This window comes from Mus musculus, chromosome 4, assembly GCF_000001635.26.
Source record: "Mus musculus strain C57BL/6J chromosome 4, GRCm38.p6 C57BL/6J".
In the NCBI taxonomy this organism is placed as follows: Eukaryota; Metazoa; Chordata; class Mammalia; order Rodentia; family Muridae; genus Mus; species Mus musculus.
The window spans coordinates 127,311,186-127,380,649 of NC_000070.6; the positions used below are offsets into that span (position 1 = coordinate 127,311,186).

The following is a 69,464-nucleotide window of genomic DNA, read 5'->3' on the forward strand; positions in this document are numbered from 1 at the left end:
ATGTGGGAATGGGATGAAAAGACCCTAGTACCCAGGGTGTTTTGCAAGGGAGAGTCATGGGGACTCGGTGCTGAGGGAAAGGATTTGAGTCTTGAGGCCTTACGGTGCTCTCTGGAGCTGGGCTGTAGAGGACTAGAAAGAAAGCAAGTCTGTGCAAAATAACTGCCTCGCCCCTCACCCCTGGCTCCCCCCACCCTGCCCCCCGCATCCATGACAACATCAGTGCACACCTGACTTATGATGGAGTCCTGTTTATTTGAGGATCATAAACAGTGGAACTAGAAGTGAGAAAAACAAGACATCAACCAGTTCCCCTGGCAAGGGCCAGCTCCGGCGCAGGCTGTGTCTGTCCAGGTGACGAGGCTGAGCCAGCAGCCTGCATCAGTGCTTTTTCCCAGGAGAAGTGGGGTGTGATGAAAACCCAGGGTTCAGTGACTCGTCTAATAGGGGAGGCTCGAAAGTCAACTTGGCGCTGGGTCCCTCAGCAACAGGTGAAAAGGATCGAGGGTTCACAGAACACTTAGTCAAGAGCACTCCCACCTGCTGTGACCCAGTCTGGGTAGTGTCACATTCTGGTAAGCAGCCAGTGTCCTCTGGTCATCACAAAGGCTCCAGGTATTCCAGAACCATCTGTGACCAGGTCCTCTGCCCAGCGAATGTCCACCTCCCTGGCCCAGTTGTCTCTGAGGTGCCTTTGAGGAGTGGACCGCCAGAGAGGCAGCCAAGGTACACGTGCGTGCTCCTCGGGGCAGCTCTGTTGAGTGACATTAGCCCCAGATCCCTACACATACTGCTTCTTGGATGCAGAGCTGTTGGGGCGGCTAGGGGACTTTCGGCCACCCTGGGGAGCTGTGTTTACAAATGGGGGAGGTCTGGAAGAGGTCAGTCTCTCCTCTGTGGTCAAGTTGGCCCAGTTCTGCTCAGTGGATGAGAGCCCGTTGTAGGTGGGACACGGTGGGGAAGAGGGTCCCTCGCCCATGGGGAGGTAGAAGAAAACCTGTTCAGGGTAAGGGTCTGAGGCACTGCCCTGGGCCGGGCGGGCGTCGTGGTCCCTTCGTGCCTTTATCTCCCGGCTGACACACCGACACAGCAGGTGAACCAGCTCCAGCAGGTTGAGCACCAGGGAGATGACTCCTACCACCAGCATGAAGATGATGAAGATAGTCTTCTCAGTGGGTCGAGAGACATAGCAGTCCACGATGTGGGGGCAGGGCGCACGCTGGCACACAAACACCGGCTCCATGGTCCAGCCATAGAGGCGCCACTGGCCATAGAGGAAGCCTGCCTCCAGCACACTCTTACACAGCACGCTGACCACATAGGTACCCATGAGCGCCCCACGAATCCGAAGACGACCGTCCTCTGCCACCGAGATCTTGGCCATCTGATGTTCGATGGCAGCCAGTGCCCGCTCTACATGTAGGTCCTTGGATGGCAGCGCCCGGAGCTCTCCCTCTTTCTGCCGCAACCGCTCTTCCCGCCGAGACAGGTAGATGACGTGGCCCAGGTAGATCAGGGTGGGTGTGCTGACGAAGAGGAACTGCAGCACCCAGTATCGGATGTGGGAGATGGGGAAGGCCTGGTCATAGCAGACGTTGGTGCAGCCCGGCTGGGCTGTGTTACACTCAAAATCAGACTGCTCGTCGCCCCACACCGACTCGCCAGCCAGCCCCAGGATGAGGATGCGGAAGATGAAGAGCACCGTTAACCAGATCTTGCCCACCACGGTCGAGTGTTCCTGGACCTGGTCTAGCAACTTCTCCAGGAAGCCCCAGTCGCCCATGTTTCCAGGGCCTCTCTCTGCAGGGAGACAAGGGTCAGAGGGCCATCAGCAGGGCAGCACAAAGCCTTTCTCAGCTCCCCCACTAGACATATGTCCATGGGATGTAAGCCCTTGGGAGGTCCGCCTGTGCTAGGGTCCCAATCTAACCACACATTGTGCTTTCTTTCACAGGCCAGTGCCCCAGGGTGACCACAACCCGAAGACATGTGGATTGAATAGAGGTTCCTATGGAAACAGAACAGTTGAGGAACTTATCCAAGGTCACACACAGTTGTGCCATGCCCTTCCTCCCTTTTGTTCAAGGCTGGCAACCCCCAAGAGAGCAGGGGTGGGGAGAGATGGTTATTAGGGGTCCCGTTCCCATCTTCCATGCCTCATTAAAAATGTTGAGGGCCTCATTTGAATCTTTGCACTTGCCGGTGGGGCTGGGAGTGAGGGAAGATGGGGTGAGGGACTCAGAAGCCCAGGGCATTTGGTCCACCTGTCTACCAAAAGGACCACCTGCGATTTTAGTGAATACACCTGAGCCTGTCCTAGCTCACTTCCCTCCAAAGCTGTTGCAGCCATTCTAGATAGAGCCTTGCAAGGAATGGCCATAGCTGGGTGAAGGTTCCAACGTTCCCAGAACATCTCATGGTGTGTGTGAAAACGTGGTGATGTGTGGTGTGGGTGCTGTTCCAGAAGTAAAGCAGGTACTACCAGACCTACATTCAAATACTGCTTTCTTCTCACCACCTGGGGATTTGGATTAGTAATCTTCCCGGCGCCCTCGGTCTCTCCTTAAGGGTTCATTGAAAAAAAAAGGGAAGGGAGCTAAACACAAGAGGCTGGTTAAAGGCAGGCTAGGTGAGTGCCGCTGGTGGCTTCAGTCGCGTCTGGCGCCCCGGGGGGCAAGCAAGCCTCAGCCCTCCCGCAGTGGAGTGAACCGTTTCCCCTGCCCCCCGAACTCACCGCCTGCTTGCCCGGCTGGCCCAGGTAGAGGGGACGACCGTGGCCGAAGCTGCGCCTGCGGGAATCCTGCAGGACCGCGCCTCCCGCAGGACGCCTTAAATAGCGCGCAGCTGCGGGTTTAGGGCAGGAAACGCCAGCCAGAGGGCTCTGGGGAGCAGGGAGGCGGGGCCTGGGAGGGACAGACTCCCAGGACCCGCCCAGATTGTGCTTCTTTGGTTGCGAGAGATGGAAGCTGTCTTGTTTCTCTGCTCTGACGCCCTCCGGTATCCCAGACTGCACTCCCCCCCCAGGTCCAGTGCCCTCCCTAGGTCCGCAGCAGGATGTGAAGGCGATTTTTTTTTTAAGCGAGAGGAGCTGGCAGATCTGGCACCTGGTCCGGAGGCTGTAAGGAGTGGGTGGGGTAAGAAGGGAGACTCATCCGTGTGCCCAGCTTCTGAGGCCACTGGACCCACATTGGAGAGGGGTGAGAATTCTCCCTTTCTAGAATCTGGTTGATCTAGGGGTCTCTACTTCACCAATCCTGGGCAGGCTATACCATCAAAAGTCACTTAGGAACGCTCTAGGGTCCTTTGATCTGAGAGTGGAAGTGGAGGGAAGCTCCTGTCCTTTAGCTGGGTTCCAGTCGATGCCTCTAAAAGAGAGGAAAGATCTTCCTGGGGAATTTGGAAGCAGGCAGAGCCCTGCTTCACTGTGAACGAAGAGTGTGGGATTAAGAATCCGCCTGCAGCTGGGAAAGCCACAATAAGCCTGCCAGGCCTGGTTTCCTACCCTCCTTACTAGATGCAGAAATTGAGCAGGGTAAGCCCCGTGGGTAACAGTAAAAGTGTAAAGGTGGGATCCAGGGCATCACGGGGTGTGGTTAGGGGTTGAGAAAGCCAGGCGGTGCAGAACAGCATCACTACCTTGGAGCCACCAGGTTTGGTTTCTTGTGCTAACGCCCAGAAGAGGCTGGGGGACCCAACCATGAGGCTTGTCAGAGCAACGAGGGTCAATCTTACCCTCCTCTGCCCTGACCCTACCGAATAGTGATGGAAGGATACCTGCTTCGGAGGGCCTGCCAAAGCCCCCAGTGTGCTGTATTGGTTCTAAAGGTTTGAGCGAGGACCTGAAGTCACTGAGATGTAAACCCTGAGCTTGGGAGGCTGAAGGAGGCAGAGCAAGAGTTTCAGGCCAACCTGGGATACATGGTGGGAACCTGTCTAAGCAAACAACCAACTCCACAAAACACAAATACACAGGCATGGTGGTACAGGCAGCCTGTAATCCTAGTTCTGTGGAAAGATGAGGCTGAGGAATTAAAATGTCAATGGTATGGGGCTGGGGTGTAAATATTGGTTGAGTGCTTGTTCAGTACTCACAGAGCCTTAGGTTCTAGCTAGCCCTGGTGGCACATAAACCAGGTGGCACATGCCTGGAACCTCACAGGAGGGGGGGGGAGGAGGAGGAGGAAGAGGCAAGAAGGTCAGAAGTTCAAGGCTGTCTTCTCCTTTGTGAGTTTGAGGTCAGCCTGTGGTACATGAGACATTGTCAGGGAGAGGAGAGGCAGGGGAAGAAGAGAAGGAGGAGGGAGGGAAGGAGGGAGGAAGGGAGGAGGGAGAGAGAGAGAGAGAGAGAAAGAGAGCGAGAGAGAGAGAGAGAGAGAGAGAGAGTTCAAGGACAGTCAGCAATTTAGCAAGACTCTTGCCTCAAAATGTTGAAAGAAAGAAATTTGGCGGTGTAGTTGAGCAGTTGAGCCCATGCCAGGCTTGTGCAGGCACAAGGTTTCTGTCTTTGTTGTCCCAAGTATGACCAACCTACCTACCATCCAACCAAGACCATCACAAGGCCTGACAGAAAGGATCTGCACTGTTCCAGGAGAGGGCAGAAAAGCCAAGGGAGGTTGGGGCCTAGGATTGGCAGGGTCTAGGGCAGCTGAGGGTGAGGAAGTGGCTGGGGCCTCCTGGGCCGGGGCAGTCCATGGGTAGGCTCAGACTGCAGACCAGCATGGTTACTGCCTGAGCTCAGGCTAGACAGGCTTTCCCTTCCAGGCCTCTCTTTCTCTGAGGGCCGGAACAGGCAGGGCTGAACGGAGCCTCCTGGGATTCCACTAGGGACAAGTGCGCCGACGTAGTTCTGACCCTTGAAGGCGTGGGAACAGTGTCTGCTCTGGTAGCTTTTCTGCCGAGTTGCCTTTGAGGTTGGGCCTCAAATCCTTTTGAAGGTTTTGCTCCCATCTGGTTCCCAGGGAAGTGGGGGGCAGGGGAGCTCATTGAGGACCTCGGGGTGATGCCAAGGTTGCTCCAACCCCTTCCTGGACTCTGAGATCAGGTGTCACAGATGAAGAAGGGGTAGGGGCCAACCAACACAATATTCAAAAGTCAACTCTTCTGAGGGAAAATGTCCCTGGATCGTCACTCTTCACCCCCACCCCTTTTGTCCTGACCCTGTTCAGCCTGCCACCAACTCAGTGACCCCAGATGGTCTCCTAGCCTCCACTCAGCCTCTACATTTTTGCAGAAACCTGGCTATAAGGTTGCCCTGTTTCAATGCCAGGCCGGCACTCCGTCACCAGCCCCATCCAGTCATTCTCTGTCGTGTCTGTGTGCACCTACCTTTGTGCATGGCTCTGTCTTCTCGGAGCAGCCTCACGTGTGGGAAACTCTCACACGTGGATGCCTCCAGCCCCTCAGGTCTTCGCTGAGATGTCTGTCATCTTCCCCAGAAGTTCCTTTGCTGGCCTCCACTGGGTCAGATATGCCCTGCAATTCCTTGTTTAAAGCTTTTTAGATGTAGTTAATATATGTAATACTATATGATATGTAAATATAGATTTATAACACATATGACTTAATATATAATTATATATATATATGCATTATATATGTATATATGCACACACACACACACAACTCGGTGGCATAGACCAGTAATCCCACCATTCATGAGGACTGCCAGTTATGGGCTAGCTCATACTATACAAGATCTTGTCTCAATCAGAACACAGTTCTTATCTCTGGAGCCAACTATGACCGACCATGCCCTGGGAACACATATTTAAGTTACCCCAAACGTCATGTTTCATCATGGCAACTGTTTTATGAAGGTTTTTGTTTTGTTTTTGTTTTGTTTTGTTTTGTTTTTTGTTTTTGTTTTTAAATAACAGAACAAAGTGTTTTAAGAACTATGGATGGTAGAAGAGCTGAAGAGATGACTCAGTGGAGGTCCTGAGTTCAATTCTCAGGAACCACATGGTGGCGCACAGCCATCCGGAATGGGCAGCTGGATGTGTCTGAAGACAGCTACAATGTACTCATATACATAAAGTAAATATATCTTTAAAAGAAAAGGGCTGGGGAGATGGCTCAGCAGTTAAGAGCACTGAACTGCTCTTCCAGAGGCCCTGAGTTGAATTCCCAACAACCACGTGGTGGCTCACAGCCATCTGAATGAGATCTGATGCCCTCTTCTGGTGTCTGAAGACAGTGACAGTGTACTCACATACATAAAATAAATCTTTTAGAAAAGAAAATAAACTGGTAGAAACATCATATATCTGAGTCTTGGCAAAGCAGGGAAGTCCCTCCTGCTGGCCTCAGATGCGTTCAGGATGCTCTTAGCCTTTGGATTGGTGGAAGCTAGGAGTCTGTGTATTCCAAAGATATTACCTAATTGTCCCAAGGGTGTTAGGTGGAATGCAGAGGTGGGCGATACCTGTCTTTGGGGGTGGTAAAGATAACCTAAGGTAATTTGACTTGAGACCCGCTAACATTTCTGCTCCCTATAATTACAGTTCTAATCAGTCAGCTTGGCAGGACCTTTAACACAGATGCAGTGGGTGTGTAGGAGGGCCTCATTTTACACACACACACACACACACACACACACACCCCTATCAAAACAAAACCTGCCAACTCAACCAAGTTAACTTCAACCTGTATCAAATATATTCACATTGCTATGCAACATATCTCCAGAATGGTTTCTCTGGCCAGGTGGAAGTGGTATCCACTGAATGCCTGCCTGCCTTTCTCTTTGCTTCCCCTGCCCCATTACACTGGAAGCATCTTACGGGCAGGCAAGCAGCGCAAAGCAGGGCACCAGGCCTGTAGATGGAATTACCAATTCAGCATACGCTTACTGGGTGCTTTCTGATGCTGTAACACTGTCCGGACACTGTCGGCAGCCAGAGAACACAAGAGATTCTTAGCCTCCTGGACTTTACTTTCTAGCTGTGAGAAGACAGAAAAGACAACAAAACAAAACACCAAAAATAAAATACAAAAAAAAAAAATGGTTAGTGATTCAAACAAATATGGTGGCGGGGTGGGTGTAGGGAACATGAGGCACAGAGCACACGGAGTATCCAGTTTCAAGTTCCTATAGAAGAGAAATTTGCACCAAACAGTTGCCACAGAGGCTGAGCCTCTAAGGAAGAAGGAAGTCCCATGGCTGCCTAGGCATTCCAGGTGCAGAGAACCTGGGTGTCAAGTTCCTGAGGCAGGGGTGTGCCTTGGTGTCTCCTCCCTGAGGGGCAATGAGGAGGTCGGCGTGACTGAGACAGGTGATTGAAAAGGAGTTGAAGAAGGTGAAAGGCTAGTTGTCGGGTAGGGCGGATACCGTCAGGCCCTGTCAGAGATGACTTTTGATCATTGGGGACAGAGGAACTTGTGGTCTCCCTTTGGGTTTTTGCAGCATGTCCCCCCATCAGGACGTGTTAAAATATAAACTATGCGAGTGACACAGGCAGACGCGTGCAGACTGCATCAGGTGGCAGGCCAGCTGGTAGCAAGTCCAGGTCGGCTTCTGCTGTCACAGCTCATGGCCAGTCCACGACAGGGTGCTCTGCTCCGGGAGGGATCTGGTGTCACCATGGTTCTGCCCCTTCCCATCTGGGAATCCCAACTCCCTAATGTTTGTGTGATTCTCAGTTCCTCTTCAGCCAGCCTCCCAGGGTCAGGAGCAGGAGGTGGGGGGGCGGGGGGTGTCTTACCTAGGCCGGGCTGCTGTCAACAGAATACCTGAGCCTCAATGATTTAAACCAAAATGTTCCTTCCATGAAGGTCTGGAAGCCAGAGACCAGTTGTCATGCGGCATGGCCAGGTTCTTGGGAAAGGACATCTGACTGACATATTCACAGGACAGAAAGATCCTTAAAAAAAAATTCTTCCCTTCCTCCACTCCTCCTCTTCTTCTCTCCCTTCAGCTACTCCGCTCCCTTCTCCCCCCCCCCCCCCCAACAACCTCATGTGGCCATGCTGGTCTCAAACTCCACATATAGCCGAGGATAGCCTTGAACTTCTGATCCTCTAGCTCTTCCTGCTGAATGCTAACATTAAGGGAACGCTGTTACACTCAGCTCTGTGGGTGCTGGAGATTGAGCCCGGGGCTTCGTGCAGGCTAGGCAAGCTCTCTAACCAACTGAGCCGTTTTTCAACTCATCCCACACCCTTTCGTTTTCGTTTGTCTTTTGAGTCTCCTTGTGTGGACCAAACTGTCCTCAAACTGATGATCCTCCTGCCTCAGCCTCTCAAGTGCTGGGAGTTTAGGTGGGTGATACCATACTGGGTTTCTCCTGTCTCTTTTTATAAGGACACTAATCCCATTTGACAGGGGTTTACTCTTGACCCAAACATCTTCCAAAGGTCCACTACCTAATATACCATCACACCGAGGGTAGGATTTTAATATATGGTTTGGAGGTGGGGGGGGGGGGAACAACACAAAATCAGTCCACACACAACACAGTCCTGTGTTCTAGAATGAATGAAGACAAAAAGTTCTCTTGGTTGTCTGGGGCTGTCGGGTGTGGTGCCCACGTGTACTACACTCTGACTTGGAGACTTCTAAGTGGCATCTTCATCCATGGCAGGAATGAAGGATGCCTGCTCTGACCCCTCAAGCCTCCCAGAAGGGAAGAGGTGCACTCCAAAGGGACATGAGTGCCACCTAGTGGTAAGAGTGATGATTGCTGTGAACTTAGTCATGACTGCAGAAAGATACAAACTCCTGGTGGATCCGTGCACTGAATGGATCTCTGTCAAAGGCTCAATGCCCAGGGCTGGGCAAAAATTTAGTAGGCATCTTATCTATTCCATGCCAGGAAACACCATGGTTGATTATCCCGTCCCAAAAGTCATGCCACCACAAACATCCCTTTGCCTGTGCATTACAGGGCAGGCCGTTATGACATTGCTTTGCTTATGCTGCCATTATGACTCTGATCACTTTGCCTTTGTTGATTCAGGGCTGCCACCTGGCCCCTGCTCCTTTCTACTTTGGGGCTCAATTAAACCCACTGCACTTAATTCATGCAACGGTGCAGCAGCGCCTCCAACCCTAAGGTCTGGCACAAGGAAAAGGGCAATAACAGAGCTCTTCAAATGTGTTGGTACACCTATCACCATTTTGCACGCCACAGGATTAGTGAATGGCACATCTTCTGGGCCTTTCCATTGTGGAGAATTAGGTTTTACATAGGGTACCTGCTCTGACGTCATGGTTTCCTTCAACTTCCTTCATCAACACCAAACCAGGGGATATCGGGCATCTTTAACTCCATTTCAGTCGGCCATCTTTTGACAAATGCTTTATCTAACCATTCAAACACCTTCCACATTCAACCTAAAAATCTCCACTCAATGGGCCCATATTAATAAACTCAGCCTGACCCAGTTTTATGTTCCGTTCACCATTAGCCCATGCCCTTAAGATCCATTCCCACACATATTCCTCAGACTTCTGCTTGAATTAATTAGCAAACTCATTAAGCTCCTTAGTAGTACCTCATGAGTAGTACTTCCTTGCGAACCACACTTTCTATCTCTCCGCTACGAGACTGCCTTAAGCTTTGGTCTGGTTATAGATCTAGAGACAACTATTGGTGGGCCCTGGGGGACATCAGTATTGGCTTGCCTGGCATCTCCTTAAGAGAAATTCATGCTGGTTTAGCAGACAATGAAGGGTTAATTTCCTCAGTCAAAGGCAGAAAATATTGCAGGGGATGGGAGCACATCTTCTGCTGAGGATCGAAAGTCCTTGGTCCTCCCACACATCTCCATTCCAAGTTACAGGACCCCACTCTTTACCACTTAGTGCCCTTACTTTAACACCTTCTGGGCCTGGGACATGAATTGTCTTTGCAGTTCAGCCAGTCTCATATTGAAGGCTTTGGCTTGATTTTCTGGAAGATGCTGGAGGGGTTAGGAATGAAGCTTGGTTGTGCTTGCCTAGTGTCGTCGTCACTGTTCTATTGCTGTAACAATAGAACCATACCATGACCAAGGCAACTTATAAAAGAAAGCATTTAGCTGGGGGCTGGCTTATAGTTTCAGTGGCTTAATCCATTATCATCATGGCGGGGAACATGGGGGCAGGGAAGTAGGCATAAGATGGAGTAGTAGCTGAGAACTCACATCTGATCTGAAAGTTGCAGGTGGAGAGATGGGGAGACTGGACCTGGTGGGGGCTTTTGAAAGCTCAAAGCCCAGCTCAGTGACATGCCTCCTCCAGTAAGGCCACACCTCCTCCAACAAGGCCACACCTCCTAATTTTTCCCAAACAGTTCACTAACTGGGAGCCAAACATCCAAATATACGAGCCAATAAGGGCTGTTCTCATTCAAACCATCACACCTACCAGGCACAAAGATCTCCGGTTGATCCTTATCATAAAACTAGGCATAATGGTCCATACCTGTAACTCCCACACTCAGGGGATAGAGGCAGGAGGATCAGGAGTTCAAAGTCCTCCTCAGCAACATAGCAAGTTCAAGGCCAGCCTGGGTGACCTGAAACTCTTTTTAAAAATTATTTCTAGCCAGGCAGTGGTGGCACACGCCTTTAATCCCAGCACTCAGGAGGCAGAGGCAGGCAGATTTCTGAGTTCAAGGCCAGCCTGGTCTACAGAGTGAGTTCCAGGACAGCCAGGGCTATACAGAGAAACCCTGTCTCGAAAAAACAACAACAAAAAATTTCTATTAATTTTTTCATAAATATGTTTGATCATATTCTTTTTCCTCCCCCAATACCTCCCTGATCTCCCCCATCTCTCTATCCACCCAATATCATGTTTTTTCCTCTCTCAAAAAAGGAAAAACAAAAACAAAAGAGAAAATCAAGACAAACTTAAAGCATTAAGACAAAAATACCCAAACCACACCAAGACCATGGAGTTTGGTTTGTATTAGCCAACTACTCCTGGGCATGGGGTCTGACCTGCAGTGTGGTGGATCTATCCAGTGCTACTCCATTGGAGAAAACTAATTTTCCCTTATCTAGCAGGCACCAATCCCTCTATTGAGCCCCTCCCCTTAGGGCTTAGGGATCCTCCGTGCAGCAGAGGAGGAGGAAACCTGGTGGGTGACTGCAAAGGAAAGAGTGTCATGCAGACAAGAGGGCTGGTACACACATGAGCTCGTAGAGACCTTGACAGTACTCACCAGCCCTGCATGTGTTCAAGCCAGACAAAACCCCAGTTCTGAGAAGTGAAACAAGGCCCCACTTCCAGCCAAGAAGCGATTTGAAACTCCTGAATATTTTAATGAATTAATGAATTGATTTTAAAAACGTATTCACTTTACATCCTGCTCACTGTCCCCCTCCTGGTCACTCCCTCCCACAGTCCTTCCACCACACTCTCTCCCCTTCTCTGAGTGGGTGCCTCCTGTTCGTATCCCCCCACCCTGACACTTCAAGTCTCTGAGAGGTTAGGTACTTCCTCTCCCACTGAGGGCAGACAAGGCAGCCCAGCTAGAAGAACATATCCCACAGACAGGCAGTGGCTTTTGGAATAGACCCTGCTCTAGTTGTTGGGACCCACATGAAGACTAAGCTGCATATCTGCTACACACACACACACACACACACACACACACACACACACACACACAGCTAAACAGAGAATTCTCAACAAAGGAATCTTGAATGACCGAGAAGTGCTTGAAGAAATGTTCAACATCATGAGTCATCAGGGGAGTGCAGATCAAAACGATTCTGAGGTCCCATCTTAGACCCATCAGAAGGACTAGGATAAAAAACTCAAGCGATAGCACATGCTGGCAAGGATGTGGAGCAAGTGGGAACACTCCTCCATTGCTGGTGGGAGTGCAAACTTGTCCATCCACTTTAGAAATACATTTAGCAGTTTCTCAGAAAACTGGGAATAGTTCTACCTCAAGACCACTCCTGGGCATATATCCAAAAGATGTTCTACCATCCCACAAAGGCATTGGCTCAACTATGTTCACAGCAGCTTTATTCATAATAGCCAGACACTGGAAACAACCTAGATGTCCCTCAACTGAAGGATGGGTAAAGAAAATGTGGTATATATACACAATGGAATACTATACAGCTAAGAAAAACAAAGTCATCATGGATTTTGAAGGCTAAAGAATGGATCTTGGGTATATCATTCTGAGCGAGGTAACCCACTCCCCCAAAGGACATGCACGCTGTATATTCACGAATAGGTACATTTTAGCCATAAAATGCAGGATGCCCATGTTATTCTCCACAAACCCAAGAGGCTGGACAGGAAGGCGGGCCCAGGCAAGGATGCTTGAGCCTCACTTGGAAGGGGAAATGGGATGTGGGGTTTTATTTTGTTTTGTTTTGGTAGTGGTGTGTGGCTGGAGAGGTAGCTCAGTGGTTAAGAGCCCTTGCCGAGGGGGAGCTGTCCCCTTCTTCTGGACTCCTTGGGCACCTGCACTCATACACACAAACATACCCCCCACAGACAAATATACACACACACATGATCTAAAAAAAATTAAAGGAAAAAAAGATAGACAATTCTGAAATATGTAGCAGCAAACAGGTAGCGATCACCCCTCCCTGGGACCTTTGTAACCACCCAGCCCAAGCAGAGAGCTACCTGGGTAGAGCCCCACCACCAGAGACTCTCCCAGACACGGTCACACCTAGGTATTTCCTGGCTCCAACATCACTGTGCTAATGTTTTACATGCTGTGTCTCCTTTGATCTCTGTAGCAGTTCCTTCCAGAAGGAGCTGTTCTGAGTGTTGAGCTGGGTCCTTCTGCCCTTCAGAGGTTCTCCCCACCCCACCCTACCCCACCCCGCTCTGTGCCCAGGGAGACTCATTGTCACCCACAGCCTCAGCAGGCCCCCTTGTGTTCTGCCTTCTGGTTGGGTTGGGTCAGCGAGAGGTGGGGATTATTGGCTCCTATGGTAAAATGCATCCTCTCCCCCCTGCCCATTATCCCGCTGGCACTGGTCCCCACCTTCCACCCCTGAGACTGCACCAATCCTCGGGTGCTCTAGGAGTTATTTCTATTGCCCCACAGTGGAGGGTGTGATCTCTTACAGGGGAAGGAGCATGAGGAAGCTTGGTCACTCCAGCCAGGAAGCCCAGAGCTGGTTGCATATTGGTACCTTCACCCTTTCTATTCAGCCCAGGACCGAAATCTCTGGAACGGTGCTGCCCACATTTAGCTCGCATCTCCTCACATTAGCCCAATATAGACAGTCTCTCACAGGCACAGCCCTGAGCCCGTTAAACCCGGTTGACTTACCCACCCCTTAACGGCCACAGAGAGCAAAGGTGAACCACAGCCTGTTGTGTTTTTGAGGTGCCCTGACTTCTCTTTGCCCTCATTGGCTGGCAGCCCACTGCCTCTCGCCGTTGGTTTTAATGGTCACTGCATGTTCCCGAGGGTTGGTCTATGCTTGCACAGGGCTCAGTTTCACATTTGGGGCTGGCTTGGGATGCTGTTTCCCTTAAACAACAGGTCGTGGGCACACTTGGGGTGGGGCTGTGAGCAGAGTTGTAAGGCAGTCTGTGTTTCTGACTCCCCTAGACTAGCTAGCACCTTGAGTTTAGGTTCCACGTGGGCAGGCCAAGACTCTCTTCCAGCTGGTGTGAATAAGTTTGGGGGAAATTGACAGAGTTGAGCTGGGCGAGGCTGGGATGTGAGCAGTCTCTAGAGTGGCTACATGCTTACTCTACTATGAGTGTACATAAGTGAGAGCATGAGTAGCAGAGAGTGTGTGGATGCAGGGTGGGGACATGGGCTGAGCGAGGGAGTGTGTGTGTGCTCAAATCAAGGCTGATTTAGGAAGGCTGCAGCGCCCTCTGGTGGCCAAATCAGAATTCCAACACGTGTGTCTATCCCCGCCTCCTCCACTGCCTCCTCTTCCCTTGCCGCTAGCAGCCATCAGCAACTCCACCCTTTCCCAAAGCAGGCTTCAGCCTAGGTCATACTCACTATCCACCCTAGCTTCACCCCCAAGCTTCAGGGCTCTTTCCTTCCCCCAGTGCTGCCTCCTTTGACTTCAGGGAGTTGTGAAAGTTTAAGGAGAATGGAGGGAAGAACCGAATTGTATAAAACACAACTTTATTGCTTTTAAGGAAACGGACTTGGATATGTCAAGGATATACGCCGGGGATATGACAGGATACGCATGCCTCCAAGGTCCTGGCTACAGGGTGCAGAGGGCTCAGCACCCTGGTGGGAGGGAGAAGGTAGAGGTTGGCAAAGGGGGATTGAGAGGGACCCGTGGGTGTGTCTCAAGCAGCAGTAGACCTGCTAGCCACACTTGCTCTTTGGCCTCCAGAAGGTTGTGCCAAACCTTCTCATGGTTGAGTAGTAAAGCCTCCCTCTGGCTGGCTGTCCCCAGTCCAAAGCCAGCACCTCTCCTCTGAGATCCCCCAGTTCTTTTTGCTGTTGCTATGTCTGATGGAGAGCCCCATCTCCTTTCTTTCACTGTGCTTTTTCTGAGAGGGTGCCCAGCCGGGCAGTCCCCTGCAGTAGGTAGAAGCCCTGTGTACCATCCCAGCGCTAGTAGACCCTTGCATGCTTGTAGTAAATTTGCTAATCTAAATGTCTCTCGGAAGCTGGGTCTGTTATGCTACCTAAACCAGGTAGCCAGCACAGAGCCCAGCACCCACAAATACCTGCTTCAAACACAATTGGCTAGCTTAGTGAATTCAAAGTGGGAGCACTTGGCGCCCCCAGGACCCCTTCACCTGCAGCACCTCCCGGCTTCACCCCTTCTCTAGCACCTGGTTCAAATGGGGGTCAGGCTGGGCGCTGAAGCCTGCAGCTTTTCACTGGCTGGGTCTGCTTCCGGATCGCCACTCTCCAGCAGCTTGTGGTGACAGCGACAGGTGGAGGCCCGGCTGGAGGACTTCGGGGAGCTGATGCTCTTTGTGGACTTGCCCTTGCTTATGCCTCGCATGATCCTGTGGAAGATGAGGTAGCAGATCTCACAGATGGTGAGAATAATGCAGACGGCAGAAGCGCCTACCATGAAGTAGGTAAAGACCTTCTTCTCCGTGGGCCGAGCGATGTAGCAATCCACGGTGTTGGGGCAGGGTACTATGCTGGCGCACTGTACCAGACGCGGCATGGTGAAGCCATGCCAGAGCGTGTGGAGAACGTACAGGAAGACCAATTCGATGATGAGCTTGAAGATGAGGCTAAACAAGTAGGTCCACCACAGGCCGCCATGCTTCTTGCCCGGGTGGCTGTACAGTTTGGCGCATTGCTCCCCGTGCTTCTGGCGATGCTTCCGTTCCCGCTCCTCGCGGTAGGCTACATGCAGGATGACCAGCATAGACGGACACGTGACGAAGATGAGCTGCAGGGCCCAGAGTCGGATGTTGGAGATGGGGAAGAAGTTGTCATAGCACACGTTGGTACAGCCGGGTTGCCTGGTGTTACAGTCAAAGTCTTTTTGCTCGTCACCCCACACACGCTCGGCAGCCACCACATACACCAGCACCCGGAAGACGAACACTACTGACAGCCAGATGCGCCCAAATGCCGTGGAGTACTGGTTCACGCCACTCAATAGGTCTTGGAGCTTCTTCCAGTCCATGGTGCCTGCTCAGGGTTCGGGGGGCTGTGCCCACCTGAGGGAACAATGGAGAAAACCATTATGGTAGTGATTCACTTGATTTATATATATATATTGCTTCTGGATATATGTCATTGTTCATGTATGTGCACATGTCAGAGTCCAGAAGAAACAAAGTACAAGCCTTTAATCCCTGCACTCCAGAGGAAGAGGCAAGTGGATTTCTGTGAGTGCGAAGCTGGCCTAGTTTACATGGTGAGTTTCAGGGCAGCCAGAGCTCTATCATGAGAACCTGTCTTAAAAAAAAAAAAAAAAAAAAAGGTTAAGCTGGGCAGTGGTGGCGCACACCTTTTATCCCAGCACTTGGGAGGCAGAGGTGGGCGGATTTCTGAGTTCTAGCCAGTCTGGTCTACAGAGTGAGTTACAGGACAGCCAGGGCTATACAGAGAAACCCTGTCTTGAAACCAAAAATAAAATAAAATAAAATAAAATAAAATAAAATAAAAAAATAAAAAAGGTTAAAGGTGTGCGAGTGCCACCACATCCAGCCCTCACTGAACCCTTCATTGGGTGGATCGGGTTAGGCATCACAAGGCTCCTAAGAACCGAGGACTTTCATTCTTCCCACGTGTAGACAGACAGGCAGGCAGACAGACAGACACTGTGGCTCATGGAGAACACATGACTCACCCAAAGTCACCGAGCCAGAGTGCAGTGGCACACAATGACCCTTTACTGTGAGTCAGGGACTCAATATGCAGATTCTCACTTAACACTTCATCAGGGTATCCTTAAGTGGATCCTGCTCCCCTCCCAATTTATAGATGGAGAATCTGATAATCAAACGACAGTGACGGGCAAGGCACAGAGAGCTCACAATAAGTGATAAATGCTGGTGACTCATTACTGCAGGGTGCAGGAAGCCAGGCACTCGCTGCTGAAGAGATTGGACTTAGGTCCATGTACTCCTCCACCTCCCATCCCTTCCCGAGGCCCACCCAGACCACGGGGATGGGGGTGGGGTGTTTCCCCACCTCTTTTCTTTTCAGACAGCATCTCAGACTAGCTTTGAGCTATGTGGCCCAGGAGAACCCCGAAATTCTAACCCTCCATTCTTTTCTTCCTGAGTGCTAGTATTACGAGAGTGTATCACCATGTCCAGTTTTATGCCATATTGAGGCTGGAAGCCCAGGCTCTGGGCATTCTACCCAAGTACTGAGTTACATTCTGAGCCACAAGCCACGGTTTTTGAAAATTACTTCCTCATTGATGTCGCAACAGCATCCTGCAAACTTGGGGGTTGTGAGCCCCAGGAGACTGAGACTAGAGAAGACCTGTTAACTGGTTTTTTGTTTGTTTGTTTTAATTTTAATTTTATGTGCATGAGTTTTGCCTGCATGCATTTCTATGCTCCGCATGTGTGCCTGGCGTCGGTGGAGGCAGGAGTTGGGTGTCAGGTCCCCTGGAACTACAGTTACAGAGGGTTGTAAGCTGCCTCGTGGGTACTGGGATCAAACCTAGGTGCTTTGGAAGAGCAGCCGGTGCGGTGCTCTTAAACGTTTAGTCTCCCCAGATCTGAAACCTGCTAATGTTACAATCAGTGGCAGTAAAGACAGGGAGGTTTGCGTCAGGAGAGAGATGCAGAGGGGTTTGGGTCTGTTTCCCGGGAGAGACCAAAGTTCATGTGGTTATGTAGAGACAGCAGGGCTTGGGGGATTCTAGCCAGCCCGAGCAGTGCTGTTAGCCATGGCTTTGTAGGGCTAATGGGTCAGAGACCTCATCTTCCTTCCGTTCTAAGTGACTCAGAGGGTGTAGACAGGTGGATCTGCTGAGAGTCCCTGGGAATGGCATGCAGATAGGGGTGTGAGAGTATGTAGCTCTCCCCGAGCCTGTGTGGACCTGGATGTACACGTGAGTGCTTCCAAGTCTGTTGGGATGCCTGCTGGATCACCAACCACCTCAGCCCAAGCTATATCCTTGTCCATCTTCCCGCCTCGGTCCTTCATAGGCCTTTGAGATATTCTCTGCACTCTGTAGCTCATGAAATCATGGTTACATCCCTCCCTTCTTAAAACTTGTTACTAGGGGCTGGAAAGATGGCTTGGTGGTTAAGAGCGCTGACTGCTCTTCCGAAGGTCCTGAGTTCGAATACTAGCAACCACGTGGTGGCTCACAACCATCCGTAAGGAGATCTGGAGCCCTCTTCTGGAGTGTCTGAAGACAGCTACAGTGTACTTACATATAATAAATAAATCTAAAAAAAAAAAAAAACCCAAAAAACTTGTTACTAGTTCTTACCTCCAAACCCAAGTCTATAGTCCCGGCATTCCCCAGCCCCCTGACACACACATACTCTTACCTTGCCTCTCTCTGCTCAGACCTGGCCTTGATTCCTCCCGCCTGGAATGCTCTTCCTTTCTACCCTACTCATTAAGGAGGCATCTCTGTTCCAATATCCCCTTAGGGTCTGTTCTCAAATTACTTCGAGTCTGAACCCGCCCTGGTCAGTCTGTTCCTGTTTCCCTTGGTTTTAGTAGCCCTCAAACTCAATTTGCAATTTAAACCTTGGTCTTTTGTTTGTTTGTTTTTGTTCCCATTTATCATCTGCCTGTCCAATTAACATGCCTACTTGACTGGCTGGCTGCTTCAAGTTTGGTATCACTCAGTGTTCATTCAGTAGGCACTGGATTTGCACACTCAATTCAGAGCTTGAGAGTGGAGTTCTCAGAGAGGCTGTGGGAGGGCTGGGCAGAACGGCAGAGGACCAACCGAGCCAGGAATTAGATGGCAGTATTGCTGCCCTCCACAGGGTCTGTCTTTTGAGAATCTCAGTTCTCGACTAGATGGGGGTATCTGGGAAGCCCTAGAGCGTGAAGACCCTTATGGGTTTGGTCCTGGCACTTACTTTTAAACCTTCCAGGGAGGGCCAAAGATTAGCACCTGGATTCTGACCCCCCAGGAAATGCCAGGACTGCGTTTACTAGCTGGGAGAAATCCAAGAGAATTCTGTAATGTCGCTAACCCTGTTCCTTATCTCTTATCTTGGATTACTGCAAGAATCTTCGACTGTTCCCTCCCCAGCCGGCTCTTCCTGGGAGTGCTCAAGGAGAGTGAAGGGGAGGAGGAGTTCCTTCCACCCGGTACCCCCTAAGGATGCCACGTCTGGGGCTCCCCATTTTGGTGCAGGCTACCTAGTCCCTTCTAAGACACACCCCGAGACAGACTCACCTGAAAAGAATTTCTCGCCTAGCCCGTGCTGAGGACTGGCAGAGCCGGTTCTGGATCCCCTGTTGCCCCCCAACTCCCGTTTCCAGCTACTAGAACGATTATTACTATTTTTTTAATCCAGTTTTTATCCAGCTGCGGGACCCAACCGCTCCATCTCTTTCTACCCCGCAGCACTGTGGCTGGCCCCAAAGGTATAGCTCCCCTCTTGGGCCCCGGGCCCCGTTTCCTTCCTTTCTAGACAGTTTGGGAGCTTTGTGAACCTGTGACTCGCGCGCGCGCGCGCGCGCGTGCGGGTGTGTATGTCCCCTTCTGTGAACCTTCCAGTGTCCGGAACCGCCACCTGCTCCAGAATGCTGGTGTATGTATGAGTGTGTGGGGTGGAAGTGGGAGTGGGGGCGGGGAGCAGAGCTTTGGGTTAGGGTGCTCCTTCCCTGCGCTTCTGCAGCATTAAATCTCCATGCTGGGCGCGTGGGCAGGCCCCAGTCCAGCCCCCCAGGGGATCCCCATAGAGAGGGGTTCTCAGCTGCCTTGGATTGTCGCCCCTTCCCGGTACTTACAGTCAGCGGCGCCGCCACCGTGGGAGCCTGGCTCCACGTGCCCAAGACCCACAGCAGAGGAGGAACGAGGCGGGAGCCAAGCCGAGCTCTGTGGCCTCGGTGAGGCTCCTGGCCAGCACAGCCAGAGGCAGCGTGGAGGAGGGGCGGCCGGGGAGGAGCCCGGAGTCGCCTCAGGGATGCAAGTTCTAATCCAGGAGCAGCTGCGCTGACTAGGGAACAGCAGGCTCCTTTGCGGAGGCTCCGCGTGCTCGCCTGTGGAATGGGGGCATTGGTGGCCACTGGCAGGGCTGTTGCAAGGACTGCAATGACATTAGGGTGTGAAACACCTTGCAAACTGTTAAGTGCCGTGGCAGTAGGGATGGCAATAAATGACACGCCTACGCTGGTTACCACGGATACCCCGTCTGCGCCCTGCCCATTTGGATCCCAGCCTGCTGCAAAGTTTCAAAGTTTTCGTACGCTCTTGGGGGCCCCCCTCCCGCCCTGTTTGCATCCCTGATGGCATTTTCCAGGGAGGCAGTGTATCTTTGAGACAGTCTTTCGGGGCTCACACTGTGCTGGCCACCGGAAGGGACACAACCAGGAAAAGAAATCTCAGGGGCAAGGATGGTGTTTGGAGAGATTTTAGATGACCCAGTCTGCCCAAAGGAGTGTGAAGCAGGGTGGGAGGCCCAGCTTGTGAAGGGTGGGAGACCTGCGCTTGAGGGGCTCTGGAGACTAAGATGTTCAGTCTTATTCGTGGGCCAGGACTGAGATCCTAAAAGCCCTATCGCCCCAGGAACGGAAATCCAGGGTTTCCCTGGGATCCCCAGATCTTACTCACAACCTTGCCCGAGGCTTCACTGTCTAGACAGAGATGACTGATGCCCGACCCTGGTAACCATTCATTCCACTTGCTGGGACGATATCCATTGATGCGGGCTTCTGATCTACAAAAGGCAGCCTACATTAGGAGGCTCTGTTACTGTCTCCTACTACCCAGAAGGATTCCCGTTCGCCTGAGCGGAGCGCCTGAGACAAGGTTGCTTCTCTTAGGAGCTGCATATCATTCATACAGCACGCAAAGGAAAGATCTCTGATCTACATTGAAAAGAGAAAAGGAGAGGCCCCGAGATAAACCCAGGGACACATAGAAGTAACAGAGCCAACTCCAGGGACCTCAGTGACGTTGGCATTGGCTACGGCAAAGCCCTGTGGCAGAGGCTACCTTGTGCTTGCTATGGGCAGAGCAATTATCAGCACTATGGCTGGGCAGTGCCAGTTTTGTTGTTGTTGTTTTTTTTTTTTTTTTTTTTTTTTCTGGATGACTCTGCTAATGTGCCTGGGTGATGGGATTGGGGGACCCTGACCCTGCCACCTGCTGCTCATTCTCAATTATTTCCCTAGACTTCAGAGCAAAATGCCTGGTCCCATTTCCTCACCTCCCACTCATGCTTCAACCCACCAGAAGATTTCTGTCCCTGCTGTGCTACAAGAAAAGCCTTGTCAAGGTAACTCTGATCTCCACGATGCTAAATCCCACACAGTAATAAATCCGTGACCTCCTGAAACAGCTGTCACAGAGTCCCGCCTTTCTTCTTGAAGCACCTTCCACCCCCAGCTTCCTTGACACCCATCTCATTTCCTGGTCCCTGGGATACCTTCCATCAGGCCTGTACTGTGGGTGCTCTGGGCCAGGCCCAGCATCTCCTGTCCCAGGTGAGCTCACCCAATCCTAGGGCCCTACCACCCATTCACTGACATGCTCCTGTGTTCACGGCTGGCACTAACAAACACTAGATTGTGCAACCACGACTGCCCACATGTCCACCAGGCTAATAGGTTCTGGTTCTCCTTCCAGAATAACCTGTACATGTTCAAGTATGAGGAGACTTCCTATAACCCATGGAGGGTGCCGTGTGTGCTGCTGTGGGCTTTGTTCCTGCCGGGAGACGGAGTGCTCTCTTTTGCCGTTTTTAAAGAGGTGAATTGTGTTTATACTATAATATGTCCTAAGTCCATCTCACATTGACAGGAGCTAAGGCCGCTTCCAGTTCTTCCTTTGAGGGCTAGGCATATGTGGCTCAGTTGACAGAGCACTTACCAGTCCTTCCCACCCCCTCGTGCTTGCTCTCTCCCATTGTCCCCTCCCTCTTCTTTTCTTTCCCTTCCCACTTATCCTTTCTCCTTCCTCCTATTGCAACACATTTCCTTAAATAAATACTATTTGACCTATCTTATTTCTCTGTCTCTTTCTGTTTGTCTCTCTCTCTCTCTCTCTCTCTCTCTCTCTCCCCCTCTGTGTGTGTGTGTGTGTGTGTATACATTTGGGAAAATGCATGCTTGCTTGAATCAAGGTCAGAGGACAACCTTGAGTGGCAGGCCTCTTGTTTACTGCTTTGTGTACCAGGCTGGCTGGTCTGTGAGCTTTCAGGGAGTCTCCTGCCCACCTCCCTGCCCCCAGCAGCGGTGCTGGGATTACAGATGTGTGTTTGGTTTTGTGTGGGTCTGGAGGATCTGAACTTGGATCCTCATGCTCGCTCTACAAGTTCCTTCCATACTGAGCATGTCCTCAGCCTGAACTCATTGAAAATGGTGTCCACAGGAGCTGGTGGACTAAGGTGACGGCTGGTACTGTTTTGATAGATATTGCTAAGTCCCCCAAGGATGCATTAGTTGGCATTACCAGGACGCATTAGCCTGTGCTTTTCCCAGTCCTCACCAGAGCATTATCAAATGTCATGATTATTGCTACATTGTATTTCCATTTTGTTTCTCTTAAGAGATTCTAGTCTTTGAATGTGTGGAAGAGCTGTTTTGTTGTTAGCCCCCCCCCCCCACACACACACAAACTTTTCTTTGCCTTTGTCCATTTCCTACAGGTAACTGCCCTTTTTTGTTTATTTCTTGGAGATTCTTTACATATTAGGGAAATGATCATAGTGTCTATAAGTAGAATTCTCCCTTCGGTTTGAAAATTGTGTTTTGACTTTGTATATACATTTTTAATTAAAAATGAAGTGATATATTTTGATCATGTTTTCTCCCCTCCCTCAGCTCCTCCCAGGTCCTCCCCACTCCGATAATCAAAGCAACAACAGAACTCCCATTAAAAATAGAAAAATGAATGAACATACATACACACACACATACACACATGCGCGCACACACACACACACACACACACACACACACACATTGAATTTGTTTTGTGTTTTGTCAAACTACTCCTGGGCAAGGGTCCTACCCTTTAGAGAAGTTTTGCCAGTGGCTATCAATTGCACATGTGTTTTTTGCCATGCAGAATTAAACAATTTTTTATATAGTCAGAAGTATTAATCTTAGCTTTATGGTCTCTGGGTTTGGTCATGATTAGAAATGCTTTTGCTTCTCTGAGAACTGACATAAGGGTTTCTGCCATAGTTTCCTCAAGTCAGTGAGCTAATGATATAAGTCGGATCACGATGCTCCCTACTAAAAAGCCTCACAGTAAATGTTACAGTTAGGGGTCAGTAACTTTAGACTACTATTCACTCTCCTGAAGTTGTCTCCAAGGAGACAAATAAGCTCTGTCTCCTGTCTCTTTGATCACGCCTCTTCAGTCAGTCACACTGTCGGGACCCTGTGATACAGAGAGCCCTCAGGGAAGCTGCATTCACACCCACCTTCTGGCTTTCTCACTTGCTGCTCTGGCTCAGTATGGGACATTCTCTTCCTCTTTATTTGAGAGTCCCCTTTCTCTAGAGGATCCTCTGCTCACCCTCTTCCTAAGCAGTCACTCTTTATAAACTGCTCTGAGGTTATCCCTAGAAGGGGGGGGGGGGCGCATATCCCTGCCAATCCCTGACACTTGGTCACTGCATGTCAATGACATGCTCGGGGCACAGGGATTATATGTGCACACCATGTGTGTGCACAACACTGGGTAGCTGTGTCTTGGGTTTAGTTCTGAGACAGGGTCTCACCCACCCTGTGGTCAGGGCTGGACCCTAGCTCATGGCAATCCTCCTGCCTCAGCCTCCAGTGATGGGAGTGCCACTCTGCCTAGCTGTGTAAGTGAGCTTTGCTGCATATAAAGGTGTGGGACCGTGGAGGCTGTGGTGTGGTCTGGGGCTTGTGTGTCTGTGGGACTATGTGAGGTGATGGTCTGGGGTTTGTGGGGCTGTGGGGCTGTGTGAGGTGATGGTCCAGGATTCTGTCCGTGGCGCTGCCGGTTATTCTTCTCTGGTGACCGCCTGTTTTTGACACATAGATTCTGTCATTCTGACCCCACTATGGCTACCTCTTCCTCCTGACACCTGACAGCGCCCTTTATCTGCTTCTCTCCAGTTGGCATTTATCTTGTCTCAGATAAGCTGGGAGAGTTGACTGTTCCCAAGGAGAAACTCTGAGAGCTTTGAGGCCTTGCTACCTCACCCTACATTTTCTGTTCCTTGAGTTGGGTACTGTGTGGGAGGCCATCTAGGCCATCCCCCTGCCTCAGGGTAAGGCTGGGTTGTGCCAGGGCTAGGCAGCCACCTTCTGCCACCCCCATACCCCTCAGGCCCTCCACCTGGCATCTGGAGGTGGCAGGCCCAAAGCCACTGCTCTGATTCTGGCCCAGGCCCTGTCTGGCCTCACTCCCAATCTACTCCCTCTGTCTAGAGCCATGCCCAAGCCTCGAGCAGGGCCTTCTCAGAAGGGCCAGGCCTCCCTTCCCAGGCTGGGGCTGCTCAGAGATCGTCTCCTCCCTTGAGCAGAGGGCGGGGCTGTGACAAGGCTACTTTGAGGATGGGGCTTCCAACTGCCTTTGAGTAGCTTGGGGCTGTGGCCAGGCAAGAGGCAACGCCCCTGGACTCAGCTGGGTTCTTCTACATTGCTTTGGAGGCACTCAGAGTTGCTCGGTCTTTCTGAGTACATTCCTCTCCTTTCCAGTAGAGTGGATTTGCTGTCAGGGTTCAGTCACTGTGTGTGTAAACATTCCTGCCTTCCCTTCCAGGAACTGACTCTACCTCCTCTCTTTTCCTCTCTTCTTTTCTTTTCTTTTCTTTTCTTTTCTTTTCTTTTCTTTCTTTCTTTCTTTCTTTCTTTCTTTCTTTCTTTCTTTTTAAAAAAAGAAAAGGTCTCACCGTGTAGCCCTGACTGATCTTCAACTTACCATGTAGCCCAGGCTAGCCTCACACTCACGGGGATCTATCTGCCTCTGCTTCCTGTGTGTTGGATTAAAGGTGTGCGCCACTGTGCCAGGCCTCAGTCTTTGCCTCCTTTTGCTTGTTTGTTTTGAAACAGAATTTCCCCATGTAGCCCAGGTTGGCCTTGAACTCACTCACAACTGTCCTTTCTCTGCTTCCTAAATACTGAGGTTACAGGTGTGTGCTGCCCTGTCCTATAGCCTTTGATAGTTTATTGAATATTTTCCTTTGGAACATAGTATTTCTACAACTAAACATACACACACACATATGCATGTGTGTGTGTGTGCTTGTGTGTGTGTGTGTGCACTTGTGTGTGTGCACTTATGTATAATGTGTGCTCATGAGTGCAGGTATCCATGGAAACCAGAAGAGGGCATTGGATCCCCTGGAGCTGGAGTTATGGGTGGCTCTGAGATGCCTGATGTAGATTCTGGGAAGCCAAAAGGTAATGGGCTTTGCTCATACTCATACAAAATTTGAAGATCAAGATCGATATGGTGGTTGGGCCTGTTTTCCCAGCTCCTAGGAGGATTTAGATTCTAAGCCCAGCCTGGGCTATATACAAGACCTCATGTTAAGGTAAGAATAAAAATGTTAAACATAGGATGACAACTCCTGAATTCTTTCTCCAGCCCAGACTATTCCCTGAACGTTGTACCCATGTACATAGTTGTAGTCAGCTATTTCTGATGGCTGCTTAGAAGTCTCAAACTCACTCTGACTTAAGCTCTTTACGTTTTTTAACCTCTCAAGACTAGGTCTCACTATGTAGCTCTTGCTGTTCAGGAACTCTCTATGTAGACCAGACTGGCCTCCAATCCACAGAGATCCACATGTGTCTGCCTCCTAAGTGCTGGGAATAAAGGTCTGTATTAACTGTATCCAGCTCAGCTCTTTATTTAAGGTTGCCAGACTTAGAGGCAAAGCAAAAACACAAAGCAAAAGCAGGCAAAACCCAAGACACCTAATTAAATATGAATACATGATGTATTAAAAAAAACTGTATAGTGCAGGAAGCTGGGGAGATGGCTTAGTGGGTAAGGGCACGTGATGTTCAAGCATGAAGATCTGAGTTTGGACCACAATACCCTTGTGAAAGGACGAGCTTGGTACAGCAGTTTTGAACAGGGTATTGGGATGTTCTATTGTAGGATTAAAAAGACCCCTATGTATACTGATGCAAACACACAGTAGGCACTTCATCCCAATCCTACACACATTCCCAGTCAATCTTAATCCCCAGCCACCCCCATCAGGTAGGGGATTTGGCTCAAAACTGGCTGTTTTCAACACAGCCACATCTTCCTTTACTGCTGCTGGATTTGGGTTCCCTGCAGGACACCTGGATGGGCATATTCAGGGTCAGTTGCAGGGGAGGGCCAGACCTCTGGGGGCAGGGGAACAGAGATGTGGAACCCTCTTGCATAGCTAGTAGAAATATAAAATGGTACAGTGTTTGCGGAAGACAGTTCAACAGTACCTCAAAAGATAAGCAAGCTTCCCACGTGACCCAGCAAAGCCACTCCTAGGCGTACGCCCCAGAGGGTGGGACCCAGGGAGGCAAACTGACCCTTGATGTGAATTTTCACAGTGGTGCCCCTGCTCATGATACACAAACAGTGAGCACTGTCACCCAAATGTCTACCAATGCATGTAGCAGTAAAGAAGCAAACACTGGTGTAAACAGGTAATGAGATTTCCTTAAAAACAAAAACAAAAACAAAAACAAAAACAAAACAAAACAAAACAAAACAAAACAAAACAAAACAAAAACTGGATCTAGGGGCTAGAGAGATGGCTTGGCAGTTAAGAGCACTGACTACTCTTCCAGAGGTCCTGAGTTCAAATCCCAGCAACCACATGGTGGCTCACAACCATCTGTAATGGGATCTGATGGCCTCTTCTGGTGTGTCTGAAGAGAGCTACAAGTGTACTCATAGACACATTATTAAACACATAAATCTTAAAAACAACAACAACCCAAGTGGATCTCGCTGTGTAACCCAGGCTGTCCTGGAACAGAGGGTAACTGTCTTGCCTCTGCTTCCTGAGTGCTGGGATTACAGATCTCAGCTACCACTGCTGCTTTACAACGTAATTTTATTTAAGTGTGGGAAGGGAACGGGGTTCTGAGTCAGGCTGCCGTGTGGATGAATCTTGAAGGCATTGCTTAAATCAAACGGACCCGTCAAATTGCACATGGACTTGTGGTTGTACTCTTGTGAAATGTCAAGTTGAGGCAAACAGGTAGACACAGAAACTAGGCTAAAAGTGACCAGCAGATGGGCTGAGGGGTAAGTGGGTTTTAGTGCTTAACAGAGACAGTGTTTCTGCTAGGTATGGCAACATTTTTCTAAGTTAAAATTTCACAGCCTTGGAAGTGTGATTAATGGAATAAAATGATGTGCCAACATAGTCAAAGGGTAATTTTTATATTATGCATTGTCTTTTTTTTTTTTTTTAAAGACACTGTCACTGTCTTCAGACCCCAGAAGAGGGCATTTGATCCCATTACAGATGGTTGTGAGCCATCATGTGGTTGCTGGGAACTGAACTCAGGACTTCAGGAAGAGCAGTCAGTGCTCTTAACTGCTGAGTCATCTCTCCAGCCCCCATGCATGTTCTAAATAGTGAAAAGTTCAAAAATAGAAAAGGAAGATGGGGGAGGGGGGGAGGGCTGGAGAGATGGCTCAGTGGTTAAGAGCACTGACTGCTCTTCCAGGGGTCCTGAGTTCAATCCCCAGCAACCACATGGTGGCTCACAACCATCTGTAATGGGATCCGATGCCCTCTTCTGGTGTGTCTGAAGACAGCAACAGTGTACTCACATATATAAAATAAATAAATAAAAATATCTAAAAAAAAAAAAAAGAAAGAAAGAAAAAAGAAAAGGAAGATGGAAACACGAATTTGAGAGTCAAGTGTTCTGACAGATATCTAGGAATTCACGCTGACATGAGAGGGCAGTGCTCCCCAACGACCAGGACAGAACACCAGGTCCTTCCCTGTTCATGGGGAGCCTGTGAAGATGCAGAGCAAGTGGTAGGGGGAAAGCTGGGTGACTGGGGCCACAGAGAGAAGCCTAGGTACCAACTAGTCAGGACTGGTGTGTGGTATGTCTCTGTGTGTGTGTGTGGTATGTGTGTGCATGTGTGGTGTGTGTCTGTGTGTGTCTGTGTGTGTCTGTGTGGTCTCTTGTGTGCATGGTGAGGCCAGATGAGCATGTACGTTGTTCTGTTTTTCTCTGCCTTGGTCCTCAGATCTCTCTTCAACCTGTAGCTAGGCTGGCAACCAGTGAACCTCAGGTATTCGTCACAGCCCTGAAGTTACAAGTACATGCACGACCATGTCTATTTTTTTTAATAATAAAAAGATTCTATTTGACTTTAATTATGCGTGTGTTTGTGTGTGGGATTGAGCACCTGAGCGTAGGGTGTGGAGGCCAGAGTAGGTGAGCTCTCCTGTAGCTAGAGTAAGAGGCGGTTATGGGAGGCACAACATGGGCGCTGGGAACTGAACTCAGGTCCTCTGGAAGAGCAGCATGTGGTCTTATCCACTGAGCCATCTCTTCAGTCCCATGCCTGCTTTTTTTTTTTATTGTTTTTATTAATAAATTTTGTTCTCTAACAATTTCATATATACTTGTACATATAAACATAGACACATGTTCATAATATATTCTGATTACTCTCACCCCCAATAGCCTCTCTTACCTCCCTCTTAACCCCAGCAGCCCTCTTCTCCCCTACAAATCTCTTTTCCGTATTCATCACTTTCTGGTTCATTTTGTGTCCTCCAGAGTTCGACTAGGGCCATCTGTGTGCCTTTGGGTTCGGAACTATTCATCAGACCCGGAGGGCCCAGCAGTGGATACACACAGCCACATCTCCACCTCTCCTGTACAGACCAATAGATCATCTAGATCAATAGATAGATAGTAAGTGGTGGTGCTCTGTGGGCCTCTTGCCAGTGTGGCTGACTGTTAGGTGAGGCTGACTCCTGTAGGCTGAGGACCGCTAGACTTATAAGTTCATCCTTCTTGTCATGGCCATAGCATGTTTAGCAGGTGCCATCTTGCAGCCTTTCTTCCTGTCCTCTTAACTCTATCTGGACCCTCTTCTGAAGAATTCCATGAGCCCTGAGGGGATGGTTTAAATGTCTTGTTCAGGGCCGAACCCACAACCACTCCTTTATTCTCCACATCTTGTGCAGTCGAGAGACACTGCATTTGCCTGCAAAGAGGGGCTTCTCTGATTAAAGCTGAGACCAGCCTTTGTCTGTGAGCATAATCATAGATATTTAGAAGGAGGCAGGGTGCCATGGCAATTTAGGCTAAGCAAAAGTTATTTCGTAGAGCCCCAAACCTCTTTAGCCATGGACCTTTAACTAGGCATTGGATTCCTTTTGTGGAGTGGGTCTCATATCCAACCATGGAAATGGCTGGCTACCCCTACAGCACTCACCTGGCTGTTGCGCCAGTGAGCCATCTTGCTCAGCAGGTTGATGTATCTCATAGACCTTCACAGCTACATTGTTGGCACCTCTATTCCTTAGCATCCTGCAGAGCACTACGGGACACTACGAATGCTAACTCGCACCAGGAAACTTCCAGCTCAGTTCCAGCTTGATTTCCTCATGTCTTGCACCTAACGTAGCTTCAGAAATAGGGTCTTATCAAATAAGTAATAAGTCATTGCTCTGGCAGGCAACCAGAAGCAATGGCATGAGCCTGTATTGTTTTGGAGGCTTGGGGGGCTCTCTCTGACTAACAACTCATGAAAATAGCCCACATCTGTCACTGGGGGGGTCTTGTTTGCTGATCCATTATTTCATGCCTGGGTTTATGTGGGTGCTGGTGCCCATACTCAAGTCTTCCTGTTTGTGCAGCAAGCTGTCTTACCTAAGGGGCCATCTTTCCAACCTCCCTTTTTGTTATAGGGTCTCATGTATTCCAGGTTGTCCTAGAGCTCAACATGTAACTGAGAATGACCTTAAACTCCTAATCTTCCTGCCTCCATCTCCTTCTGAGGGCTGAGATTACAGTTGTCTAAAACCATGTTGGGTTTATGTGTGGTGAGGCTTGAACTCGGGGCTCAGTGCATGCTGGGCAAATGTGCTACCAACAGAGCTACAATTCACAGCCTTAGGAAGGACTTTTAAAAATATCGTTTTAGTATTTATTTACTTATTTATTTATTTACTTATTTGTTTAAGTGTGTATTCATAAACACATACACGCATGTGAACCTGTGTAGCTGATGACAGAGGCACAGAAGAGGGCATCAGATCCCTTTGAGCTGGAGTTCAGGTGGTTGTAAACTATCTGATGTGGGCTCTGGGAACTAGAATCAGGTCCTGGGCGAGAGAAGCCATTGCTCTTTACCACTGAGCCATCCTTCCAGTGCCCAAGCGAAGACACTTACAAACAAGAAGCACAACTTGGGTGTGTTTGCCTTAAAGAAGAATTTATTGGCTTGTTAAAACACACGAAGGGCAGGGTACCTTGGGGTCAGAGTGGCATCTGAGTCAGGTCTGGAGAGTGTCTAGGATCGCTCTTCTATTTGCTGCTGCCCTCTGCCCTCTACAACAGTTGGCACACATCTCTCTTTTTACCCAGGAGATTTTGCACGGGGCTTTCAAACAGTAGCTTTACAACCAGCATCTCCCGTCTCCCTAGGTCTTGCCATTACACACTTTCCTTAGAAACCATTGAAAACACGACTGATACCTGCCTGGCTTCATCTAAAGACAAGGAGCTGGGGTAGGTGACTAGCTGTGACCTTTAGAACCCTAGTTTAAAGGGACAGGAACAGTGCTGGGTGGATAGAACAAAGAGAGGACTTACGGCGTGAACAGGAATTTCCAGAAGAAAGGCCATGTGTCCTTAAATGCTCCATCAGGCAAGACAGGGCCTGCAGAGCTTCCACTGGGCTGAGTGACAGAGAGTAGGTGAAACTGGCTTTGGCAGGGAGGTTGAGAGACAGGACGGGGCCGACAGACCATAGGTAGTAGGTGAGAGAGTGGGAGGTGAGGAAGGGTGAACTGTTGGGAAAGCCAGAGAAGGCAGGGAGGTAGCTGCAGGGGGCCATGGGGTCAAGGAAAGATCGGAGAATACTCAAACAGGCAGGAAGAGGTAGGGGTGAAAGGATCCCGAGAAAGGAACTTGTGGGGATCTCAGAGGATTAGCAGGTGTAGGTCCAGGCTTCTCCCTGTGCTGAGGGAAGACATGGAGGGAGACGGAGGTGGTCTGTAGGCTTGGAGGCAGTTGTAAGAAGAGCTTCTACTTCCGAGAAACAGGGTGTCAATACAGGGAACGTGCTAAAAAGTCTGAGGGTGGAGAAACTGAGAAGGCTGGCACCATGGCCAACAACCAGAGGAGATCAAAGCAGGCTGAAGGGGAAATGTCCACAAAGGCCTCCCCCTGGCTGTGGGGTTTGCCCCGGCAGCAGAGCTGGCCTGGGTGTAGAGAAGGGTATGCCCAGTGGGACTGAATTCTAGAGTTCTGCCTAAATAGGAGGAGCAGAAGAACGGTGGGATATTGGCGGGGCAGCAATTCTCTGTGGCGATCACCTCAGTGAGAATTGATTTTCCTCTTACTGTACACGCGGTGTGCGGTGGCTGTTGCTCCCGCCTTGTGAGGGTTGGCAGATCTCCTGGGATGGTGGGCATCCTTCGGCAAGTCCCACGTGAGGTGAGGGCGATGCTGGCGATACGTGGAGCTCCGGCCTAGGCAGGACACAGACAGAAGGAAGGGAACAGAGGAGGGACTGGGGGTCAGAGAGGAGGAGATCAAGGTACCCACGAGGCTGTGGGAAGATGAGGGGCGAGCTACAAGTGAGAGGACTAGACGGCTGTAGTCACAGCCCGATCCTGTCTCACCGGCTCTCCCATCTCCCACTGCCATGGTTAGCCTGTCTCTGCTTTACATCCATGGGTCTCCCGATCCTATTGGCCTGGGCTCTCGGGGCTTTTGACTTTCTTCTGTTGGACTCTTTTCATCACGATTTGATTATTCTTAGGTTTCTCCCATCCAAACAACAGTTTTCTGTGACCTCCCCATTTGCCTGACACTTAATTCCCGCGGTACCCTTCATTCTTTTGCCACCAGCACTTCTCTTCCCATCATTCTGGCAGCCGCCATTCTCCAGCACATTGCTAATGCTGGAGCTCTTTGCTCCGCTCTCATGTCACCCGGTTCTGTCACCTCACATCTATGTGATGTCACTCCTGCCTCCGTGACCATCCCGTGACTCCACAGGGCTCATTTTAGTCCTTATTTAATTCAAGCCAAGCGGTGTCTGATGATCATTTTTTTTTTTTCTGCTTGTGTTTCCCTTGTCCTTGCCTCCTCCTCTGTCACATCACCTTCCCTAGGCTCGGTGACTCTCAGCTGGCTTCCCTGTACTCGGCATCTTCTCATGCCTGCCCTCCGTTTTTGTACAGATCCATCTCATCAGCCTCAGATCACCATCTACCACTGAGGCCCAGTGAAGCCAGCCTTCCTACGCCCAGTGAGATGACCCTGGAAACAGACTGATGCCAACCTGAATATATGAACTTCTGGTGTGATGTGAATGAAAATATATCTTGTTCACTGAGTTTGCTATACATTTAGTGTTTTTATTTTGTATTTGTTTATTATTATTATTATTATTATTATTATTATTATCATCATCATTATTATTATTGTCATCGTTATCATATAGGTGTGTGTGCCACTGTGCATGTGTGGAAGTCAGAGGACAACCTTCATGGGTCAATTCTCTCTTTCCTTGTGTCCTGGGATTAAATTCAAGTTTTCAGAATCAGTAGCTGGTCCCGTTTTACCACCAAGTTATCTTACTGGCCCATACTATATATTTTAAAAACCATATATTGTATAAAATATATTAAGAATGATTATTTTTTCTATATGTATGCTTATATACAAATACTTAAAATATATTATTTTTATTTTTTATGTGTATGGGGTTTTATCTGCATGAATATATATCCCCATCAGAAGAGGGTCTCATATACCCTGAAACTGGAGTTACAGATGGTTGTAAGCTGCGACGTGGGTGGTGGGAATTGAACCCAGGTCTTTTGCAAGAGCTGCAAGCCCTCTTAACTGCTGAGTCATCTCCTTTTATATTTTTATGAATACATTTTGGTTAAACTGTTAACACTTTGAACACTTGGGCCAATCTAAGCAGAGTTTTGTTTTATCTCCAACAAAAATTTATTTAGTGTGTGTGTGTGTTTGTGTGGGTGGGTGCACATGTATGTGCTGGGCACATGCATGAATGTGTGCTTGTGTGTGGAGGCCACAGGGCCACCTGTCTCTACCTGTCCAGTGCTTGCCCAGCCTCTTTTACATGGCCTCTGGGGACTGAACCCAGGTCCTCAGGCTTGTGTGATGAACACTTTATTCACTGAGCCATCTCCTCCCCACAAAACTTTGTCCAAGTCATCTGCAACACCGTTATTTTAAAAAAAAAAAAAAATCTTTCTGAGTCAAGGACTCACTAAGTAGCCGCAGGCTAGAGTGAGCCTCATCATCCTACCTTAGTCTCCCAGGTTCTGGGATTACAAGAGTAAAGCCCCCACTCTCAACAACTCAGTAATTTTGAATCAGTATAAGAAACTTGAATTTTTATTTTTGCCACAAAACCCTACCTGTATAATTTAAAGAAAATAAACTTCAGTGTGAGTATTCTTTTTTTTTTTTTTTTTTTTTTTTTGGTTTTTCGAGACAGGGTTTCTTTGTGTAGCCCCAGCTGTCTTGGAACTCACTTTGTAGACCAGGCTGGTCTTGAACTCAGAAATCCACCTGCCTCTGCCTCCCGAGTGCTGGGATTAAAGGCATGCACCACCACCGCCCGGCTGTGAGTATTCTTTATGATAGAAACACTTCCTTTGTTTTCAAAATAATTTTTGCAAAGAGTGTGCTTGCAAAAATAATACTTACAATTATAAGGCCTTGCCCTCAAGAACAATGATTAAATCTATGCCAAATGTCTTTGCCTTCCATTTTTCTTCCTTCCAAGTGACCGCCATGAACAACCCAAACACCATTGATTGAGGTTCTTTCAGGCTAATTAGCTTTCCTGTAAAGAACAGTTTGCTGCTAAAAATGCAGTAATCAAGAGCATGGGCCGTAATGCAGGACATTTTGCAAGGGCTTCATTATAGGAAACCTCTCCCTATGGGCGGGCAGCTGTGGAGCAAAGCCTTGTCTTACATTTAGCCAGTTTTAAGGACACCTCCCAGATCTCCATCTCTGGGCTGTCAGTGCTCCACCAGCATGATTTGGACTCTGCTTAGTCAGTCAGTTGACCCACTTCTATTGAGGTCCTACTGCAGGTGGAGGACCAGTTCAGGTGATGGGAGTGTGTGTGGGGGGTGTCAAGTGGCAAGTAGACTACATTCCTGGTTTTTCAGAGACTCGTCTCCGTGACACCATGGAAACCAAGAGATTTTTCAAAGCCAGTTAAAAGCTATGAAGGACGATAGCACAAGGTCATCTGATAGAGAGACCCAGGGTGTGAGCTCCTGGGAGCGGCTTCCCGGAATGGAACTGTTTCAGGTTTTGCTAATGAGATAGATGTGTGATGTTCTAGGAGTGGCCAGACAAAGCAGGCACAAAGACCCTGAGGTGGTGGGGTTAGGGAGTGACCACCAGTGTGATAGAAAGGGAGGGGAGGGGAGAGCTGGAAAGATGAGAAAGGCTTAGGGAGAGCAGTCCATGCCTACAGGGCCCTATAGACCCTGACAAAAAGTTTGACTTGCTTGGGTTTTTTTTTGTTTGTTTGTTTTGTTTTGTTTTGTTTTTTTGTTTTTTGGCCACAAAATGCTTCTTGAAGATAAGCTTTAACAAAAGCTTTTGGTTATTGTTTTGTGATAGGGTGGTCTTGAACTTCTGGTCCTCCTTCTGCCTCCCTGAATGAGATCACAGGTGTGGGGAACCACACCTGGTTTTATGTGGTGCTTGGTGGGGATTGAGTCTAGGCAAGGACTCCACCGACAGGAGCTACATTCTTAGCTCTAATCTTAATCAAAAGAGCGAGTTAATTAGACTTGACTCTCATGTCCGACAGATCTTTTGGGCCACTGTGGGGACGAGTAAGGGTGGAGGTAGGGAGTGACTGCAAGGGTCCAGATGATGAAACTAGGTGTCTCGGCCGGCTGGCCGTGGATTGAAAGGTCTGATAGCAGGAAGTGATGGAGTTTTGAATATATTTGGGAATTACTGCCAGTATGACTTGCCAGTGATGTGGGTGTGATTACGATGAAGAAAGAGGCTCCTAAGTGTTCCCCCCCTTCTTCGATGAGTGTGAGTGTGTGTGTGTTTCTGTGTGTTGTGGCACATGCGTGTGCACTTATGTATGCATGCGTAAAGGCCAAAGGGAGACTTCCTGTGTCCTGTTCTATTATGCTCCACTGTATTCCTTTGAGACAGGGTCTCTCATTTAATCAGGGGCTAGGCTGGTGGCTAGCAAGTCCCCAGAATCCTTTTCCCTCTCCAGTCCTGGGGCTATAGGCATGGCTTCCCGGCTTTTAATGCAGGTGCTAAGGTTTGTGTTTGCACAAAAGGCACTCACCAACAGAGCCATCTTCCCAGGCTGAATAAGGGGATGGATGAGGGAGATCTTCATCCACCTGGGACAAGATGAAGGGAATGTGAATCTGTTTTCAGCCAGATCAATAGGAAGTCGGAGATGTGACTGTGCCCCTCAGGGAAGAAGTTGGCTGTGAACACACAAACCATCTACACTATCATATAGATGGTTCTGTTGATGGCGCTGACCAAGACAACTGAGAGAACTGGGCCCTGGGGCGTGTTAAGTTTAGAGACTTAGAAAATGGAGAGGAAGCACCTTCAGAGATTCATAGAGACCATGAGTGGAGTGGAAGCTAGGGGACGATTGCTGTCTGAAGACCAATAGAAGATGAAATTTAGGGAGGAGGCTCCCAATGGCCAAACACTGCTGAGGAAATAAGATGGGGTGGGAAGACTGAGCCCTGGGCTTGCCAAATTGGAGACCAATGGGGTGAGAAAGAGGAGACAGACATACAAAACTCTTAGAGGACCTTGCTTTTGGTCAATGGTAGATAAATGGAGCAGACATGTGGAATTGGGAGAGAGTTAAAGGGAGAGAGAAGCCAAATATTATAGCATATTTTCCAAAAGGGGATTTGTTAAGGAGAAAGAGCATAGCCCAGAGTAGAGATGAGATGATGTGGTCTGCTAGCCAGGTGGAAAAGTGGTGCTTCATCCATGCTGCGGAGGAGAAGGCACGGCACTGGGCAGGCGTGCTAAGAAGATGCTAGGTGTGTCAAGATGGTCTGGAATCTGCTTCCTGTTCTTGCTTCCCAGGCACATGAGCTGGCTGTCTCTCAGCCAAGCCCCAGGATTGGGAGAATAGGAGGATGAAGGATGAGGAAAGAAAAGGTATGCTCTAGTTCTCTTGGAAAGTTGGGTAAAAGTTTTAGGGAAGTATAGGATGGCTTAGAAATGCCAGGGACTCAACTTGAGCGTCATTGTCAGACGTTTAAATCAAGATCAGTTGGTCCAGTTGTGTGATTCTTCAAAGGCCCAGCAACAGATGCCTCTTGGAGAAGGTCTCAGCAGGCAAAGCACTGGAGGGACATATGCAAAAGCAAGGGCTGGGGAGTATCTAGCAGTTAGTGACTATAGGGGCCTGGGGACTCTAAGCTAGGAGAGAATGGGGTGAGGTGTGGGGGGGGGTTGTGAAGAGAGGTGACAAGCAGTGAGCAAGATGGGGAAGAGGAATCGCTCTCGTGAGAACCAGATTGAGTGATCTGGTAAGACAGGAGATGATGCTGTTGTACAGATGTGCAGACAAAGTGTGGGAGGTAAGGATAGGTAAGGTTTCGTGGGTAGGGAAAAAGCTTGGGAGTAAGGAGGTCAAGGAACTGAAAAGCCCGATATGTTAGCTACGAAGATGTCAAGAATCATAACGAATGCTCTGGTAGAGAGCAAGGCAAGGGGGCTAGGGATCACAATGGCCCCAGAAAGGATGGGGAGTGACCAGGTATCTTATTTGTATCTCAAACTTAGCATGTTTGAAATGGAAGTCATCTTGGCTTCCTCAGATCTGCACATCCACGGCAACTCTGGACTCACTGACTCACACTGACATTCAGAGCTAGAGACCTGAGTGTCACTTTGATTCTTCCCCGTGCTTGGTCCCCACACTCAACCAAATCAGCAGATCTTTCTGTGAGTCTCGATTTGTAAAGCCCAGCTTCCTCTCTCCATGCCCACTGAGCACACCCTGCCCGGTTAGGGCCATTGTGCTTTCTCAGGCCCTTCCCTCACACTGCAAACAGGCAGCCCTGCCTCAGTCAATCCACGCTGCAACCACGGGCGTCAACTCTCGTGATAAATCTTTCCAAGGACTTGCTCTTGTTTTTAGGATGAGGTCCAAGATCATTAACAGGGATCTGCAAAGAATACATTACACGATCTTTCCTGGTTCATTTCAGCCTCAATCCAAACACTAGCCCCTCAGCTGACTCAACCACCCTGGCTTTCTTTCAGCTATCAGATTTGCCCTCTGTTGATTTATAAATGTTGTCCTTCTCTATCCAAAGTCCCATTCTCCAGCACTTGGCAAACTCTCCCTCTCTCCATCCTTTCCTGGATGCCTGGATGTCAGGCATCCCAGCATCCCACACTTCCCCAGAACAATAGGCATTTGATACTCATCCTTTTCTCCAGGATGTAAGCTGTAGGAACCCAGGGTGTGTGCACCATTCTTCCCAGAGCCTACCATTGGAGGACTTGACATACAATGAAGTCGATATTATCTGTTGAATTGAATTCAAGGAGAGGCTCTAAGGGTGGGGCATCTGCGGGTGATGACAAGATCTGGCGCCTTGTGAGTGGGAATCTAAGTGTCTCAGAGGACAAGAAAGTCATGGAATAAAGAAGGCAGGGTGAAACACAGGTGGTCCTTGTGGTCCCAGGTCACTTGCCAAGGCAAGAGAAGAGAAGATACCTGGCTGTGGGCCCAGTCTTCAATGAGTGAGAAGTGGGCGGCTTGGATGGGAAAGAAAGGAGTGCGCAAGAGGAAGACAGCAGGGAAGCACATGTGGATTTCTCAAGAAGGAGGACTGAGTGGAGGCAGGAGCTGTGGGAGGATGCTTGAGAATGTGGGAGATACAAGATGAGACAGCTCAGTGGCCTCAGCCACCTTTGCAGACCTTGGCGGGCCAGATGATAGATGGTCTCCACCTGGCCTATGGTTCAGGGCATGAGAGCTCTGGAATATGAGGGCATTATGGGAATGGTCTGGTCATAGGGTGAGCTTACAATATGCTGGACATAACAGCAACTCCTGGAGTGGGCTACTAGACTCCTACAGGAATTGCTGGTGGCTCGTGCCCTAGACTAGACTTGGCAGCTATCTTGGTTTTAACACTGTAGGGCCATCAAGTTCTGTTGAGAGTAGCTGGGCTGGGTCGTCTCATCTCTGGGCTGATGAAAGTTGAGATTGCTTGTCCCCAGTGTCCCCAGTGTCAGAAGTTCAGTAGGTGGCATTGTTCCTTTTACTGGGGACACCAGCTCCTATGTCCCAGTGTTAGCAGCTCCTGGGAAAATGGTCTTGACTGAACCAAAGCTACCTATGAATTCCTGTTGGACTTCCTGCCACCAGGGTCAGGTCAAACTAATGGCTTGTAGGAGTGTTCAAAGGACCAGTATTATCTACCCAAGTGGAACTATTCTGTGGTGGCATTTATGATACCTCCTTCCAAATATGGCAAGCTCTAGGTCCCTGGGTACATGCCCAGCCTACCTCAACCCAGCCTACCTCAGCCCTGCCTTCTGTCTCATTTTCCTCCTCCATCCATCATAGATGCTAAAGCCTGGCCATTAGCTCTGCTTCCAGGGAACTTGACCTAAGAGAGAGGACTCTGACCCAGTCTCCTAATCAGCATAGAATGTAGAGGCTACCCAATAGGCTTGGAGGGTTTCCCTACCCATAAGCAAGATTTTTAAACTGGATTTAGTTAACCACAAGAAGCCGAGAGAGGTAAAACCACTTTGCTGAGTTCCCAGGCGTGGCAGAGGGTCCAGATAAACATGACACAGTTTCCCTCCACGAGGCTCACAGCCCATTTACTCACTTAGCAAACATTTATTGAAGGCTGCAAACCTGGTGACTCAGCATCCTGCCCTTAAAGGGCTCACAGGCTGATGGGTATCATTCACAGGTATCAGCTATTCCAACCCAGAGAGAATGGCAGGGGAGAGAGAGGCCTGAGCTGGCATGCCAAGTGGTGAGGCTATTCTTGAGGTTTGAGGTCATTTGCAGAGGAGGCAGGAGGGATTAGAATGACAAAGATTGGAGGCACATTCATGGCATTGTGGACACCTACACATTATCAGTAGTAAACTGAGGGAGGGAGCCGTGGAGGGAGAGGGAGGTCAGGAGTGCCAGTTTGAGGGCAATGGGATTAGGGGTGGGTGTGTTGAAAGAAATGTTTAAGCTGGAGGAATGGTGTCATCATACCCATGGACTGAGTAATTATTCCATCCAGGTGTGGAGAGCAGATCTGAGAGGCCCTGTGGAGGATTGGTGGAAGGCTATGGGGTGATGGAGAAGGTGACTTAGAGGTTCTCAGAGGTTGGAGTCAGTGCCCTGAGGTGCTGAGCTGGGATTATGGGCTCCAAGGAGCTGATGGGGCCAGGGGGAAGTGTGAGGATCATTGGCCAGCTCTTGGTCTGGACAGCTAGATAATGGCAGTGCCCTCCATAAATGCGGCAGGGTCTCTGTGAGGAGGGCAGTTTTGTGGGAAAAAGGCGAAGCCAGTCAGGAATTGCTAGTTGTGCTATGAAAGTACTTTCCATGAGAGCTATCCAGGGGCAGCTTGTGTACTCAGAGGCAGGTCCAGGATAGAAAGATGTTTGTGGGACTGTCAAGGTGTGTGTGTGTGTGTGTGTGTGTGTGTGTGTGTGTGTGTGTGTGTGGTTATAGGGCAGGGGGAGGATGAGGTGACTCAGGGAAGTGTGTTGATGAAGGATGAAGGGGTATGGCATGTCCCCTGGACCCCTGCGAGACTCCATCTTTCACTTGTTCTCCACACCATTCTCCCACCTCAAAAGTACTATGTGGTACTCTGCATGGGATGTGAATTTGGTGGGTTGGGAAGTCATGGAGTAGAAAGCAAAGGTCTGCTAAACCACACACAATGGATCAGGGTCTCCATGGCTCCCTGTCTCCTTGCTGTGGATAGCTTACTGCAGAGCTGTGAGGCCCCTGCTGTGGGTCCTGTCTGCTGTTCTTCTTCCTGTCCTGGTGGGTTTTGTGTGTGTGTGTTTGGTGTGTGTGAAGATGGGGCTCAGATGACCACTTAGCTTAGCTTCCTCCGAGAGAACCACCTGGAACATCACCCCCGTACTTCTCCGCCTGACTACAAAGCACTGGGAACATCATATTTATTAATGGAGTTGAGGTCCTCATTGACAAATATAACATCCCCACCAGCCATCAAGTCCCTGGAGGCTCAAGTTCTAGGGACTCAAGGGTGCTTCCCATCTTCCGCTAGCTCTTGGATGAACTTCTGGAGTCCCCACAGCCATGTTTCCCACCTGACCTGCTGCAGAAGACCACACTCCCTTCGCCCATTTTCCTGGGTGGCTTCAGTGGACAGACAGTCACCTCATAACCATACCTGCAGGTCATGGATACACACCTGCATCCACCGTGGCCATCCCGGCCTTTGTTAGGATCACGCTCTCATCTTGAGGGTGACCTCCTTTGGAGATCACATACGGTGGGCACGTATCTGGCAGTTGGTGCCTCCTGGAAGCTTTCCGGCGCCGGGGACGGAAGACCTCCATGCATCTCTTGCCCACCAGGTAGACGACCTCACTGAGGTTGAGTAGAATACAAATGGCTGCCGTGACTACCATGAAGTAGGTGAAGACCTTCTTCTCTGTGGGTCGGGCGATGTAACAGTCCACAGTGTGGGGGCAGGGAGTCACAGAGCAAGCTACCACTCGGGGCATGTCATAGTCCTTGTAAATGCAATGGAAGATGTAGAGAAAGCCAGAGTCCACAGCAGCCTTGAAGATGAGACTCAGCAGGTATGTCCACCACAGGCCACCCCTCTTCTTGCTCAGGTTGCTGTACAGGGCTGGGGCATTGGGCCCATGTTTGAGGCGATGTTTCCTTTCTCGCTCTTCACGATAGGCCACATGCATGACCACTAACAGGGAAGGACAGGTGACCAGGATGAGCTGCAGGGCCCAGAGGCGCACGTGGGACACGGGGAAGAACTCATCATAGCAGACGTTGGGGCAGCCTGGCTGCTTGGTATTGCAGATGAAATCCTTTTGATCGTCGTCCCACACCTCCTCTGCCGCCACCACATACACCAGCACCCGGAAGATGAAGACCACAGACAGCCAGATGCGGCCCAGTGCCGTGGAGTACTTGTTCACACCACTCAGGATTCCCTGGAGAAATCCCCAGTTCATGCTGGCTGTGTCCTCGGTGCCTCACGTGGACGTGTGTGTGTGCCCTTGTGTGCTAACCTCTCAGACTCTGGGAGTCACGAGGCCTGGGAGAGCCTGCAGATGGATGTCTTTGTAGATGATGCTGAGGACTAGATGGTTTCACAACAACCATGAGGACATTTGTGTCGTCATTCACGGTGACTCAGTGGTGGGACGGTCACGGTCCCCATTTCACAGGAAAGTGTGTGATGGCTGAGAGGTGAGAGGTCTCCTGCCCGAGATCACAGCAGCAAGTAGCACAGGTGGTCTTGAACCTTGGCCTTCAGATTCCGACGGAAGTCAGCATCTCTTTCCTTCTACAACGTAACAAGCACATGGAAGATCAACACCACATACGCCCTGCCAGCCAACCCGTGTCTCAACCACAGTGGCCCAGAGACTTCTAGAGTCAGATGGCTTTGGGGACTGGATGAAGGCAAGAAGGGACAGGGTAGGCAGGCCTTAAGTGGGTGTCAGATTCATTGCATTTTTCCTGAACCCAGCATGGGCAGGGCTCTGGGTTGGGAATGCCCACTCTGACTCCTTGGGAGATTTCTCAGAGCAGTTTCCATCCTTACTCCTTTGTGGCTCTGGAACTTTGTGAGACATCCCTTTCCAAACTAAACAAAGGCTCTTCTGCAATCGGTGTGGCTTGGCCTCTTTCCCACCCTGCTGTGTCAGTGCAGAACAGACAGGCATTCTTTTTTATTCATCTCTTTTATTGTCTTGAGATCTGGACCACAGTTGGTCCCTCTGGAATTCCAACCATTTCATGGGTATGTGTATGTGTATGTGTGTGTGTGTTTGTGTATGTATGTCTGTGTTTGTGTGTGTATGTATATGTGTTCGTGTGTGTGCACATATGTATGTGTATTTGTGTGTTTGTGTGAGTACATCTGTGTGTTTGTGTGTGTGTTTGTATATGTGTGTGTTGCTGTGTGTATGTATGTGTTTGTGTGTGTATGGGATAAGGATTGTATGTGTGCATTTGTGTGTGTATATATGTGTATGTAAGGGATAAGGATTGTATGTGTGTGTTTGTATGTGTATGTGTGTTTGTGTATGTATGTATGTATGTGCGTGTGTTTGTGTTTATGTGTGTGTATTGTGTGTTTGAATGTATGTGTGTGTTTGTATGTGTGTATTATGTGTTTGTGTGTATATGTGTGTTTGTGTGTGTGTGTATGTTGTATGTGTGTGTGTGTGTGTGTGTGTGTGTGTATAAGGGATAAGGAGGAGGCAGGGGCTGGGTACCGGCATGGTCTTTGCCCCACCACTGATCTTTCTTCCCAGGTGCACCCCTCTTCTCTGACTGCCTAATTAGTGGCTGGCTGAGAGTCATGTCTCTCATTTTCATACAGGCCATGTTTGTGTACCCCAGCCTTGTGCTCCCTGGCTCTGGGGTACTTAGGGTGTTCCATCTCAAGCCGTCCTTGTACCATCCCTGACTCAGCTCCTGGTTTCTGCAGCCATGTATCCCTGGGACACGTGCTGAGGCCCCTCTGTCTTCCACTGCAGGGAGCATCACCCATACCTCATTGGCCCAGGCTTCCTTGTTAGCCTGCTGGAGGCTGGAAGGCAAACTGGACGTCTCTGTCTCCTGGGACAAAGCTTTTTGTCAGGCCCAGTGCATTCTCAATGGATCCTAGCTGAACTGAGCTATGGCTTACTCTTTCCCAATCTCTTCTGGATTCTCCTCTGGTCCTCTGTCCTCTGTATAGCACATTTCCTTTCCTCTGTGGAGTTTTCCTAGTGTTCTTTCAGGGTCCCTGCCCACCCCTGGTTCCCTTTGGGAAGCTAAGTCCCCAGCCCTAGGTTTCCCCGGGGACCTCCCCCCACAGCCGTCTCCAGCTGTATTCGGTCCTCACCCTTCTTGGGTCCCCGTGTCCTCACTCTCCGGTGCCGGCTTGTCTGTCTGCCTGAGGCCGTCCTGGAGGCAGCTTTTGTTCCTCACTTACCAGCAGGGTGGGGCTTTCTGAGCCAATGAGCCAAGAGAGAGTGCTGGAGTGGGTAGGCAGGCTGGGCAGAAGGACTTCCCTGGGCACAGTGGCAGAGCAAACACCTGTGGCTCATCTCTTGGGCCCACGCCTTCCTCCTCCTGCCTGTCTGGGTTGGTAGGTATGTGGGTGGGACTGGAGTGATGGAGGCTGGAGTTTGGTATCAAAATGTCCAGGTACAGGATGGTGCTAGTGACACAGATCCTGTTCCTTTCAGCTTGCCATGTGTGTCCCTCTTCCTGTGCCCTGGTTCCCAACTCTCTCTTTTGGCCTCAGGCAACTGGTTCTGAGATCCTTAGCGGCTGGTTTTTATGGAAGGGGATAGCCTTGATTCAGCCTGTGACTTGTGCCACGCTGGTGGGGAATATATATTTTCTGTTTTGGAACCCAGATAAGCCACCTGGATTTTCGAGGCCCACTGCCCTGCTGGAGACAAGGAATGCAGGCTGGTGATTTCAAAGGCTGCTGTTGGCTTGGTGCCAGGCCTGTAACCTTGTTGTGTGCCCTGTGGTCCTAGGCTTCTGCTGGAAATGGCTCTGGAGAAGCTGGAGTGTGGTCCAGCAGGGGCTACAGAGGGGTGCTGGGCTTGCGTCCAGCAGAGACAGTGAAGGTTAATAATGTACACCCAAGGAAGGGCCCCTCTGCTTCACTTCACACAAGCATTTATTATTGAGCACTCCCTAACAGCAGTGATTCACACGTACGTGGCCTTTTTGGCTGGCTAACTCTGGTCGTGCCAGGTACTTGCCATTGCTCACAGTGACCCCCACAGGCAATGCATTAGGAACTCAGCTGAAGTTGTCCGAGTTCTGATGCAGCCACGCTTACTCAGAGTCTGGGTGTTTTCCATCCCAACATACGGTTCTGCCAAACTCCATCATCTCTGCAGACACCCACAGCCCAGACTTCCAGCTGGGACAAAAGGTTAGCTTTGGAACAGCCCTGAGGAAAAGTTAGATACTCCTTTTCTAGAGGAGAGGGAAACCCCTTGACTTCAGGAAGGGTACAAAGGCCAAGACCCAAAGGACACCTTGAATCTGTAAACCCATTTATCTTTATTTAGCTCTCACCCTGGGCCACACAGGAAGGCATTTGCTCATCGGTGCCTTCGTGAAACTCCCCTCCCAGGAGCCCTGCGAAGTGGCCCTCGGTGTGTTTATTTAACAGAAAAGGAAATGGAGGTACAGAGGAGAGGGGTGACTCAGCGAAGGCCAGTCAGCCGGGAGGCACAACTGGATCCCAAAGCTCTGGGAGTCCTCCCTTTTGCTTGCCTCCAATGCCAACTCAGCTCTTCTCCCCATCAGCTACATTCATGAGAGATTCTGGAACCTTCCAGGTCATGCCCACCCTGCCAGTCCAGTCTAGGGACCCTTCACAGAATGGTTTTCTTCACGTGGGCTCGAGGGCGGTCTGGTAACAGAGGCGGGTGAGCGTCCGAGCCCAGAAAGATGAGGTCGCATGAGAGGAAGTCCTTCTCTTTGCTAGGAGAGTTGGCCCAGTTTGGGTCATTCTTTGCATGTGCAGTGGGTGGTCTCCTCAGCTGCGCACACTCAGAACACCGCTTAATCACTAGGTAGATCAGCTCCACAAGGTTAAGCAGGATGCAGATGACGGCCGTGACCACCATGAAGACAATGAAGATGTTTTTCTCGGAGGGCTTGGCAATGAAGCAGTCCACTGTGTTGGGACACGGCTCCGCATGGCACTTGACCATAGAAGGGAGGGTATATCTGGGATAGAATGCGTGGAAGAGGTAGAGGAAGATAATGTCTATGGTGGCCTTGAACGAGAGGCTGAAGACGTATGTCCACCAGAGTCCACCCCGCTTCTTGCCGGGATTCGGGTAAAGGTAACCTTCACCAATCTTTTCCTGGTACTTCTTCTCTCGAGCCTTTCGATAGGCCACATGCATGACCACAAGCAAAGAGGGGCAGGTGACCAGGATGAGCTGCAGAGCCCAGAGGCGCACGTGAGACACGGGGAAGAACTCATCGTAGCAGACATTGGTACAGCCCGGTTGCCTGGTGTTGCAGTCAAAATCCTTCTGGTCGTCTCCCCACACGCGCTCAGCTGTCACCAGGTACACCAGCACACGGAAGACGAAGACCAGAGACAGCCAGATGCGACCAAAGGCTGTGGAGTACTTGTTGACTCCGCTCAGGAGTCCCTCAAAAACACTCCAGTTCATGGTGGACTCAAGGGCTGGCTGCTCCTGCAGGGGAACGAGAATGTCATTTCCCACGTTAGGGGGTGCTCAGCTTGAGAACTTCACAGAGATGTGTCATCACAGGACTAGGCAGTATTATACCCCCATTTTATAGCTCAGAGAAACTGAGGGTTAGAGGTGTATATAAAGGTTACTTGACTATTAAAGGCAGAGCTGGCATGGAGGCACAGGTAGTTAAGTTCGAGCAACCCTGCTCATAAAAGAGGGTGGGTGTTGATGCCAGGAACCAGTCATCCGGAGTCCTCGAGCCTTGGGCTATTCCCCCTCCGACCTCCCCCTCCAAGGGAACCTACTTTCTGTTCTTTGCTGTTAATGTCCAGGCAATTAGGTGCCGCTTACCTGAAGGTGAGACACTAGTAATTAGATGGACTTAGATTAAAGTAGGGAGACACGGTGCTCTTTTTACAAGAGGCTCCCCAGAACAAGCAGGTGGGCCAAGTTTTCCCAAACGGTTGTTTCACGAAACCCCTGGCCCATAGGCAGACAAAGAGATTCTCGAGAGAAAATAATTCTGTGTTCAAGGCAACCTGGCAAGTAGCTGCGTTCATCAAAATTAAGCAGGTCACGTTTCTCACCCATGCTAATAAATGAATTCACTTTGTGACTCCCTCAAAGCAGGATGCAAAGAGGCAGCATTACCAGAGTGCCTCTGACCACAGAGCCCCCTTTCATCTGCACCTAGCTTTGATCATCTTTTGTTGGACAGCTTTGTCAAACACCAGTGTGACACATGCCTTTCTGGTGGGTTCTGCTGGTGAACTTGGTGTGAGTGACTAACTCAGTTTCATTTGTGCAAAAGAGTCCCTGCTTCTCCCAGTAGGAAGCCCTCTCTAACCAATTCCTGGAGGAATGATGGAGGCATACTGGGACCAAGGCATTGTGCACCCCGATGCGCACCCTGCCGCACACTTCAATGTGCTGGCTTGTGTGGAAAGTCACAGTCGATCTGACCTCAGCAGGGTCAGCTGCAAAGCAGGGTCAACTCCCATCGTGCAGTAAGAGGCATTTTCCGAAAACCAGTATTATCCCCTTATAGCATGGGGTATGGTATTTAGCAGCCAGAGAGCTAGTAAGTAACAGAGTCGGGACTCAGACTCAGGCTGGCTGGCTCCAGAGTCCACTCTGCAAACTGTCCAGTTTTGAGTTGGCGCCCTTTCCTCAAGTTTTCGTGAATGGCCTGCTCTCCCATGCGTCTCCCTTTTCTTTCTGATGGAATTTGGGTGAGAGCGTCTAGGGGTGTCTCTATTCCTCACCCCATCTGGCTATATCACTCCCCACTTGGCCACGTGGTGGCCTGGCTTTGAGTCACTGACTTCTCTGTACAGTCCTGTCTCAGGTGGGTGGGGCTGGCAGCGTCCTAGGAACACCCAGGGAGGCCTAGCCCTAACCCCAGGGCTCTGCGGGCTGCTCCAGAATTGGGGCTGTCTGCAGCGGAGCTCCGCCCTACTCAGCCCCTTTCCTTCAGCTCCAGGCCCCCAGTTCCATCACCTTTGCGGGTTGGGGAGAAGAGGAAGAGCCCAGAATACAGGAAGGAGTGCCTCCCTTCATCAGGACACAGGATGGCCCATGCATCCAGGCCACCACCCTCCAACCTCCTCCAGAGAACTCGGTCCGGTTAGGTGTGCTGAGTCCTTTACCTGAGCAGCGACTCCTTAGGGCTCCCTTAGTACCCGCTCCTGGAAGCCAGCAGTTGGGGTTCAGCAAGCATCAGAATTCATGTCAGAATCAGGGAAGGGTTTCTGGTAAAGCTCATTCTTGGGGCAGAGGCTGTTGAGCAGCCCAGGCGTGTCCTGTTGGCCAGGAGGGGTGTGTGTGTGGGAGGAGCTGTGGGCTGCCTAGCCATTGGCTAGGTCCAGGACTCTCAAAGACTGCCTCCGTTGAAGCTCCAGAAAAAAGCCCTAGGGGTTTCCCTCCTTCCAAAGCAAGACTTCAAGCATCTTCTCAAGAGAACCCCCTACACTTTGACCTTTCACCCCCAACCTTGTGTGGGGATGAAACGCTAGCCCTGCCCTCTATAAATTCTTCTTTCCGAATTCTCCCGGGCCAACTCTTTCGAAGAGGGCTTCTAAGGGCTGATGACTGCATTCTCCCTCCCTCCCCTCCTCCCTCTTCCCTCCTCCTCCATTGCCCCTCTCCGCCCTTGTTCTGCAGCTGAAGCCCACACATCGCATGCGCGCAAGTCCTTCATCCCTGTGTGGGGCTCTCACATCCTTGATCTGACCCTCCAGTTACTCTCCAGTCCCTGCATTTGCTTTTGTCTCTTTAGAGACAGCGCAGGTTGGCCTCCAACTCTGGGTGCTCCTGGTTCAGCCTTTTGAGTGCTGAGAATCTCAGCTCGGAGACTCAGTTGTTGCGCATGCCTGGATGAAGCCTATCTGCCACACACCTTCTCTCCTAAGGCACATCACAGTCTTCTGGGGCTCTGGAGACTAGACCGTATCTCAGCACTATGCTCTGGGACATTTTAAGCACCAAAATGATCAAAATCCAAAACCAACCAACCAAACAAACAAATAAACCAGGGAAATGAAGGATGGGGTGTGGCTCAGCGAGTCTGCTAGCAAACTTAAAGCCTTGGGTTGGGTCCCCACCGAGGCAGAAAGGGGGTGTGGTGGTGCATGCCCGTAATTCGAGGGCTTGGAGTTGGGAGACAGGAGGATGAGGATTTCAAGGCCATCTTCTCTATGAAATAAGTCTGAGGCCATCCTGGGCTAAACGAGAGACAGTCACAAAACAAACAACATAAAATGAGACAGACACGTGCAGGGTTTATAGAAGGAGAGCTGCAGGAAGGCAGGCGTGGCTCTCTTGGCTTCAGCCCTGGAAGCGCTGGGCAGCTCTGTATGAACGGCCACCATCGCGCCCAGAGTGGAGATTTTTGTGTTACACACATGTTCTAATGAGCCTGTGAATTCTATGGAATTTGTGACCAAACCTATGTGTGAACCCCCCTCCCCCACCCCCATCTTCCAATGGAGAGGAAAGGCTGGTTGGAACCAGTCCCCGCAGTGGTTTATGGGTGCACGTGTTACATTTGGGGGCACACTAAGCAACTGTGGTACTTTTGGTGGGTTCTGTTTGGGTGGTGGCAAGGGGTCTTTGGGTTTTCTAGAGGGACAAGTGGGGAAAGAGGTGGAAGGTCCCCTGTAGAGGGTCATGGTGCTGGGGAGTTCAGCAGGAGGCTTCCTGCCCAATGGAAGACACCAGCAGGAGACACCGCATCACAGGACTGGGGCCAGGCAGGGGTCTCAGGAGCAACAGTGCTTTAGGGAGCCAGTAGAGAGAGAGGCACCCATGGAGAGGGAGCTGGATAGAGAATCAGGGCCAGGAGGGGCGGGGCGAAGGCTATGAAGGGGAAGGCAAGGAACGGGGAGCGCCACAGGACGCTCTTGGACTTGCACCAGGGTGATTTCAATCGTGGGGTGGGTACAGAAACTGGAGGGTGTGGGTCGAGAAGGCACTGTTGCTCCCATTTCTTGGTGCTTACAAGGAGAGGAGACAGGCAGGGCTCCAGGTGGAGGGGTGGGCCAAAGGGAGTGTGAGGTTTGTGCTTTCAGGAGAGATGGAGAGATCTGCAGCTGAGAGGAGGAGTCAGAGTGAGGCTAGTGACTTGCACCTGGTCTTGCCTCACAGCCCCCATCATCTCCTTCCCCACAGGCCCTTTCTGGACCTAATTTTCTGGCTTCACCACTTTTAGCACGTACTCCTGGCTCAGGTGGCCCTGGTCTTCCTGCTGGGTCACCCCTGCCGGCCTCCGGCTTCCAGCTGGGATGGGAGATGAACTGCCTTCGGGAGATGTGCCTGTGTTACCTGGGGCTCCTCTGATAAGCACTGAGGAATGCCTGGGTGCTCTGGCCAGTTCTCCACTGCTGACCCCGTAACCCCTGCTCCTGACGACAGCAGCTGCTGCTCAGTGAGCCTGTTTCATCTGCTCAGAATGGGAGCAAGGGCTGGAAATTCATGAGCGCTGATAACATCAGCTCTGTCGTTGGGCACTAAGGTCCCTGTTAGAGCATGTCAAATGGCCTACATGCATCATACATTTAGCAACCTCTCTCTCCCTCTCTGGGCTCTTTCCTAAGATAGCAGTCCTAGGAAAATGCAGATCACATAAAAAAACAAAACAAAACAAAACTAAAAAGATGTTGAAGGCCTTAAGTGGCTTCCTAATGCTCTTATAACAAAAGCCCATCTTGCTAACGTGGCCCGTAGCACCTCCACACCCTGGTTTCTGACACCTTCTTCCCGTTCGGCCTCTTCCTTTTGACCTCTATGCTCGGACACCCTGTCTTTTGTTCACTTTCTCTTCCACCAGACCATCAAGCAGACTCCCATGCTAGAGCCCCAGGGCCTTTGCATATGCTTCCAGGTAGCTTATTTGCCATTTCCTTATCCCCTCCCGCTTCCTTTTCCTTCTCCTCCTTTCCTTTTCTTTCTCTGGGGGACAGGGTCTCACTATCACTAGCGTTTGTTAACCATGTTCTCATTGTTTAAACCAGGCCTCCCAGGTGCTGGGGTTGCCGGTGTGCACCGCCATGTTTAGCCCTTCATTCTCCCCAGGCTGGTGCCCACTCTACCTGGAGACTTCAGCAGAAGCCGGGGAAAACTTTTCTGAGGACCAGATCGGGTCTGGTTCTGCTATTTATCCCCTAGGAACAGGGGTGGGGTGGGGTGGGGCAGTCACATTTGCTCTTACAGTGCCCTGGATGGGCCTGGGTGGTTAGTGTCTTCTCTTGCTTTAGACTGACCTCTTAAGGCATTGGAATCACACTGTTCTGCCTCCACCATCCTCAGGTGCGGCACACAGGCACAGCACATAGTAGGTGCTAGTGAATGTTGGGTGGCCAAGAATGGACAGTTCTGCTTCTCAGGAGGTCAGAAGCTGGAGCACCCCGCAGGCCTCGCACATGTGGAGTTGAGGCCTTAGGCAGGGCAGGTGTTCTGCAGCCCAGCTGTCGGAGTCCTTGCTGTGGGCCGCTTGCTTTGCTCAATGGCCGGGCAACATCTTGCAAGTCTCTTTTTGGGTTTTAATTTTTTTTTTTTTTTATTTTGGGCCCATACTCCCATCCCTAGCCATGGAGCTATTGGTAATTGTTAGCTGCTGGGGAAGAAAGAGACAGTCTTCCCTAAGCCTGAAGCCTCTCTGGTTGATCAACCATGCCCCGGCTAGAGACCACACAGCCAAGAATATTTTGGGCAACACAAAGTGGCCTGGGGAATTAAAAAAAAAGGATACAAAGTTAGGTGGTTAGGGGATGGGGGTGGATCTGGGAAGAACTGGGGGACAATGATAGGGTCAAACACATGTAAAACTCTCAACTAATAAAATAATTTAAAAACAAATTATTAATAATTATTATTATTACTCTGTGTGTTCATATATGTGTACCATGGCATGTGTGTGTGTGTGTGTGTGTGTGTGTGTGTGTGTGTGTGTGTAAGAAAGAGGATGACTCTGTAGAGTTAATTCTCTCCTCTCACCTATGTAGGTTCCTGGGACTGAGCCCTCAGGTTTTGGGGCAAGGGTGTTTTGCCTGCCGAGTGATCACATCAGCCTATTCTATCCTTGCAATTGTTTTAACCTTTCTGAGCCTCTGTTCCTTCATCTGCAACAAGGGGGGTTCTTATCCAATAGGATTAGTGTGAGGATAGACTGGGTAGACAGAGGTGAAGTGGGGTCCCCGGAGCATACCTGCCCATCAGTGGGGACAGTGACATCTTCAGAGGGGACAGTCTGTGGGGGTGGGGGTGGATTCTGCTTCCCATCTTCTTTCCTTGGGGAAAGATCTGTGGGGTTCAAGGAGGACAGGGTCGCCAGGCAGTGGTGGCGCACACCTTTAATCCCAGCATTTGGGAGGCAGAGGCAGGCAGATTTCTGAGTTCGAGGCCAGCTTGGTCTACAGACTGAGTTCCAGAACAGTCAGAGCTACACAGAGAAACCCTGTCTCGAAAAACCAAAAAAATAAAAAAGGAGGACAGGTAGTCCAAGTCCAGCCCTCCATCGATGAGGTTGGGGGAACATGGGATGCTATAGGTCTCCTGAGGCTGAGTCAGGGGGCCTCAGAAACCGGGGCCCATTCGCAGCTGAGCTTTGTCCACAGACACCCCCCACCCCCACCCCACCCCACTCGTGCCCTGCTCCTCTGATGCCTGGCTCTGGCATTCTGAGGCTGGTTGGTTGCTCACAGAGGCCACCTTTTAGAACTGAGTCACATGAGGGGTGGGTGGTGGCTGCTGCCCCACAGGATGGTGGGGTTTCGGGGGAACTGGGAAGGAAGCAGGCAGGAAGCCATGCTGGAGAAAGGGCACTGTGGCTTCTTTTCTGTAGGGTGCAGCGGAGGCAGGAAGCGGGTGTTGGAAACTTCTGCAGGTTACCCCTGTCACTCTGAGGTTTTCTGCTCTGGGGCTAGGGCTTTTGTTTTGGCTTGAGACATTCTTGTTTTCTCCTGGGGCTGCAGGAGGGGACAGATGGCTTCCTCCTATGACTATCTGGAACTACCCCATAAGAACAGAAGTCTGCCTCTGCTTTGAGCATAGCCTGTGGGGATGGAACCTGGGCTGTGTCTCTGGGCCTCTTCTAGAAGTTTCTGGGCTCCTCAGCTTTGGCCATTGCGTGCTTGGTGACTCTTCTTACCTACAACCATGAAGTCATCCCACAGTTTGCTGGAAATAATCAGATCTTAAGCTTTAAAAGGGTCTGAAATTTTTGAGAAAAATGTCTCATTGTAGCCCAGGCTAGCCTCAAACTCATGGTGTAGTTGAGACTAGCTTTGAATTTCTGATTTTCCTGTTCCTACCTCCTGAATACTAGGCTCTGAGGAGTGAACAGCTCTGAGCTGTTACCCTTGCTCCACCAGAGGCTGCTGTGAGGCATTCTTAGCCCACATGCTTCCGTGTACGCTATTCTAGTGATGGGCAGGACCTGTCTCAGACATATTGACTTATGACAGGCATCCAGTTGCCACCAACAGTTGCACTGCTTGGAGCTCTCTGGACTTTTTGGGCCTCACTGTTAGCAAGTTCTACAGACTGCAAGAAATCTGACTAAAAGAGCTACTGAACGATAGAAGTTAGGGACCAGTTCTCCAGCCTCCCCACTTTTCCTCCAAAAGAACTTGGGGGCTGTGCTCTACCGCCCCCTAGAGGTCCCTTGCAGGATTAGGCTCTGTTGCCTATGAAAATCTCTTAGGCACACTCTTCCTTAGCCCCCTTCCCCGCCCCTCTCCATCTGCCAGCTGATGCTCCCTGGGACCCACCCCCTCTGCAACGATTACCATATAGAACCTGTCTCAATCTGGCTTTGGAGCCAAAATAAGATACCTCTGGCCCACACTGTGTAGCCATATCAGGACCCCTCCTGTCCTGCCTCTCATTGGCTACCATTCCCCACAGGTCTTGCTTTCTAGTTGGCCATGTCTTGCATGGCCATGGGCTGAAAGGGATTCTAAACCTACTGTACCCATTATGCTTAGCTTGGTTCACTACTATCGCTGAACGTACAGGGCTGTACCAGGACGTTCTCTGTGGGGCTTCTGAGCCAGGGGTGGAGAGTGTCTGTCTTCAGTTAGTGGAAGGAAGGCTATGAACCCAAGGGTGGCCTGCTGGGTCAAAGTTCAGCTGTGCTGGATCAGATGATCCTCATACTTAAAGGGTGCCGAGCAGGTGAACACTCTGAAGGTGTGGTCATCTCTTCTTCCCCTCCCTCAATTAAGCTGATCTCTCAAGCCAGCCAAATTCCTTCCCCTCCTGTGTGCACAGAAGCCCCCATAGAGCCTGTTCACCCCAGCCTGCTTCTGTCACTTGCAACCAGCACTCCTCAGTGCGTCCCTGGGTTCGCCTGATATGGTTGTGTGTCAGAAGCATAGCAGTCTTTCACGACGTGTTTGTTGATAGGATTAGCTCTGCGTATCCCACTCTGTGGACCCCACTTCTCTCTTCTGCACATCGGTGGTGGCAATAGCTTTTAGGGGTGTCATGTAGACAAAGCAAGATGGTGGAAGGCAACAGGCTGTCCTGGTGTGCTGCCGTAACATAATGCCGCAGACCTGGGAGTTGATAAGGAATATAAATCAAATTCTCCACAGTTTCTGCATTTGGTGTGGGGCTGATCTCTGCTTCTTAGGCAGTGCCTTGGATGCTGCCCTCTCTGGACGTGAGAACACATGTGCTCACACCGGGTGGGATTGGGGGTGGGAAGGGACAAAAGAAAGGGAGAGCTTGTCAGAAGCCTCATGACTCCAGGACCTCTCCACAGCACCCCTCCCCCAACTCCCCGATCCCTGTGACATTGCAGGTTAAATGGCTGACCACTGAATTTGGGAGGATACCTTCAGATCCTAGCAAAGGCGTTGTCCAGTCTGAGGGTCAGACCCAAGCACAAAGTTCCCTTCTGCCCACGTGGCGTTGGGAAAAACAACCTCTCTGATGGGAAGCTTAGTGGCCTAAGGATTTGGGGTAGGGGGCATGGGAGAGCTTTTTTTTTTCTTCCTCTTCCTCCTCCTTCTTCCTTTAAGAGAATCAATGCAAAGGGCAGAGCAGGAAGTGACTGTTCAATGCCTGTTGTGTGTTGTGTGGCATGTACCTGGCCCACCGCCTCCCCGCACACACATCGGAGTGCAGATGGCTGACCCCAAGGCAAACATTTCCTCTGGGCTTCATGGTGCTCAAGAAACAGTTTAATTTAAAACTGGAGGTTCCGGGTGAGACCAGGTTTTCAGGGGAGAGGGTACTCTTGAAACACTGGAGGATCTGGCAAGGTGGGGACACTATCGAATGTGCCATCAGTAGCTTGAGGTGATGCGCAGATGTCCCCTTCTGGGACATTCCTCTTACGTTTTGTAGTCTCCGCAAGTCTGTCATGGTCTGCTACTTGCCTGGTAGTATCGTCCTTTGAGGCTGACTCCTCAAACGTTCAGTTCAGCACGTCTTCCTGGCTCTACGTCAGGGCTTTCCTCAGTCCTGTTTTATTGATAGGACTGAGCCCCATCACAGGCAGGCAGAAGAGGACATTCCCTCTTGTGACCCAGCTTGGGCTGTGGTGGGGCAGGAGGGGAAGAGGCAGTTTGGTGTTGACAGCTAGCAAGGGTCACCTTCAAGCAGGAGGAACTGGAGTGGGGAGGGGGAAGAGGGAGGGGGAGATAATAATAGGTTTGCTGGGTTTGGCCTGCCCAGGAGGGGTTCTCTTCCTGGTCATCTGCGGGATCCAGGTGCAGAACGCTAGGCAGTCATTAAGGATGCCCTGGGGACTTGGTGGCCTGGGAGCCTGCTGCTTCAGGAGGTGGGGTTTGAGAGGCAGTAGAGAGGAGGGTGGTAAGGGGGGAGGTGTATTCAGGCTTGGAGGCACAAAGGGCGTGTGGAGAGGCTAGCTAAGCAGGTTTGGAGTGCAGTTCGAGGCTCCTAGTCGGAGACAGTGGCTGGCTCAGAAGCCTGTGATAAACAAGGCATCCTAGTTTACCTATGGCCTCTGTATTTTAGGGAGGTTGGAGGGGGACCCCTGCATCCCATCTCTCTTACTTTCCAGAAATTAACGAGCCCCTCCCTTATTCAGAGGCCTTCCACAATCAGCTTCCCTAGGGAGCGGCCTGAAGTAGAAGGCAGCCAGGCAGGGAGGGCTGGAGCCTCCGAAGCCTGCTTATCACCTCCCCTTGGCTCCAAGAGGATAATTACACAGCTCCCAGAGCCCCAGGACTGGGCCAGAAGGCAATCCACACAGACAGCATCTCAAAATTAATGGGACTCCAAGGGGTTTGGGGTGGGGGTGGGGAGGGCCGAGGCTGTGAGAGGCTCAGAGAGAAATCAGATACAGGTAAAGGCTGCCTGGCAGAAGGAGCTAGAACACCATAGGCTAAAGCAGAGATGGAGGGAAAGAGCAAGTAAATTGAAGGCCAGAGAGGCTAAGTCACCTTCCTGGAGTCACACAGCAGTCAGGCTTGTACCCACATACCTCTAATGTAATGCACATGTAGTTTTGATTTACATCCATATGATTTACCTCTGAATTGCGTATAAAAAGTCACATTTCTGTGGTCTGTTGATATAAATCCAAATACATTATAGATAAATATAAATATATTAATCAGTCCGGCTCAGATTCCTTTCCTCTAACTTAAAAATAAGTAAGAACATTTTTGATTTCATGGAGGAGGAGGAGTCACGATCAGAGACCTTAGGTAACTCCCTCAAGGTCACACAGTATATTTTGGGTGGAGCTTCTCTGATAACCAGGACAAACTTCTAAAGCTTGTTTTTCCTAGGAGGCTTATCATAGATGTAGCAGGAATTCCAGTCTCCTAGACCTGGGCCCCCACCCTCTCTCTCCAGGACCCCAGGGCATCTCCTCACAGCTCCATTTTGTCCGTATCCATCCCTTCTTTCCCTGTCTTCTTTGGGTCAGGGTTAGCTTCTCCTGCAGTGGTGGCCTCTGTGGCCCCTGCTCCCAGCCTGCCTCCTGAAGAGTGGCTGCTAATGGCCCTGGAACAGAGGTCAGGACAGGCACACACTGTGACAGATAGGACTTAGGTAGCTTTGACCTTACCTCTGAATTGAGTATAAAAAGTCACATTTCTGTGGTCTGTTGATATAAATCCAAATACATTATAGATAAATATAAATATATTAATCAGTCGGGCTCAGATTCCTTTCCTCTAACTTAAAAATAAGTGAGAACATTTTCATGAGTTGTGAAGATAGGGTGGGCTCCATGTCCTGTGTCCCTTGCCTGTCTTGGGTGGATCCTGAGTAGTGTGGCCTAGAGGATTTGGCCTGAAATCTCTCTTGTGGCTTCTGAGGAATGATGGCTTGTAGTCTGCTGAGGGCGTGTGTGTGTGTGTGTGTGTGTGTGTGTGTGTGTGTGTGTGTGTGTGTGGGTGCTGGAGAGCTCCCTCCAAAGTGGCTTGCTAACATAGCACAAGGCCGGCCATCCAGTGTCTCCATGGGGCTACCAGGGTGTCTGTAGAATTGATGCTGGCTTCTTCTGAGTAAGTGAGGGGTGAGTGGGGGAGAGCTTGTGAGCAATCCCTGGGGCTGTAGGGCAGTTGACGGAGCACTTGCCTAGCATGCCGAAAGTCCTGGGTTCGAGTCCCAGCACCCCACAGATTGGGTGGTTCATGAATGTAATCCCAGAGCTTGAGAAGTACACCAGAAATTCAGGGCCGACCTTAGATACATATTGAATTTGAGGTCAGCTTGGGCCAAAGATTCTGCCTCACAAGGAGAGGGAGGGAAAGAGGACGAGAAAAGGGGGAAGAAATCCCTTTACTGTGCTGGTCTTGTCCCTTCTTGGAAGTCCACAGTCAGCATACCATCATTGTCATATGCTTTGGGTTATAAGCCCCAAACACATTTCCTCCCACAGGGACACAGACACACACAGACACAGACACACACACACACACACAGACACACACACACACAGACACACACACACACACACACACACACACACACATTTCAAATAATATATTTTATTTTAAAGCCGTCATTACCAGCACACCAGAGGTTTTTTTCCCAGCCTAGTTAATCCTGACCCCATTGTCACCTCCACCCCCATTCCCTCTGACATCACCCTCTTCATGGCTGTCTGGAACTGCCTTGTTCCTTGTCTGTCTCCCTGTGTACAAGGTCAGCTCCACAAGAGGACCTCGTCTGCCTGTGTTCACCGCCACCATAGCCTCAGGATCTAGTGTGACCCTCACACCCATGAGTCTCTCGATAAAGCCCTTGGTGGCCCAAGGGAACCAGGGTCACCCTGGCAGAGGAGGGAGTAGTTGAAGAGGCTAAGGTCATATACAACTAGTTCCAGTACCTAGGGACTTAGAAGACGGTCCTTCCAGAAGAGGAGGCTGATTGGCAAGCACGAGAGACCTGCTGAGGCCGGCTGTGCTATATTGTGAGCAGGGGCTCTGGCTCGAGGGGTTAAATGGGGGAGCCAGATTTAGGAAGAGGTCAATTTCCAGTCATGCCAGGTGACTAATGACAGTGTACTCAGGGCCCACAAGGAGTCCTGTCACGCTGTCACTGCCCACTGAGGCTGTTGCTTTTGATATCTCCCTTGATTGTCTCTTGCTGACCTGCCAGGGTGCTAGGGGATGATTCCGGGGAGATGGGCTGGGTCCCAAGTTTACCTGCCTGCCTTGCCTGGATCGGCCTCTGGGTGGCAGCAGAGCCCCAGGCTTGACCGCAGGTTGTCTCCTTGCTGTCAACGCTCCTGGCTTGCTCTGTTAGGTTACCAGCTGTCTTTCCTGCCAGCTAGGGAGTGGCCCCAGGTCAGACGTTTGGGAATTCACGGCTGTATATGCACTTTTGAATCCTTCTAGCTGGATGGTGGATAGCAGGAAGGCCTCACAGAGAGACAGGAGACACCCAGAGAGCACATGGGCGGATATGCCAGACACGGGAAAGAAGATGGCATGGCTGGTGGCAGAGGATTCGGGACACAAGACTAGCCGAGAAGCGCTGGGGTTCAAAGCCTGGAGTCCCCTCATGGTATGGCAGCAGGCAGAAAGGAATGGTCCCCAGCTTGCCAGGAAGGACGCCAGTTGGGAATCAGAACAGGGTCTGAGAGCCCCACAGCTGCAGCTCAAAATGTGCCCAATTCAACCCCAGGCTCAATCTTCAGGCTGGGAGGGCAGCCTGCACACACAGGATGGTCCCCCATGGGTGGGTTCTTCAAGGCACTGTTGCCAGACTCTAGGTGAGATACAGCACTAGAGGACTGGTTTAGACTAGCCCTGACAACAGCTCTCTGCTTTCCCTCCTCAGAGGGGACTTCACCAGCCCCATACCTGCTGCCTGCCAGCCCTAATCCCCCACTATCCCACCTGGCGTCAGGTCCTTCCAGGGGCTTCTGTGGCCTGGAACTTGATTGCCTGATCACAGGTGGTTTTGTGCCCAGAGACTGAAGTCGGTCTGGGGCTAGCAGGGCTACCTGGCTGCCTCTCAGAGCTCGGGGAGTGAGTTCATTCCTGTTTCCTGCCTCCAAGACTGCTGCAGATGGGGATTCCCACAGCCCAGCCTCAGGAAGGGCTTGAGCCTGGGCAGCGGCTGCTCCCCTCCCTCCCACGTTTATGGTCCTGGGTCCGGTGCATGGCTGCCTGCTTACTTTTTACCTGGCTAGCTTTTTCTCATCTTCATGTCTCCATTTAAATGTCACTTTCTTGGAAACAGTCTTAATGCCCCCATTACTCTTACTCAAAGTGCCCTTTGCTTTGTCTTCAGTACATTCATCACACCTGACATTGTGGTTTCCCTGTGTCTGTGTGTGCACGCTAACACCCGGCCCCACAGAACAGACCCTAAGCTCCCTGAAGGCAGGCAGTGTGTTTGTTCCGCTCATCTCTGTACTCTTAGGCTCTCTCCTCCATGTCTGGGACACAGTAGATGCTTTAAAAAATATTTGTTGGTGGAGAGAAAGAGAGACAGGATGAGTTATGGATTCCCCTGGGGACGCCTATGTGTTGGGAATTAATAAAGGCCCACTCCAAAAACTAGCATTTCTCTCGATCATCAATTTTACTTGATGGTAAGGAATTAGAAGCTCCATATTCACTTATTAATTGAATATTTTACATTACAAAAGTAATACATGTTCCTTGTCAAAATGCAATCAATAGGCATTATTTTTATATTGAAACCAACCCTGACACAACATGGCATAGAATGCAAAGTCGGCCTGACTGTTAAGGAGGAGGATGAGGCTTCAAAGACATTTTGAGCCCTAGGGGTCCAGACTGCCTGTGGCACAGGCTTCTCCTCCAGGACGGTTGTAACTTAGATTGCAGGGTCCTCTGACCCTAGGAATCTCTGATTCAGTCTTGGGTGGGGCTGAGGCCCCTGTGGGTGAAGGGTTGGAGAGGGTCTTGTCCGGTAGCTGAGCTACTGTAGAGGCTCTGACTATAAAACACAGCAGGCACTGTGGGCTGGGCAGGCAGATGTTAGTCCAGTACTTGGTATGTAAGCCTGAGGACCCGGGAGCAGATACCGAGCATCTATGTGACTACACTGGATATGGCAGTGAGCATCTCAGTGCTGGGGAAAGGGGAGGTAGGAAGGTCCTGGGTGTGTGTGTGTGGGGGTGTCGCTGGCTAACCAGTATAGCACAGTTGGCAAGCTCCAGGTCCAGTGAGAGATCCTGCCTTAAAGACCAAGGTGACAGAGACAGAGAGATAGTGGTTCAGAGCACTGGCTGCCCTAACAGAGGACAGCCCCCATTACTCACATGGTTGCTCACAACCTTCGGCAATTCCAGTTCCAGAGGATCTGATGCCCCCTGATGGCCTCTGTGGGAATTGCATGTACATGGTGCATAAAATTCCATGCAGGCAGAACACTCATACAAATAAAATAAAAACCCAATTAACAATAACAACAAAAACAAGAAGGGGAGAATGATTTAGGAAGACACACAACATTGGTCTCTGGCCTCCACATGCACACATCACACAGGTGCACTTGTATAGCATGTACCCACAGACACACACAGATACACACAGACACACACACAGACACACATAGACACACACACAGAGACACACATAGACACACACAGACACATAGACACACAGACACACACACAGATATACACAGACACAGACACACAGACACACACAGACACACACACACGGCCACTGGCAGAGGCTCAATCAGAAAGCAAATGCCACTTTTTATACGTGCAAGTTGGTTAAGTAGGCATTTGTTGCACAGTGCACACCCAGAGAGGAAGAAGAAGGCAGACCTGCACCTTCATGGATCTGGGTTCAAATCTTAGCTCTGTGGGTGCAGCCTGGAGGAGTGGAATGTTTTCATGGGGCAGTGGGATGGGGTGGTGCATGGTGCATGGTGCATGGTGCATGGTGCATGGTGCATGGTGAGGAGATTAACAGGAAGAAACTGCCCTGGTGGCAAAATAACAAAAATACCTTTGGGAGCCCGGTGAGTTTATTGTGACCAACCCCACGGTCTGGGTTCAAATCCCATCTCTGCCATTTTTTTACTTATGTGAATTCAGTCAATTCCTTATCTCCCCTGAGTCTACAAAGGGGTTTCCCAGTGGTCATGGGAAAGCTGGCAGGCATGTTGGAATCCTCTGACTTTGGGACACGATGTCATCTGCAAGGTTCATGCTTGAGAACAGTGGGACTGAGTTACAAGAGATGAAAGTCATGAAGCCAGAAGTAAGCTTACCCTTTTGTGATGGGGCCCATTCATAGCTCTCTTCAGCCACACCTACTTAAGAAGGTTGGGCAGCTCTTACGGAATGTTGAGCCTTTCACAGAATCGCCTGGACAATATTTAAAACACCCTAATAGTTGGCTTCAGCTCAGATGGAGTGAGTCAGTGCTTGGAGTTTCATGAGCACCCAGAATGCAGTGCAAGTGTCCAGGGCAGCAGAGGGAGTTCCCACCCACAGTCCAACCCCAGGCTCCAGCAGTCAGCCAGTGGCAGTGTGCTTCTAACTGGACCGCTCTGCTCTTGTCTGCTTTTTGTCCAGGGCTCACGTAGTGGAGACAAAGTGCTGGCAAAATGCACCCAGGGTCGCTGCTTTGGGACCAGTGGTCTCAGACAGGTGTGGACTCAGAAAGACAATGACACAGCGACAGATAGGCCAGGCCAGAGCCAGGGCACACCCTACCCTTCTGTCCCTGCCCTACACTGATTCAGGAGGAGACCTTAATCTGAGCTGTGTTAGAAACTCCTGGGGAGATTCCTAAAGTGTGAGCTGGGGGCAGGGTTGGAGTTACTGACAGGTGTGTGTGTGTGTACGTACATGTGTGTGTATGTGTGCACTTATGTATATGTGTATGCATGTATGTCTGTGTGTGTGAGCATTTCTAGGGCTGGAGAGTTGTCTCGGTGAGTGAAGTGCTTGCTACACAAGTGTAAGGCTTAGCTCAGATCCACAGAACTTATGTTCAGGCAAGTAAGTGGGCCATACCTGTAATGCTAGAGCTCCTCCAGGGAGATGGAGACAAAGACAAGAGGACCCTAGATTCCTGGGGTTAGGGCAGCCTAGAGAGCACAATGGGGAACAAGAAACACTGTCTCAGGGTGAAAGACAAGGGCCGACACCCAAGGTTGTCTTTAATCTTTATGGGCATACTGTGACATTTGAACACTTATATTCATGTGCATGATTTACACACACACACACACACACACACACACACACACACACACACTGGACAAAAGGAGGGGAGCCAGTGCACACCGTGTTAGTGGCTTCTGCGTCACTACGACCACGTGCTTGATAGGAATGACTTAAGAGAGGGAAGATACTTTAAAGGTTCAGCTCGTCATTGTTGGGAAGGTTTGGGAGCAGCTCTGTGTGCAGTGTCTGGAGTGTCGTTCCCTCCGTCCTGGTCGTCAGAGAGAGAAAGGACAGAGAGCGCATGGTATGCGCTGTTGATGTCAGTGAGTCAGGAGAGAGAGTGGCATCTTCCAAATACTCTGGGGGAGACAGAGAGATGGATGGACCCAAAGAAGAGGGGCCAGCAACAGAAACAGAGGGAAATAGATTTAGCAGGAACTCAGTGAGAGTGACCAGGGAGTAGGGCTTGGAGACAGATGGTTTGCTCTAGAGCATGCTAAGGCTTGTAAAATTTGAGAGCTCAAGGCAGGGCCGTCAGGGAGTCTGAGGCACCATGGACGGGTCAGCTAAAGATCCAGCTTTCCAGTTTCATTTTGTCCCAGAGGGGACTTTGGCCTTTTGCTCAGAGGTCAGACCTGCTCCCCACCCTAGCCTCAGACAGTTTTCCCTATCTTCTGTCTCACCCACTGGGTTCTTTCCTCTTAGGAATGCCCCGGGTGTGTCAGCCAGCCTTTTCCGTTCTCTGTGGGTGTCTCAGGCTTTGGCATCCTTCTTGTTAATTCTAGGTTCAGCGCGGTGTCCTTCTTAGCTCTCAGTGTACCCTGGGTATTATCTGGGTGGTGTCGGTAAAAGATTCCCCAGGCTTCTTCCATTCCAAATAATTCTCTTAGACCCTCTTTTCTATGCGTTTTAGATCTTGTCTTTATCATGAGGCTGTTTCTAACTAACTAATGCTTCTTGGTGTCTGTCTATTTATACCTAAGATATCCACATCACCAGAGATATGGCAACCATTCACTAAATAGGGTGAGACAGATGTACAAACAGTAGATATTTTCTCTGCCGAGAAGCCTCTCCCAGGGTGGTCCCTGAAGCAGCCTCTGGTCTTCTGTATCCCTAACCAGTCTTGCCTGCCTCTGCCCAGCTGGACTGAGGTCACTCCTTGATAGAATATTTATCTACTACTCGTTACGGAGCTGGGCCCAATGCCAGGGACTTTACATGAGTTAACGTTTTCTGACCCTGAACAATCCTCTGCGGTGGGAACTGTTATTATTCTGTTTTGTCCAGACAGAGAGGCAGAGATGGGGCTAACTTGCCTGTTACCACATAGCAAGAAAGTGGTGAACCTCAGAGCAGAAGCTCGCTCTGACTACCTGTTAGACTGGGTGGAGGGAGTTTCTGCCTCCGACGCTTGGCTTCCCAGCCTGTGTGCTCCCAGAAGGCAAAGGCTGTGTCCTCTGCTTCTCAACTGATGATTTCAACAATGGGGATGGAACTCCGGGTTTACTAATGACTGGGCAGGTGGTTTATCGCTGAGCGGCACAGGTGATCCTCCTTCCCCAACATACATTTTTTTTTTTTTATTTTTGAGACAGAGTTTCTCAGTGTAGCCCTGGCTGTCTTGGAACTCACTCTGTATACCAGGTTGGCCTCAGAGTCAGAGATCCACCTGCCTTTGTCTCCAGAGTGTTTGGATGAAAGGAATGTGCCACCGTGCTCACTGGGGTAAAAAATTAAAAATATTTATTTTATGTGTATGAGTGTTTTGCCTGCCTGTATGTATGTGCATCATATGTGTGCCTGGTGACTTCAGAGGTCAGAAGAGGGTATTGGATCCTCTAGAACTGGAGTTAACAGATGGTTGCTAGCTGCCATGTGGGTGATGGGTGGGTGATGAGACCTGACCTGGGGTCCTTTTGTGAGAGTGACAAGTGTTTTTAACCATCCAGCCATCCCCCTTCCCCCATTTTACCTCACTATATAGCCCTGGATGGCCGGGAGTTTGCTATGTTGATGACCTGGCTTTGCTCACGGTGATTCTCCTGCCTCTGCTGCTGACGTTGGGGTTGCAGGCAGGTGCGCCACAATGAGCTTCTTGGCTCTGAGAGTCTGGCTGAGATGCTCCAAAACTTCCCATCCTTCAGTGCCAGCCTCCAGAGTGCTGGAATTACTGGGATATGTCACCACAGGAGGTTTTCCAACATTTACATTTTCCATTACTATTATTATTATTATTATTAATTTTGATTTTTAGGACTAGCTGATGGATCAAGTGGTTAAGAGTGCTTGCTGCTCTTCCAGAGGACTCAGGGTTGGTTCTCAACACACAACCATCCTTAACGCCAGCTCAGAGGATCTATCGCCCTCTTCTGGCCTCCAGCGTTACTTCCACACATAGGACAAGCACACATAAATAAAAACATGGTGGCTTGTCTTCCATGTTAATAATAGAAAGGATACAGTAACGAAGGTATTTTGGAGGGTTCAGCAGTTAATAGCACTTACTGCTCAGTAAGAGGGCTATAATTTGGATCCCAGAATCCATATAGGGAAGCTTACAATGTCTGTAGCTCAAGCTATCAGAGATCTTAATGTCTCCTTCTGACCCCTGTGGGCACCAAAGTATGTGCTGTATCTTTTAAAAGGTTCATCTTATTCTTTCTTTCTTTCTTTTTTGGAAAGAGTGTCACTGAGCCGCTCCTGGCCGTGAAGTATGTATGTAACCCAGGCTAGCCTAAAACTTTGCATCCCTCTGCCTCCTGGGTGCCAGGATTAAATGTGGGCATCACTCCTCTGTGAAACAGCCTTAGAGACTGTCCCTGCCCTGTGCCAGAGTTCAGGTCCATGTTCTCTCATTTGCTGCTGCCGTTAAGGGCCAGTCCAGTTTCTACATTCCTTCAAAAGCTGGGAACCTGGAAGGCAATGCCTCAGGTCTTGCAGGGCAGGAAGGTGAAATTCACGCATCAACAGGCGAAGAGATGCTGTAGGTTGTCCTAGAAACCGGATCCTAGTTAAGTGCCTGAAAAGTAATTATAAACTCCAGAATATCTTTCAGCTGAGCAGGTGGCTGGAAAATTAGAAATCTATTCCTGAGACTCCTTCTGCTTTCCAGAAAGGCTAAGGTTACATTTCAAGACAGGGTGTACACAGGTGGCCTCCGTGGAGCAAGCATGTGCGCATGTCCGGGCGTCCTTGCGTGCCTGTGAGTCTACAAAATGGTGAGGGGCCCTGGGGACCTGAACCGCAAGTCTAGGGGTGAAGCTGGCGCTCAGCTCAGAGCGGAGGCAGCGCACCCCCCCCCCCCACCTCCTTGCCTTCCTTGGGTTGCTAGGACACCAGAGCTGAGGAGACGCCAACTGATTTGCTAAACAATTTTTCTTCTAATTAGGAATAATTAGACAAAGGAAGAATGGGTGTATTTGGGTGGTGTCAGGATTCGACTTAGAGCTTGGAGACCCCGAGGAGGAGTCATCCTGGCTTTGTGAGTAAGGAGCTCCCGGAGCCATGGCACCCGCCTGGGGGAGGGGTAGAGACCACATTTATCAAGTGTCTGTCACCACTCAGGCATTGCATCTGTTGCCCGGTGTGCATGACCAAGTCACAAGGCAGGGAGGGATGCTGGCTGGCTTGTCTTCCCATGATCCCGCCATTGTTGGAACCCCATAGGGCTCTCTGGGTTGCACCAACTTTTTCCATTTGCGGTTGTTGTACCTCCTTGTGTTGCCGGCTTCTTGCCAGCCTAGAAGACAATTCTCATTCAAGATAAGTCTTCGTCCCCTTCTCCACCCCCCCCCCCCCCGCACGATGCTGCTGCTGTGTGGTCCTTAAGGATTTTTGTCTATCCCTGCATTCTCTCCTTTGTCTGCCTAGCCAGAATGCCAGATTTCTCAGGACAGTGGTGCACATATAGGGACTCCGAATGCACATTTGTCAGATGAGTGCTGGAGAGGTAAGCCATTTGGTAAAGTGTTATAGACCACCAGTTTGATTTCCAATATCTACATAGATGGGTGTGGTGGCGCAGGCTTGTAACTCCGACCCTGGGGAGTCAGAGTCAGGTGGGTCCCTGGGGCTTAGCTCACTTACTGAGTTCCAGGCCAGTGAGACACCCTGTCTTTAGATTAGGAAGAGAGAGTCAGCAAGATGTGCCCAATGGGTCCTTCACTTGCTGTTGATGCGGACAACCTGAGTTCCATGTCTGGAATTCACATGGTGGAAAAAGAGAGCTAGCTCCTACAAGTCGTCCTCCAACTTGTGACGGGTGTGTGTCCCTTCCCCCACAAAATAAATGAATGTAAAAAAGGTAACAGCAGCAACAATGTGGATGGCTCATGAGGAATATCACCTGAGGTGGTCCTCTGGCCTCCACACACATGCATATGTGTAATACACACACACACACACACACACACACACACACACACACACAGAGTCTGAGGGGACCAGGGTCTGACTAACACCTTTTTCTAACAAGGTCTTGGCCCAGTGGGGATATTATTCCCAAACTGCCCCTCCCCCAAAACCCTGCTGCCTCTGAGTAGTCACGGCCTAGCCCAGGCACTCTTTTCAAAGAGGCTGGTATGAAAGCCAAGGTCATAGGTCTCCTACCATCCTTAGATACGGGGGAGTCCAAGGGGATGGTGATGTGACAGGGTAGCCTACTGGTCCCCAGAGTCAAACTGCTTGGACCAAATTCCAGGTCTGCTAGTGACCATCTTTGTGATCTTGGCTGGCCCCCAGGATATGAAGGGGTGATATGCTGGCAAAGTGGGAGATACTTTCTACCATACAAACTTCAGAAATCACAGTGTGACAAGCTGTTCTGATACTTCGCACTGGTGTCTGAAGCACATCAAAGGCCAGACCACGCAGCCCTTTGAGTGTCTGGAATAAATTATTCATCTTGGCACCGGAGGCCTTAGTTCTTCTCCTTTTTTATTTTATTTTATGTGTATGGATCCGGAGAGATGGATCATGGTTCTATTTTATGTATAAGATGCTTTGACTGCATGCATGCTGTGGGTGGGGTGGGTACCATATGATTGCAGTACCCAAGAGAGCCAGAAGAGGGCGCCAGATCCCCTTAGCCTGGCATTTCAATGGGCTATACGTTTGGGTGTTGAGAACCAAGCCTGGGTCCTCTGGAAAGGTAGCTCTTTACTACTGAGTCATCTCTTTAACCACTCAAACTCTGTTCTCTCTCCTCTCTCCTCTCTCCTCTCTCCTCTCTCCTCTCTCCTCTCTCCTCTCTCCTCTCTCCTCTCTCCTCTCTCCTCTCTCCTCTCTCCTCTCTCCTCTCTCCTCTCTCCTCTCTCCTCTCTCCTCTCTTTCTCTTTCTCTCCCTCTCTCCTCTCTCCTCTCTTTCTCTTTCTCTCCCTCTCTCCCTCTCTTCCCCTCTCCCCCGCCCCCCAGTACTGGGGAATGAACTCAGAGTCTTGCATAAGCTCTATTAGTGCGTTATGCTCCCAGGCCTAGAGGCCCCCAGTTTTTAACAGCCCCACTGCTGGGAAGCCTAGGGAGACTAACAGATATGAAAGAGCCTGTGTCATATAGCAAGAGGTTGATAAAACAAGCTGTTACTGAGGTACCTAGGCTGAGTCTCTTTCAGATCGTGCAGGCTCTCTGCTTTGGCCTGTCATGGGGACCTCGAATGCAACAACGCAAACAGGATCATGAGTCAGGTTGTTGTTGTTGTTGTTGTTGTTGTTCTTCTTCTTCTTCTTCTTCTTCTTCTTCTCCTCCTTCTTCTTCTTCTTCTTCTTCTTCTTCTTCTTCTTCTTCTTCTTCTTCTTCTTCTTCTTCTTCTTCCTTTCTGTGTTTGGTTAGAAGCTCATGAAGCTACAATCATGTGTTGTCTTTTGCAAGCACATAGTTGGCAGTCAACACGCACTTGTTGAATGAATTACTGATCTCATTTAATGGCCCTTTACAATGAAGTATCCTCACTTTATGGATGCTAAAGGTAAGAAAAGATGAAATCTGCTCTAAGCCACAAGTTAGCAGAGTCAATGTCAAGGTTCTTGTAAAACCCTCTGCTTTGCTGGTCTCAAACAGAACCCCTCTCCCCATCCCCCTCTTCCTTCCATTGCTGTTCCTTCCAAAACAAAGATGTGAGCAACCAGACCCAAATCTATGCTTCTATCACTCCTGCCTTGAAATGTGACCCTCTCCCCACCCTTGCTCTCTCCATCAGCTGAGAGTAGTATTTTCCAGTTAGGAGATTATGTTATTTCCCTGGTCCAGTGGTTTCCCATCACGGTGGAAGGGCATTGGAATATATTAGTGTGGCCTCCAGATCCTATGCTATCTGGCCACTGCTGTCCTCACTCCTGTATCTTACAGCCTCCTCTGCTTACTCTTCTCCAGCCACCAAAGTCATCCCTACCCCAGGGACTTTGCAAATGCAGTGCATTCGGGGTATAGGGTGGATGCAATATGGCCTCTGAGGGTTGCTTCTTCGTCAAGAGAGAGATGGATTCTATTTTTCCACTCCTTTGAATCTGGGATGATCCGTGATTGCTTGAGCCACTAAGATGGTAGAAGAGACCCTTCCTTCCTTTTGGAATACAGTTACTGAACTTCGAGGATGCTCACACAGCCCGAGCTGAGGGCTGTTTGGAGATTGGCTGACCCTCCTAAATTGATGGCTCAAGGTGAGGCCACATCAGAAAGCTGGGCCAACAGGTCCTGTGTGAGTGAGTTCTGTTGGGTGGCCATCTTCCTGTTCCCTCTGAGCTTTCTTGACTGATGTCATCTGAAGCAGAGATGTCATGCTCCCACTGTGTTCTGTTAAAGTGCAGAATCCAGAGCATACGTTGTCCTCAGTATATATTTAGGGGTGGCTTGTAACATAGCCAATGTGAAACCATGAAATCTGAAGCCCTCTCCTCCCCCAACCTCCCTCTCCATCTTCATTTTTTGGAGGCAGACTTCCTGACCACCTCACCCTAGGAAGTGTCTCTCTGTAGCTAATGGTTTTCTTTCATGCTTTCTTCTTCCCCTACTGCTCATACATCCTTTTTACTGCTTGGGCATCGTCCTTTCTATCTCTAACCCACTCACCATTTCTCTGTGGAGGTGGTGGGACAGGCTGAGGAGGGGACCCTCTAGTTACCTCTTTTTCTTCTCTCCCTTCTAATGCCCCAAAGGCTGGGGACAGTCTGCAGGGGATTCTGAGCTGTGACCCATAAGGGCTTGCCTGTCATAGCGGCACAAGGACAGGACTTACTCCACTGTTCCCCGACGGTCCCCAGGATCAGAGCAGCACCGGCACACAGTAGGTCTTCAGGACACCTGTACTAGACTTGTGGCTTCATGAATGTTTTGTATCTTTTACTTCCCTACTGCTGTAATAACAAATGGTAACACATATGGCTCAAAACAAGGACAAATGTATTATCTTAGATCTCCACAGGTGAGGGGTGCAGAATGGACTGGCAGGCTCAGTTCCCTCTGGGGGCTCTATGAGAGAACACACCTTTTTGCTATTATTATTATTATTTTTTTTTTTTTGGTTTTTGGTTTTTTCGAGACAGGGTTTCTCTGTATAGCCCTGGCTGTCCTGGAACTCACATTGTAGACCAGGCTGGCCTCGAACTCAGAAATCCGCCTGCCTCTGCCTCCCGAGTGCTGGGATTAAAGGCGTGCGCCACCACGCCCGGCTCTTTTTGCTATTTCTATGGGGGCCTTGCGACGAAATAGGCTAACCCACTGTGACTTTCTCATCACAAGATCCTTAGTGGGTACCTTCCAGGAAACAATCACAATTTATAACGATTAAGTTTGGACATAAAGGAGGGCAGATGGCTCAGCAGGTCGAGACCTTGCCGTGGAAATGTGAAGACCCGAGTTCAGATCCCTAGAACCTATGAGAAGCTGGGCATGGTAGTAACTTTCTTATTGCAAGATGGGAGATGGAGACCAGAGACGCTTGAGGGCTGGCTAGCTGGATGTATGCCGGGGGACAGGGTGGGAGGGGAGACAAGAAAGTCTGTCTCAAACAAGGTGAAAGGTGTGACCCAACCTGAGGTTGTCTTCTGTCTGACCTTACACTCACACACACATGTGCACACATGCACACACACACCATTGTGTGCACACACCTCCCCTCCTCTGTGGACATTTAGGGGTGGGAGCTGACTACAGAGCCATTGTCCAGATGGCCTTTTCAGTGG

General features: G+C 50.1%; 4 protein-coding genes and 1 long non-coding RNA gene across 12 annotated transcripts; 1 reads left to right on the plus strand and 4 right to left on the minus strand.

The window, feature by feature from the left end:
* Positions 1-234: 234 nt before the first annotated feature.
* Positions 235-2,854, minus strand: Gja4 (gap junction protein, alpha 4). The gene is made up of 2 exons (NM_008120.3): positions 2,735-2,854; positions 235-1,800 (listed from the first exon to the last, which is right to left on the minus strand). The coding sequence occupies exon 2, from the start codon at positions 1,781-1,783 to the stop codon at positions 782-784; it is 1,002 nt and encodes a 333-aa protein (NP_032146.1). The 5' UTR covers positions 1,784-1,800; positions 2,735-2,854; the 3' UTR covers positions 235-781.
* An 11,195-nt stretch (positions 2,855-14,049) lies between these two features.
* Gjb3 (gap junction protein, beta 3) lies at positions 14,050-19,651 on the minus strand. Of its 2 annotated transcripts, none has more exons than NM_001160012.1 (2): positions 19,317-19,651; positions 14,050-15,586 (listed from the first exon to the last, which is right to left on the minus strand). In NM_001160012.1, the coding sequence occupies exon 2, from the start codon at positions 15,550-15,552 to the stop codon at positions 14,740-14,742; it is 813 nt and encodes a 270-aa protein (NP_001153484.1). In that variant the 5' UTR covers positions 15,553-15,586; positions 19,317-19,651; the 3' UTR covers positions 14,050-14,739. The 2 variants fall into 2 exon arrangements, with proteins under 2 accessions (NP_001153484.1, NP_032152.1); NM_008126.2 differs by lacking the exon at positions 19,317-19,651 and adding an exon at positions 17,891-17,940.
* Gm40251 lies at positions 18,178-32,077 on the plus strand. 4 transcript variants are annotated; one of them, XR_868155.3, is made up of 4 exons: positions 18,178-19,117; positions 20,703-21,014; positions 21,157-21,279; positions 31,844-32,077. It is a non-coding gene; the product is annotated as a predicted gene, 40251 (long non-coding RNA). The 4 variants fall into 4 exon arrangements; XR_868156.3 differs by having other exon boundaries at positions 18,178-18,950; positions 20,703-20,806; XR_868154.3 differs by having other exon boundaries at positions 18,181-19,117; positions 20,703-20,806.
* On the minus strand, positions 29,924-42,954 carry Gjb4 (gap junction protein, beta 4). Of its 4 annotated transcripts, none has more exons than XM_017319976.2 (3): positions 42,848-42,954; positions 40,175-41,293; positions 29,924-31,195 (listed from the first exon to the last, which is right to left on the minus strand). In XM_017319976.2, exons 2-3 carry the CDS (start codon positions 40,959-40,961, stop codon positions 31,041-31,043), a joined length of 942 nt encoding a protein of 313 aa, XP_017175465.1. In that variant the 5' UTR covers positions 40,962-41,293; positions 42,848-42,954; the 3' UTR covers positions 29,924-31,040. The 4 variants fall into 4 exon arrangements, with proteins under 4 accessions (XP_017175465.1, XP_017175464.1, XP_030109071.1 ...); XM_017319975.2 differs by having other exon boundaries at positions 40,175-41,296; XM_030253211.1 differs by lacking the exon at positions 29,924-31,195 and having other exon boundaries at positions 39,901-41,293; positions 42,848-42,943.
* Positions 42,955-43,623: 669 nt separating this feature from the next.
* Positions 43,624-46,979, minus strand: Gjb5 (gap junction protein, beta 5). The gene is made up of 2 exons (NM_010291.3): positions 46,841-46,979; positions 43,624-45,188 (listed from the first exon to the last, which is right to left on the minus strand). Exon 2 carries the CDS (start codon positions 45,162-45,164, stop codon positions 44,349-44,351), a length of 816 nt encoding a protein of 271 aa, NP_034421.1. The 5' UTR covers positions 45,165-45,188; positions 46,841-46,979; the 3' UTR covers positions 43,624-44,348.
* Between the last annotated feature and the right edge of the window lie 22,485 nt (positions 46,980-69,464).

Excerpts from the sequence above, each read along its gene's own strand:
- Gjb5 (NM_010291.3), bottom strand. The coding sequence starts at position 45,164 with ATGAACTGGAGTGTTTTTGAGGGACTCCTGAGCGGAGTCAACAAGTAC.
- Gja4 (NM_008120.3), bottom strand. The coding sequence starts at position 1,783 with ATGGGCGACTGGGGCTTCCTGGAGAAGTTGCTAGACCAGGTCCAGGAA.
- Gjb4 (XM_017319976.2), bottom strand. The coding sequence starts at position 40,961 with ATGAACTGGGGATTTCTCCAGGGAATCCTGAGTGGTGTGAACAAGTAC. Across the intron at positions 31,196-40,174 it reads GATGGCCACGGTGGATGCAG|GCCGGAGCTCCACGTATCGC; the intron begins GTGTGTATCCAT and ends TGTCCTGCCTAG.
- Gjb3 (NM_001160012.1), bottom strand. The coding sequence starts at position 15,552 with ATGGACTGGAAGAAGCTCCAAGACCTATTGAGTGGCGTGAACCAGTAC.